At 43.7% G+C, this 70257-nt stretch overlaps 13 protein-coding genes across 13 annotated transcripts in view; 5 read left to right on the forward strand and 8 right to left on the reverse strand.

Moving 5' to 3' along the window:
- MELLADRAFT_110984 (uncharacterized protein) overlaps nt 1-552 on the forward strand; it is a gene marked incomplete at both ends in the record, with an annotated part of 1448 nt that extends 896 nt beyond the window's left edge. Inside the window, 2 exons of the mRNA XM_007415194.1 lie at nt 1-3; nt 274-552. The exon at nt 1-3 is cut by the window's left edge and continues 33 nt beyond it. Coding sequence (XP_007415256.1) covers nt 1-3; nt 274-552 — 282 coding nt within the window. The remainder of the gene's footprint in view (nt 4-273) is intronic.
- Nucleotides 553-1964: 1412 nt separating this feature from the next.
- On the forward strand, nt 1965-4143 carry MELLADRAFT_45128 (uncharacterized protein; the record flags this gene model as incomplete). The annotated part of the gene is made up of 6 exons (XM_007415195.1): nt 1965-2418; nt 2514-2947; nt 3021-3192; nt 3299-3593; nt 3656-3862; nt 3935-4143. Coding segments are annotated over 6 exons (1584 nt in total), but the record flags the coding sequence as incomplete, so codon positions are not given.
- A 679-nt stretch (nt 4144-4822) lies between these two features.
- On the forward strand, nt 4823-6640 carry MELLADRAFT_72986 (uncharacterized protein; the record flags this gene model as incomplete). Its single annotated transcript, XM_007415196.1, has 3 exons — nt 4823-5160; nt 5232-6116; nt 6219-6640. The coding sequence occupies 2 exons, from the start codon at nt 5065-5067 to the stop codon at nt 6012-6014; spliced, it is 879 nt and encodes a 292-aa protein (XP_007415258.1).
- Nucleotides 6641-25241: 18601 nt separating this feature from the next.
- MELLADRAFT_110986 (uncharacterized protein) lies at nt 25242-27053 on the forward strand (the record flags this gene model as incomplete). Its single annotated transcript, XM_007415197.1, has 7 exons — nt 25242-25301; nt 25752-25799; nt 25846-26238; nt 26288-26440; nt 26494-26594; nt 26650-26775; nt 26843-27053. 7 exons carry the CDS (start codon nt 25242-25244, stop codon nt 27051-27053), a joined length of 1092 nt encoding a protein of 363 aa, XP_007415259.1.
- Nucleotides 27054-27621: 568 nt separating this feature from the next.
- MELLADRAFT_110987 (uncharacterized protein) lies at nt 27622-28199 on the forward strand (the record flags this gene model as incomplete). Its single annotated transcript, XM_007415198.1, has 2 exons — nt 27622-27947; nt 28064-28199. The coding sequence occupies 2 exons, from the start codon at nt 27622-27624 to the stop codon at nt 28197-28199; spliced, it is 462 nt and encodes a 153-aa protein (XP_007415260.1).
- A 4015-nt stretch (nt 28200-32214) lies between these two features.
- Nucleotides 32215-33045, reverse strand: MELLADRAFT_110988 (uncharacterized protein; the record flags this gene model as incomplete). The annotated part of the gene is made up of 2 exons (XM_007415265.1): nt 32215-32412; nt 32710-33045. The coding sequence occupies 2 exons, from the start codon at nt 33043-33045 to the stop codon at nt 32215-32217; spliced, it is 534 nt and encodes a 177-aa protein (XP_007415327.1).
- A 5641-nt stretch (nt 33046-38686) lies between these two features.
- Nucleotides 38687-40954, reverse strand: MELLADRAFT_92144 (uncharacterized protein; the record flags this gene model as incomplete). The annotated part of the gene is made up of 8 exons (XM_007415264.1): nt 38687-38697; nt 38768-39094; nt 39160-39523; nt 39591-39758; nt 39815-39829; nt 39967-40520; nt 40586-40654; nt 40729-40954. 8 exons carry the CDS (start codon nt 40952-40954, stop codon nt 38687-38689), a joined length of 1734 nt encoding a protein of 577 aa, XP_007415326.1.
- Nucleotides 40955-41760: 806 nt separating this feature from the next.
- Nucleotides 41761-43644, reverse strand: MlpCel7A1.5 (family 7 glycoside hydrolase; the record flags this gene model as incomplete). Its single annotated transcript, XM_007415263.1, has 5 exons — nt 41761-42041; nt 42139; nt 42248-42814; nt 42905-43053; nt 43170-43644. The coding sequence occupies 5 exons, from the start codon at nt 43642-43644 to the stop codon at nt 41761-41763; spliced, it is 1473 nt and encodes a 490-aa protein (XP_007415325.1).
- Nucleotides 43645-57550: 13906 nt separating this feature from the next.
- MELLADRAFT_75619 (uncharacterized protein) lies at nt 57551-58476 on the reverse strand (the record flags this gene model as incomplete). The annotated part of the gene is made up of 3 exons (XM_007415262.1): nt 57551-57883; nt 57943-58041; nt 58114-58476. 3 exons carry the CDS (start codon nt 58363-58365, stop codon nt 57845-57847), a joined length of 390 nt encoding a protein of 129 aa, XP_007415324.1.
- A 1998-nt stretch (nt 58477-60474) lies between these two features.
- MELLADRAFT_75620 (uncharacterized protein) lies at nt 60475-63002 on the reverse strand (the record flags this gene model as incomplete). The annotated part of the gene is made up of 12 exons (XM_007415261.1): nt 60475-60882; nt 60959-61273; nt 61355-61397; nt 61479-61537; nt 61610-61780; nt 61842-61882; nt 61963-62027; nt 62086-62252; nt 62333-62339; nt 62424-62476; nt 62594-62830; nt 62917-63002. The coding sequence occupies 11 exons, from the start codon at nt 62813-62815 to the stop codon at nt 60748-60750; spliced, it is 1278 nt and encodes a 425-aa protein (XP_007415323.1).
- An 813-nt stretch (nt 63003-63815) lies between these two features.
- On the reverse strand, nt 63816-64848 carry MELLADRAFT_92148 (uncharacterized protein; the record flags this gene model as incomplete). The annotated part of the gene is made up of 6 exons (XM_007415260.1): nt 63816-63892; nt 63963-64040; nt 64111-64294; nt 64381-64437; nt 64614-64743; nt 64820-64848. 6 exons carry the CDS (start codon nt 64846-64848, stop codon nt 63816-63818), a joined length of 555 nt encoding a protein of 184 aa, XP_007415322.1.
- A 1257-nt stretch (nt 64849-66105) lies between these two features.
- MELLADRAFT_39127 (uncharacterized protein) lies at nt 66106-68196 on the reverse strand (the record flags this gene model as incomplete). Its single annotated transcript, XM_007415259.1, has 6 exons — nt 66106-66350; nt 66415-66758; nt 66870-67129; nt 67207-67536; nt 67601-67846; nt 67939-68196. The coding sequence occupies 6 exons, from the start codon at nt 68194-68196 to the stop codon at nt 66106-66108; spliced, it is 1683 nt and encodes a 560-aa protein (XP_007415321.1).
- A 1199-nt stretch (nt 68197-69395) lies between these two features.
- MELLADRAFT_117801 (uncharacterized protein) overlaps nt 69396-70257 on the reverse strand; it is a gene marked incomplete at both ends in the record, with an annotated part of 1429 nt that continues 567 nt past the window's right edge. Inside the window, 2 exons of the mRNA XM_007415258.1 lie at nt 69396-69552; nt 69751-70257. The exon at nt 69751-70257 is cut by the window's right edge and continues 567 nt beyond it. Coding sequence (XP_007415320.1) covers nt 69396-69552; nt 69751-70257 — 664 coding nt within the window. The remainder of the gene's footprint in view (nt 69553-69750) is intronic.

Below are 70257 nucleotides of genomic sequence, written 5' to 3' on the forward strand. Positions count from 1 at the left end.
TTGGTAAGGTGATCTTTGGTGACGCGTGTGTTGAGATAACAGCGCTGATCAGTTAATGTGTTTGTTGTATGCGTGTTCTTAGCTTAAGATCCATTATTTTGTCACTTTTTCTGTCATCTGATCGTTTGGATATCTCCGGCATCCTTCAGAGCATCTTGGTGTATCTTATTCCTTATTTATCACCTTTTCACATATACGTGCCACTCATCTCTGCCTGCGGTTGACGGGGCTTATTTTGAGCTGGTACTAAAGCCAGTACTAAGGATTATATAGAACCTTACCAAATTGCTATGGCTAAATAGTAGGATAGAAAAATTCCGGTTTGATTCCCAAGCAAACGCACTGCATTGCGAGGAATTATCCATGGCTCGGAAATCATCCTACTTCACAATAAGACCTTTGCCACCAGAAGAAGACTTCTATAAAACTGATAGTAAGTCTGAGGTGTCAGGAAGGTATATGGCTCTGGTTCACGGATGTGAACATGAGGAAGGACAATGTTTTGGAGCTGAAGAAGCCATACCATTGTCATCACCAAATAGGGTCGAATGAAAAGTTGAAAAAGGATCAAAGAATAAAAAGGACATCTCAAGAATTGAAACATGGTTGTAAGACTTTACAGCAAGAGAGATTGGAATGTAATCTTTTCCTTTGAGCGGCGAGCACATGTACTGAGAGCTCTGAGTCTCAACACGTACGTAGAAATAGCAGGGGATCACGTTTTTTTGTCTAGTTCATAAATGGTAAAGTTATTAGTCTTACATCTTTCTATCTCCTCACCCACAATTCCTTGATTCCTTTCTAGGTCAACTTACCGATTTGCTGGAGACTTGAAAAAGCTTTCGTATATACAAGATCCAGCAAGTATGATTGTGAAGAGTTTATATTCTTTCTATTAAACCAAGAAAGGATTCTGTCCAACATTCAATTTCGACGCCAGTCTGGAGAATACGCGGATGAATATCTTCCAAACAGGTTCAGTGGGCGAGCCGTTTACTATATTCCTTGCATGGAATCATCCTCGCGCTTAACATTGATATTGGTAGATAAACTTGGGTCTCAAGCTTGCAGTTTCCGGTGGGTAACTGACTCGAGCTGATACAACCAACCAGCGGTTTTCCGTGCATGGTCTGATTGAGGAGGTTAAAAATGTAGGCGAAGCATACATGAAGATGATAGCTTTGAACGTTGTGATGGTCAGATAAAGCGGTGCTCAGATCACTTGGAGCGTGGGTGAAATGAGTCCATTTGGAAACCCCATTGGCAGATTGTTGAGATCGATGACTGATGAATGACGAGATGATTTAAGTCAACAAGCCTGAGGTGGGTCATGAGCCAAGCTTGGTTATGAGCACTAGTGATCCTGACGCTCGGTCTCTTCCGGTCTTCGTTTCGTAAAATCCCGTGATTGATTAAAGTGATGATGAAGACTTTTACGTAAACGAAGCGCTATCATGATTTGAGATGCTCCGGTTCATCGTCAATCTACCAGATAAACCGCTACCAAGCGCACCTCCCTCAATCAGTTGACGGATATAGATAAATATTAATATTGCCATTGTCCTCTTGAACATCTGATCATCATCACCATCATCATCTTTACTATTACAACGTAAAATCGATTTTTTAGAGCTTGATGAGTTCAGTCAGCTGTGAGGTTGCCAAGGGTTTTGTAATTGATTTTGATTGTAAATGTGTATTTTTATAATTTAAGTGGTCTTGGATTAACGGATTGTAGTTTTTAATGAACTTCTCACTTTTAAATATAATAACTTCTCATGCCCTTTACTTTTTCAAAATCTACAACTTCAAATAATAAAATATCCTATTGCGTCTTTTAATAAGTGTACTAACCAACGAAGTCGTATTTCAACTTTGCTTAATCGAAAGTCCGGTCGTTTCATTTCCTCAAGAACTCTTTACTCAACTCGTCTTGATTCTTGAATTTCTTAAAGCTGTCAGATTGCCAATCTCAACTTCAGTCAGAAGATCGCCGCCAAAAAACTCACACAGATTCAAAGAAACAACTTAAAGGAAGTCTTGTCAAGGAGTGTTTCAACCATTTTAGCACGATTTGATTTGATTGGATTGATATCACACAACACACTTAAATTAACCCCTATATATGCTATTACTGAAGTTTCAATCATCATGCTGTTCAATTCGTTACTATTACTCTCTTTACCTCTTTACCTCTTCATCCTACCTAACCCAACCATCTCATCTTCCATCAACTTGCCTCGATTCAATCCTTACTTTGCCAACATAGTCAAACGTAAAGAGCACCGCAACTTCTCTGCAATCTTCAATTCACCTCACAACATCGCTCTTGACACCGATGTCGCTCGTAATAGTCTTGGATCTGGTGATGGTGACATCCATGAGGCTCGTCATGAACTCTATAGGGTCGTCACTGAGGTCAGTCAAGACTTTGTCTCTTCATCATTCAAACATCACTTTGACTGACCATCTTAACATACCTCTCCTTTTGCTTTTCTTTTGACCTTCAATAGGCTACTCCCATCCATTTAGCTCTTACTCTTATTCCGGCTTTTATTGTCTTCTTCGGTCTCTTCTCAGCATTCGTGAAAGAAAAACTTTATGTTGGTGAAGCAATCATTGCAGTGGTCTTTGGAATCATTCTCGGTCCATTGGCCCTCGGTTTATTCGATCCACGCTCTTGGGGTGGCGGTAAAGAGTTCGATCATCTCACCCTCGAGCTTACTCGGATCGTCATCTCACTCAGCGTGTTTGCGGTCGGCGTGGAATTACCCAAGGCTTATGTGCTTCGTCACTGGCGTTCGCTCGCTGTTTTGCTCGGTCCGTTGATGTTGATCGGGTGGATGGTTTGTGGCTTATTGATTTATGTCCTCATTCCTGGACTCGATTTCCTCAGCTCTCTATTGGTCGCCGCGGCTTGCACGCCTACAGATCCTATTCTTGCTGCGTAAATATTGGATCTCTCTTTACATTAATCCTTTTGATCAAAAATCTTCTGACGTGGGTCCTCTTTGACTTAGATCTGTGGTCGGTAAAGGCAAATACGCTCAAAAACACGTTCCAGCTCATCTTCGTCATCTGCTACAAGCGGAATCGGGCTGTAACGACGGTGCCGCGTTCCCCTTTCTCTTCTTGGCCCTCTTTATCGCCCTAAGAGGTGATTATTCTTTGGGCAAGGTTGTTGGCGAATGGGTCAGTTACATACCGTGATAATGACTCATCTTAGTTTTCAGGCTTCAAAGCTTCATCATAGATCACCTGACTGATCCTCAACTTTGGGCTTCTTCCATCGATCTAGATTCTTTTGGTGATCCTCTATCAGATCGTACTCGGCACTGCAATTGGCGCGGTCATCGGTATCATCGCGAGGAAGACTCTCAAGTTTTGTAAGAGGCGCTCGTACATCGATCGTGAATCGATGGTCGCCATGTATGTCGCCCTCAGCTTACTCACCACCGGCCTCACGACGCTGGTGGGCTCGGATGATTTACTCGCTGCCTTCGCCTGTGGCGCAGCTTTTGCTTGGGATGATTGGTTTACGGAATCCATCGAAGCCTCCAACTTCTCCAGCATCATTGATTTGCTCATCAACAGTATGTTTTTTTGACTTCACAATCACCATACCTCATCTCCAATACTCAACGATTCTCCTCAGGTGCTACATTCATCTATGTAGGCGCTACAATCCCGTTCAAGGAATGGAATGACCCTTCACTCACACTAGTCCCCTGGAGGATCGTAATCTTGGCTTTCTCAATAATTGTCCTCCGGCGACTTCCAGCGATGCTCTTACTACAAAAATTGATTCCTGACCTCAAGACGGGGCGTGAAGCAATCTTCAGTGGCCACTTCGGCCCAATTGGTCAGTATCTTTCTTCTGCTCTTGACGCGCCGATTGCAATAACTAATCTCATCATATCTCTTCCTACGCCAGGGGTTGGAGCGATATTCATTTCCACATTGGCTGTGACCAAACTCCCAACGCCCAACATACCTCCCCAGAACAGTCTTGACACCGTTGCTCTCACAGTTCAACCTCTGACGTATCTCTTCGTCCTCTTTTCCGTATTGATACACGGTCTGTCGATCCCTTTCTTTACCTTGGGTCGCAACGTCTCGTCAAGAGTTCATTCAATTTCTCGCACTTGGACACAAGCGTCTGGAAATGAACCCAGTTGGCTTAATCGGGTTAAACGCGTTGACCGTAATGCCGATGGTGATATCGTAGATGCCAATGGGCAGCGGGTGTCAATGCCCGGGGAGACCCCTCCAACACTTCTTAATAATGACACGGATCTCGAAAAGCAGATCGGAACCCCGCAGGTCAACCTTGCCCAGCCTTTGAACCCCTCGAGTCCAACCATCGATCCCTTGGAACGCGCTGTATCTTCCCCACGGCCCTCTTACCATTCCGAACCTCCGCCACCAGAGCCAGTTCAACGCCCTCCTCACACCCATACTCTTTCATCGTCCCCACACGGCCTTGGTAATCTTGCCAATCTTTCTTTGGCGCGCACTTCGAGTCTCTTCAAAGCTAACCGGCGCACCGAGCAAGAGGAGCAAGCGCGTAAACAAGAAAAATTACGCAGAGATGACTGGTGTAGAAAAGAGCGACGCGACGTACCTCAGAAGGGCGAGGAGATGATTTACCGGTCCGGTCGCCATGTACGATGCTTTTGCTTTGCTCTCTCTGTCATTCTCACCAAGCATACTGACAATGCTCCATACTTTTAGATCATCATTGAGAGGGGAGACGGTGATGAGGTGGAGGTCAGAGACGTAGATCCGTCAACGGCGGCAGTTGAAAAAGCCAAAAAAGATCCTGAGTTGGGGCTAGTCTTTGTCCCAGCCGGAAGACTCAAGGCTGAATTGAATGCCGTCGAACGTGACGGTGTTTCTGCTCCTTCCCGTCGGCTTGAAGCATTCAAAAGGATCGTGAAAGGCGGTCTTGGAAAGCATCACAAAGGCGAGGGTTCAGTCCTACCAGGGCCGGGTCAGGGGCCCAGATCTTTTCAGCAAGATGACGCATCAAAAGCTCACGATGTGCCAGAAACGCCGAGGTCTATGCTTCAACCGGGCGACACTATCAATCCATCCTCTTCTCAAACCCTCAGCGCAGAGGCACCAGATGATCAACAGTCCTGGATCGAAGGCCACAAGGTCTGTCCCCAGATGCCTCTGTTTTTTATCTTTTCAGGACGTAATTTGAGATTGATTCTTCCTTTTTATAGATTGTTGTTGAATCCAATAATGGAGAAAATGTCCATGTATTATCTATTCCTCAAGATTGCTCAGATTCTCCTGCATCTCGATCTCAAGGTCCTTCAGTCGCCGTGGTCAATGATACAATTGTCGTGGATGAAACATTGCTACCACGTGATGCGGCTTCCCACGATCAACAAGAGGAACATCCAGCGGAATCTGTTCGACCGAGGTCGTCTTCCTCTCGATCAGCTTCCGTTCATTCTGGGGACCCAGCCCCTGATGATGATGAATGGGAAGAAGAAATCGACAGCCAGTCCGTACACTCATCCACACAGCGATCCCGAGGGACCTCATCTCGTGCGCATAGTACCAACTCAGCCCGACCTCGTTCTACTCGGCATTCATTGCGCCGAACTCAGATTCTTCACGGCAAATCTGCCCACTCGGGATCAAAACTGGCTAGTGTAGACGATATTTCGCGCCCGGAGCCAAGTGCAGCTCGTCGAGCGTCCCATCATCCTGCTCGCACTATCGGATTCCATAACGTGAAAGATCATCATCCTCGGTCGGGGTTGAGTGCGATAAGGAGTGGGCATGCATCTACTAGATCTTCATCACCGTCACAATCCATTAGATTTGCAGATCACATGGCTCGACCTAACCGAGGAGGACCTAAAAAAACCAAGAAGCGGTCAAAACTTGGTATACTAAAACGCATATCATCTAGTAATCCAAGTAGTTCACTTCCGCCTGACAACGCTGAAGACCCTTCGGCGGAAGGGGATAAGGAGAGTAAACCTGAAAATTGAAGTTTATATTTTCATTGCTCTCACAAAGAGGTCGAATGACTGGATTATGTAATTGGCCTGGACGACAAGAGCATTAAGACCAGGCCTTATCTTTTAAGACAAGTTTGTCACATTGGTCTTCGAAAATTACGTTTGTGATCATCGTATATGTATATTAGCCATTGAGCTCTTACAATGATTTTCACCGTTAAAATTAGGTAACAGTATGCTGTAATAGATATTTATAGTTTTTTCTTTTTGGTTGGGTGGTATTTGGTTTACATTATTGATTGTATGTCAAAAAAAAATCAGACTTAGTTAATCTTTTTTGGTGTTTGAAGATTTATCAAGAAAATCCGTACTATACAGAATCATGTTTTGAAAATCTCATGTTTCAAATTACTCAAAACTTTATGCTATGTGTAGGAGGTCAAAGTTGATTTATCAAAAGAAAAAAAGGTTCTTTGCATTTATTTATCTCTTTTTTTTCTCTCTTATTGGGGTCTTGTTTTGTGTTTAAAATTATGGGTTGTTGGGTGAATCGATTATGTGATTAAATTAGTAAATCAGTACATTGTCTTGTGTTTTTTTGTTTGAGATTGTCATTTTGAACTTGAGATTCATTAGCTAAGAGTATCTCACCAGTCCTGGCGGTCATAAAGGTCTAGTTTGGTAAAGATCATTCTGTTATTAGGAGGTGTCAAGTTTGGATGGTTTTTGGGTATTTTTCAAAATTTTGGGCAAGTTTTTTGTCAAAGAAAATCTTTGTAAAAGTGATACAAAAGGTGTCCTGCTTTAAAAACCTATTGTCTCTTACATAAACCACAACTAACCAGTAATCAAAAAACAAAGGTTTGGTTCTCTGGGCTGATCTTGTGTCAGCTAACTTCACATATATACATCAAGTGACAAAAACTGTAAATGTGGTGTTTGAGTATAAATCAAAAACCTTTGTCAATGATCATCAAGTGCTTGCAAAAGAATTTAAAAGAGTCTAAAGCTTACATTACATTTGCACCCCCTTATGAGCTTAACAAGTCTTAGACCTACTGAAGAGGAGTAAAGGTAAGAAGTTTAACATCACAAATTTATTCTTGGTTTCTCTTGTACAAGAAATACTTTTGGTACACCTTGTCATGTCAAGATATTTTGATTGTTCTTGTTATACTTATACTTATCAAAGAGCAACCAAGGGCCTGATCAGACAACAAGGTTACATATATCACAGTGTCCATTTTACTATGGCATGTTGAGGTGCACACACGGAGAGGTTTGAAAAAAAAAATTAAAAAGGTTTCATTCAGTTTCTTTGTCATACTTTGGTGAGATTCCAGCACCCCTTTGATCTCAGGAAAGGATATCAGACTTCCTATGTCTAATGGTCTCACCACCTGAGGAACTCAAGAAGGGCTGTCTGTACCTGGTGCTTAAGATCATTTAAAGCTTGTATCCAATCTCTACAAGATGTCTTTTGTGTGAGCATGTCAACCTGCCCCTTGAGTTTTTACACTGTGTATGTGATAACACAGGACCCCGGTATACTCCTATAAGGGGTACTGATCTGAAAATGTGTCTTTTGAGCTTCCGTGGGAGCTCCTCCCTGGCTTTACCCATAGCTTTAGGACAAGTTTAATATTTCTAATCAGCTGTATCAAGGTTTTAGAAACTCTGAAATGGGCAGAACCCAGCAGAAATCATGCAAGAATGTACATAAGCCCATGTGTTGTGTCTCTGCAGGAGCAACACTGGGTCAGCTGCGCTGCAACACGCTACAAGCAGTTAACCGCGGGCGCAGCTGTTTTTAAGGCTAACTTTCTCGTCACCGCGTTAACACAGCTGTTTTATACACTATCTATAGACCAAAAACCCGTAGCGCAGCTCCAAAGAGCTGCGCTACAAGCGTTCACAGCTGCGTTCACTTGTTTGGGAGGCACGCTCCGCTGCGTGTTACAGCTACAGCTCCACCGCAAAACCCGTAGCTTAATCATCATCAAAAGAGAAAAAATATAAGAAGAATTTTTGAAAACAGTACTTAATGATAGTAGAGAAATTTATAAAGAGAATAAAGAAATAAAATTGTAAAGTTGAATTCAAAGGAAACACACAAGTTAAAAAAACATTGAGAATTAACTCTTTGGAATTCCCATCATTTTGAAGACCTTCACAACGTCTTTGAAGCCTATTCCAAGGTCTACGCCTTCTCTCAACCTTAATCGAGAAGACACAAGCATCTCAATAGTTCTATGAGGAAAAGTAAGATGAAGCAGTAAGTGGTAGGGATGAAGCAATGAGGAAGATGAATAAAAGATAATTGGGAATTGGTTGGAAAAGACAGTATAGAATCCCCATACCTTGAGTACCATCAAATACACACAATGTCGAGTGCCACAATCCAGTGTCTGCTTGGCCATCAAGTTTATGAATGAACGCGTAAAGAAATTTCAGTAAGGGGTTGAGAAATTACAGCAGAATCATTTCAAGCTAGAGTAGCATGGCCTAATACATTGATGTTGTGTCCAAATTGGGGTAAGTAGTGTTGGTTCATGATTGATTAGCGTGGGTGGCACATAAGTGCCAAATCTGGATATAACATCACGCATAATGCTGTGTCATATCTGTGTCATATCCAATTGGGCTCTGACCCCAGCACAGGAGCTAACGGTGCCGGGTAACGGTGTTACGCTTGCCGGAGCGTAGCTATTTGAAAAAAATGACTTTTCCCAAGGCCCTGTAGTGTGATGGTATACTTTCCTAAAGAGCTACGCTCCCAATGAGCGCAGCTAGTGATAAAAACCGCTGCGCTCAGCTGCGCTTCAGCTCCGGCTAGCTCAGCTGACCCAGTGTTGGCAGGAGCTCAAAAGTCACATTTCAAGATCAGTACCCCTTATAGAAGCATACCAGGGGCCTGATAACAGCTCCAAACCCAATTTAAGGTGTTGGCTATGACACAGACAATCCATTAAAAGCTTCTTCACAGTTTACCAGTTCTTAGTGGGTTCTTATGTTTCACCACAAATGAAGTATTTGCTTTGTTAAGCTTTACAACCATTTCATTATTGTATGTTGGACTTTCAGAAAGAATAACCCAGTTTTGCACTACATACCTTAAAGAATATTAAACTTCAAAGTTGACAACTGAAAACCAAACAATACAGTCTTTGATGTATTTAAATTTTAAATCAACTTAGAAACCGGCATGTGAACATTTTCATTTTTTCCAATGTCCAACATATAATCAAATGGTTGTATGTGTCTGCTATCAATATGTTATGTGTCAGTTACTGAAAAAAGACATAACACCACCAAAATTGAGATGGTCTCATATGACATCATAGATCAGTAGAAACCTACTCCTGTATTTTCCCCCAAGAATGTATAGTTTATGACCTTCATCATGTAAATTGACTTACAGCTATTCCAATATTGCTTGTCCTCCCTTTTTGAAAAACAAAAAATGAAACCTGAGTTTTATTTGATAAAACTTTGAAATTGGCTGTAATGCAAGGAAATACAGGCAACTTTCAGGCTTTAACTGGTTAAAACTTAGATCCCAAGTTCACAAACTTTTTCCTTTCAAAAATGTGCAACAAGTGATATTTAAATGGCTGTAGTTATGGAGGTTGAAAAAAAACAGATCAAAAATATGATTTTTGTACTATACTTAAGACTATCTTGAATTCTTTGAATCTTTATTGATATACAGATATGTTAAATTTAAGGTTCCTTTCTTTAATATGCCTCTCTGCATTTTTCTCTAAAATAGCCTACCTGCACAAGACATATTAAATGAATGTAAATTTGTAAACCCTGCCCTTGAGCAAAAAGTCAGTGCTTGTGGCTTAGCCTTGCGGCTAGAAACATAACAGCTGAGCTCTTGCTTAGAAGCAAGTGTTTACAAGTCTATATCTACCAATCACACACCTCTTATTTCAGCCATCAAGAGTCATTAGACATAATGTTTTGCTTACAAGGTGTGTGGGTATTGGAATTATTCTCCAACACATTGTTCTCTATTCATAGTCTATTGTCTGCCTCTTGGTTACTACATTTCTTGGCATATCTTATCATTATTCCAAATTTGTTGGACATCAAACTGTCACCTTCCCAATTAATCATACTCATCAATCCACACTTGTCTTTTCATCAACCAGCATCTTTCCTAACTCATCATGCTCATTACTGCATTTGAACAGTATCAAGTCCTTCCTTTTAACTTCTATTGGAGATAATGCTACATCCTGGAAGGATAGTGCTATATCAATAACCCCTCTACTATTCTGTACTTCATCTCCACCATAAGTATCCCTTTCATGTACAATTATTGATTCACTTCTCTTGACCCTTCTGTCAACTGCTTTCCCCTCTACTCACCATTCCATTTTCCCCTCAACAGATGTTTTGAATTACTTTAACCACACTTTTGTTTGTCCACATTTACACAATATCAACACTGGCAATATGAAATTTTCACCAAATGAAGCCCTCTAGCACTGTGTTGAATATTGCTGATAAATTTATCTAAACATATACTCTTCTCATTACCTAGTCCATGAACTTGGTTATCCCCTCATTGTCAAACTTTCTGTCCTATTGCTAGCAAATTGATTTCACCTGTATTTCATACTTTTTGTTATGGTCTTCAGGGCGTAGACCAGAGATCAGATCACTGGCGTATAACTGAGATTGTAGCGTGAGGAAAAGGGAAACACAGTCCCCGTGCATCCAGTACAAGATATGAGCCACGCACAGTATAAGCATAACTACATATAAGGCTCATAACACTTTTAGCTTCTCTGTATTCCGATTCATCAATCTCTTCTATTCCAATGGGCGTCAACTTATTATCCACTATGATATTTCTGTACCACCATTCTCTGCATAACCTATAGTCAACCCTAAATTTGATTGGACATTCAATATTTACTACCGCTTCACCTCAAATCAACATTGACAGTCTGAGGTGATTTATGATAGTCATTCTCCCCAAATTCCAATTCATGCCATCATCAATTATATCTTTTTCAGTTTTTTTGATATTTGACATCACCCATTGGTATCCTCTTTTTCTCAGCAGTGTCTTCTTTATTCCTTTTCTCTACTGTCCATATGTTATAACCTCCCATGGCCTTCAGTGTTGTCAGCTAATCACAGCCCCCAACTACTGGTCACTGGCAGGCCAGTACATCCGATGTCTCCAAAATGTTTTCAACAAAACTTCAATTTGTTTTCAGCATAACATCCATCTGCTATCAGGATGTTTTGGGTCAGTTACCAGCAAAATATGTCATACCACCAAAATTGAGATGATGTCATACAGCATCATAACCCTGTACAAACCTGCTCCTGTATTTCCCCACCAAGAATATTTAGTTTATTAACCTTTGTGACATAAATTGACTGAGTTATTGAGGTTTGAAAAAAAAATCACGGACAAAAAATACTATTTTTGTACTATACCTAAGAATTGATTCTGGAATATCTTCCAGCTTCGTCAATATACATACACAAAAAAATTGATATTCCTTTTGAAAACATGTTTCTCCACATTTTTGTCCCCTAAAGCCTTCCTGTGTGGGCAGTATTTCTATATGTAATTGTGGTGTGTACACAAGCAGTGAATAATTTGATTGATTCTTTGTTTCTAGGCAGAATATGGCAAAGTTTATGGCAGAGATTTTTGTCAAATACCATCTACATGTATATCAATCAAATTCAGAATGATTTTGGCAATATGTTCCCTCAAAATTTTTATCAGGGCAAAGAACTTCAGAAAATCAAACTTGCAGACACATTCAGGAATTACATGTAGAAATACTGCCCATACAGGAAGGCTTTAGGGGACAAAAATGTGGAGAAACATGTTTTCAAAAGGAATATCAATTTTTTTGTGTATGTATATTGACAAAGCTGGGAGATATTCCAGAATCAATTCTTAGGTATAGTACAAAAATAGTATTTTTTGTCCGTGATTTTTTTTTCAAACCTCAATAACTCAGTCAATTTATGTCACAAAGGTTAATAAACTATATATTCTTGGTGGGGAAATACAGGAGCAGCTTTGTACAGGTTTATGATGCTGTATGACATCATCTCAATTTTCACCGTGTCTGTGTAGGCTTTGCTAGTCGACGAGCGCACACCAACTCCCTTTGAGGCAGAAAGGGAAGTCGTGCGCGCTCGTCGACGAGCAAACACTACCCGGACATGGTGTTTGGTGGTCTCCCAACCACTTCTCAACAAATTCTCAATTGATGGATGTTATCCATTTGGTATCCATTTCATAACTTTCTCATAACTTGCTAGGGTCGGTGGGAGGCACTGGCCTGCCAGTGACTTGTGATTGGGGGCTGTGAATGTCTTCTCACTTCAACTTTTGTTGATTGATCACAAGTATTATCCTTTCCAATAATTAATCAAGCTTTGCAATCAGCATTGTTTACTTGTCCAATTTTCTGAAAGGAATTTGTGTCCTCTGAGTGCAATGAAACAAGGTACCAAGGAAACAACAAAAGATTTGGATACTCCTAGACAAGTATTGGCTTTGATTTTGATCAATATGGAGTGAAGATGTTAACTTGGATCAAATCTGTGATATCATTCATCCTCCTGAATTTTGATATTTCCGCCACTCACCTGATCTGGCAGTCCAGAAGTGATATTAATTTGAGTATCTTAGATTTGCACCCACTTCATCATCCCACTTCACCATCAGTAAGATAACCTATTAAATTTGTGTGCTCTTTGCTTCCATGCTTGGTGTGTGTTGCTAATCTCAAAACAAATTGAAATGCTTGGTCATGTCATGTCAGTCTTCTACTATGCCTTTTGTATGGTCATGAGCTGATATTTAAAATTGGCTTTTGTAGGACTTAGGTCTTTCCAGAGACTTTATTGCAAGTGCATCTATCTGGCCCTTATGATCAATCAATCACTATGCAAATAGCTGAACAATGGTCCAAAATCCCAACTAAACTGACTTCAATTTAACCTTTGAGTGGAAAAGGAAAGTAAATCATTATTCTTCAGGAGCATGTAAAATCAAATTAATCAAACAAGATGTAGAATCTTCCAACAAACTCAGATAGTTTAGCTGTTTTTTGTATCACCAAGCGAATTATCAATCACATTTATTTTCCAAACCATCCAAAAGTACATGGTCTTCAACCTCAGAATATCATCAAAGTACTCTTCAAACTTTCAAAACATTCTATCCTCAGAATTATCTGTCTTGATTCATATTATAAGTCTTATGATTCAATTGAAATGTTGATTCAACATAATAATTTAACTCCTTTAATATCTGATTTAAATCAACTTTGTCATTGTCAGATCAGGACTACTTGCTAATCTTCAATCTTTGTTGGTTGTATGATTGAACCTATCAAAATCTTGCCACTGTTAGAATCAATTGAATCTTCTACAGTTTCAGTTGCAATGGCATGCTCACAAGAAGTCAGAAGTCTTGCTACTTGTCTGAAATAGATCTATTTTTTTCATTTATCAACAAAGGAGTTTACAGGAGCTTAGCCCTATTCCCCTTCTGCAAGACAGGAGAAATCTTGCAAACTGAAGTCAATCTGGACAGCTCCATCTTGAATCAGAAATTGAATATATGGACCAAGTTATTCTCTGGTGGGTCACCAAGTCTTTGCATCCACTTGAGGGCTAGCTTATTTGAGGATCTTGAGTGCCTTTGCGACTCAGGCCTCAAAAGGATAGACAGCATCTACAACGCTTTAAACACAGATACTCAAGATGAATCATGCCTAGACACTGATTAGTGCTAGATTGAGACTTTTTAGTCTTTTGGGGTGAATGTTTTGCGCACAAGTAAGTTGTCAGGGCTGATTCAAATACTGCAAAAGTGAGAGCCCAGAAGATATTGCATAGCTTTGCTCACCTTTGCTGCGTGTTAGGACTGGTGTTGGGGTCTTGGGACGAGGGTTATAAGTGTTCTTCACCAGGTTCTGTTCTTTGTATGCAGATTGTCGGATAAGGGAAAAAGAGCAACGTGTACAACGTGGAGATTCTACAAAGTGGTATCTGATGTGTGACATGTGTAATCAACCTTTCACTACCTGTTACATAGATGAGATCATAACAGTATCCCCCCTTTTACGCCCAAACTCCCTCTTGAAAGTTTTGCGTTCTTCCCCGGGTAGCATTAAAAAACCCAGTGGGAAAAAGCTTACCCTCTCACTTTTTTTGCCGTGTCCTTCTGTGTCTTGTTGTTGCGTCTGGGAATCTCTTATCAAAGTCATCTACTAAAATCTTGCTGTTAGTTAAGTTAATGCTTGGCTCCCATGAATTGTGTTCTGATGTGAATCCTTTCCACAAAACTAAATATTCAATTTTATTATATCTCTTGCGGCTGTCTAAGATTTCAGCAACTTCCCATTCTTCATTATCTTGAATCTCGAGTGGTTGGGGTTCGGGTTGTCTTCTCTTGTTGATGCTATCTGGGTCGTGTTTCCTGAGTAAAGATACATGGAAAACTGGATGCACTCCCTTCATGGAGATTGGTAAGTCTAATTTGTACGCTGATCTTGATATTTTGTTTGAAATATTGAAGGGACCTAGCCATTTATGGTCCAACTTGGGGCTCGGCCTTGTGGTTGATATGTTCTTACTATTTAACCACACTTGATCCCCGACTTTCCAATCAGGTGTTGGTCGTACTCCTTTATCAAATTGTTTTTTCATATCTTCCTGCGCAATCATTAAACATTCAGTTAGTTCTTCTTCAACGTTTGCTAAAACCTTTAACCTATCTTCTACCACCGGTAGGAATTGTTCGGTCGACGGTATGCCATTAAAATTAGGCTCAAAACCGTAGTTCGCCATAAATGGTGAAACTCCCGTTGATGTGTGGTCTTTGTTGTTGTATGCAAATTCGGCGATGGGTAGTAGTTTGTCCCAGTTGTCTTGTTGATAAGTAGCGAAATGTCTAATGTACTGTTCAATGACTTTATTGACTATTTCTGTTTGACCGTCTGTTCGTGGATGGTACGCTGTTGATGGGTGTAATCGGATTCCTAGTCTTGAGTTGAGTTCTTGAGTTAATTGAGAAATGAAAATACTTCCTCTGTCCGACGTAATGGTCATTGGGGTACCATGTAGCTTCCACACGAAGTTGATCATGAGGTCAGCAAGGTCTTCTGCCGACATAGTTTCCCTGCACGGAATGAAGTGGCTCATTTTCGTGAGTCTGTCTACTACCGTCAGGATGGTGTCGTTGCCGTTTGATGTTGGCAATCCCGTAATCAGGTCGTAACTGATATCTGTCCAAGGGCCAGTTGGTATTGGCAGAGGCTCAAGTGTTCCAAAGGGTTTTGTGGTCGTGGTTTTTGTTCTCAAACATGAATCACATCCGTCAACGTAGCGGTTGACATATGCTTTTTGTGATGGCCAGTAGAAGCACCTATGTATTAACCCGAGCGTTTTTGATCGGCCTGGGTGTCCGGCTAGCATATTATCGTGACGGCTACGTAGTATTTGGAACTTGATGTTGTCATCTTCTGGAACTTCAATTCTGTTGCCATTGAACACTACTCCGTCCTTGACTTTGTATCTTGAGAATGTGTCGCGCAGTCGCTTTGATATGGGGTTCTTCACTGCTTCTATGATTTCCATGAGTCTTGGGCTTTTAGTAGTTGATTCTCTAATAAGTGTAATGATTTCTTTGTCATTCAAGATTGGTTCTGATGTTGTATTCTCTGAAATGCCTAGGACATCGACCTCAAACCAATGATTGGTGTTCTCTAATTCGATTGATTCGTCGTCGAAAAAAGATTCCAGGGTAGATAAGTCAGATGTGAACGTATCGGGACCTATGTTGTCCGGTCTGAGAAGCTGTCCTATGGTAAGTTTGTCTTCAATGTTGGGTGCTAGGTCGGGTCGTCTGAATAAGGCATCAGGCTTTGTCGCTTGTTTTCCTGGTTGAAACTTGATTTGGAAATTGAAACATCCTAGAGTCTTGGCCCATCGGGCTTGGCGACGGGTTAGTTGCTTTGTTGTCATAAAGCTCTCTAAGTTACAATGATCTGTATAGACTATAACATCAAGGCGGTGTGGATTGCCTTCGAGATAGTGACACCATTCCTTAAATGATGCCACTATCGCCAGTAATTCTTTATCAAAAATCTCGTAGTTATGTTCAGCCTGTACTAGAGATCTTGACAGATACGCCACTGGGTGCATTTCACCGTCCTCGTTGCATCGTTGAGACAGTACTGCTCCTAGTGCAAAATCGGAGCAATCACATTCTAACACAAAGGGTTTATATGGATCTGCAATTTTCAATATCGGGGCTGATGTGAATAGTTTCTTCAAGCCTTGAAATGCTTTATCACACTGAGAGTCCCATATGAAAGGTGTTTTATTGTGTGTGAGGTTGTGCAGTGGGCGTGTTGTCTTGGAGAATTGGTCAATGAACCTTCTGTAAAAATTGGCAAATCCAATAAATTGTTGGAGTTCTGAGACATTTGTAGGTGCAGGCCATTCAGATACGGCTTTGACCTTCGTGGGATCCATCCTAATCTTGTTCTTAGAGATTAAAAGTCCTAGATACTCAACCTCGGACTTCAAGAATTCGCATTTCTCTGGTTTAAGCCATGGTTGGTGTTTGCTGAATATGTCGAGGATTTTGTTTACCACATGCTTGTGTTCCGTTCCCTTCTTTGTGTATATCATTGTGTCGTCCAAGAATACTGCCGCATATTTTCCAATATGAGCTAGTAATATGTCCTGCATGAAATATTGGAAGTACCCTGGCGCTCCTGTCAGTCCAAATGGCATCGTGAGGGGTGCAAATTGGCCTGATTTACAAATAAAAGCCAACTTGTCCTCATCCTCTTTGGCAACTCTTAGGTTGCCGTAAGCATTGCGCATGTCCAGCTTCGTGAATCTTTCAGCGTCGAGAAGGCTATTGATCAATGAGATCCATCGTAAGTGGTAACGGGTATTGGTTCTTGACAGTCAAGGCGTTGATCTTGCAATAATCAAAGCACAGCCGTAAATTGCCGTATTTTTTGCCTGTGAACAGTACTGGGGCTGCCCAGGGTGATGTGGTTCTACGGATTGTGCCGTTTGCCAGTTCAGTACTGATCATCTCGTCCAATGCCTTCTGTTCCGCGGGAGACAAAGGTATGATCCGGCTAGCTTGAGGTTGTGCTCCCTCTACTAGTTCCACCTTGAAGTCGTATTTTCGTCAAGGGGGTAGTGTTTGCGCCTTAGACTTCATAAACATGTTCAAATGTCTATGGTAACATGAAGGTACAAGTTCCTCCACTGATTTAGTGGGCATGTTCTTCTTTTCGTCTGCTGCTAGCTGTGCGGATGTGAACCATTGATTTGGGCTGGTGTGCTGGAAATCAAGGGAAAATACAGCTTGCCAGCTGTTTCAGGGATGTTTGATAATTGGGAAGCATCAAACTCACATTGCGGGGGCTTGGTAGTGTTTGGAGAAACACTGGCCCCCTCGTCAAAGTTCCTAGCGTGCCCTAAAGGCTCCTCACTTGGGCTGATAGGGGTATGTTGCGGATTCGACGAGACTGGTTCATCAGTCGCAATGTGGCCTGTTGTGTGCACTGTCGTTTTTGTGTCTTGATTGGATAGAGTTTGAATACTGAAATTCAAATGATGACACAGCTTGCCAGCTGTTTCAGAAGGATTTGATAATGGTGGAATGTCGAACTCACATTGCGGGGGCTCAGATGAATTTGGAAAAATACTCGCCCCCTTGTCAAAGTTCCTAGCGTGCCCTAAAGGCTCCTCATTTGGGCTGGTAGGGGTGTGTTGCGGACTAGACAAGACTGTTTCTACAGTCGCAATGCGGTTGCCGGTGTGCGTGTCGCCGTTTTGTTCTATTGTTGGGTTTTTTTCTGGTGGTTCGTGCTGTTTATGTGGAGAATATGTATGCTTGCCAGTCTCTTCTAGTGTGATCTGAGATTTAGGGACATTATCGGACTCACTCTGCGGGGATGTTAATGCGATCTCATGAAAGCACATCCCCTTGTCACTGTTCCTAGCGTCCCTCTTGGGTTCCAATATTGTGTCCTGAGAGGGTGGTTGCGGACTGGACAACTCCGTATTAGTGGAGGCAGCTGAGAGGTGCGGGCTAGTAATAGACCCTCCCCTCCAATTTATGTGATGGTGGTTGAGTCGAATCCATGGCATGCCTAAGATGCCGTCGTAGGTGTTCTTGATGTTGACAATAATGAAGGGTGTGATGTTGTGTTCATGATCAATCTTGAGGTCTAATTTGTGGGAGGAGCTGGTTTTTGAGCCGTCAAAGCCTGTAACTGCTCGGGATGTGAGTGATGCGTAGGGGAGTAGGTTTGTGTGTCGGGCGTATGTTTCACTCAGGACATTGTGGGTTGCACCCGAATCAATTAAGAAACGAGCGGGGGTTCTCTTAAATGGTGTGGCTCAGGATTCATGGGGCAGGGATAATATGACATGTGAAAATAGGTGTGGGTCATCTGGATTGCATGGTACAATGTGATTAGCTCCTAAGTCTATTAATCCTGATGAATCTTTATTGCTCAAGCTAGGCACAACCTTCATGCTTGAGCGCCTCCATTTTTTGATAAGTCTGATCTACTACTACTAGTGCCTTCTCCTTGATCACCTCCATCCTCTCCTCTTCCACCTAAAGCTGCCAATTTAACCTCTAATTCAGCCAATCTACTCTTGATTCCTCCCTTTCCCTTGAAGTTACGATCAGTTCTTTGACGGTTGGGACAATTCGGGGATATGTGTCCCTGTTGATTACACCTGAAGCAAGTTCCAGTGCGTAATTGTCGGGTTCTTTCCTTGTCGGAAAGTCTAGTGTACGCGGCTGAGATGTCCATTGTGTTAGGGTCTTGAGCAGGGGTTGGTGTCGGTATAGATGTGTCTGCCAAGCCGTGGATTTTGTTGTCAAGCTTGATAGCAAGATTCGATATCTGTTCGATAGACGTGAACTCCTCTGAGGCTAGGACCATAGCCACTCGGATGTCGCGTTTCAAGCCTTGTTCGTACTGGCTAATCAAGGTTGGGGTTTCCCATCCGGTGCTAGCAGCGTGTAAGTTAAACTCATGCGTGTATGCTGCTACGGTGGATTTCTGAGTCAGGGATCGGATGGCTTTCTCGGCCTTGGATTTCTTCTCAGTATCAAAAAACATGGCTTTGAAATTGCTGACAAAACGTTTGTATGTGACATTGTGAGCCGTTGCGACGTCAAAGAGTTTGGCTGTAAGGGGCTGAGCCCATGCGCTTGCAGTGCCGGTGAGATACAAAAGAGAAAAGACCACTTTTGATCGATCATCCGGAAATAGGTACGGGTGAGCCATCATGTACAGCTGTACTTGACTGGCGAACACCTCTGCAGGTCCACCCCTAGCACCGTTAAACTTATCGGGTACTGACACCTTGGGTCCCTTCAGGACGTTTGGGGTCTTGGTCTGGGCTGGTGCATCGCTTGGATTCGCAGGAGGGTTTCCGTGGTTACCCGTACGTCCAGCTATCATAGCTTCGAGGCGTTATTCGGCCTGCCGGCCCCTAGCTTTGGCTTGTTTGCGTAATTGACGTTCTTCAGCTAGGGAAGCTTGGAGGTTATTGAGTTGCCGTTGGATTTCCTCCATATTCTCGGGGTTCAAATCAGTTAAAAGTGAAGTAGTGAGGTGATCTGTTTACGCTGATGTACAAGTTGTTGGATTTGACGACATCGTCTGCAGGGGATCTGTACGAGGGAGACGTTGTAGCAGTGTTCCGTCGGGTTTAAGAAGGTTCAGTGGCTAAATTTGTACTTGGAAGTTCTGATGTAAGGTTCGGGTGGTGTATCAGCAAGGTTCAATCTGGGGAAATAAGGTTATGTTCTGAGTTTATCTATTCTGCAAAGATTTGGTTGTGGAGTCGGTGGAGTTAGGTCGATTCTGATATAATTAAATCCGGAATTCTAACTCTTGCAATCTTTTCGTTCTGATTAATTCTGAGTTCCGTAACGCTCGTCAATGGTAGATCCGACAATATGTTAGGACTGGTGTTGGGGTCTTGGGACAAGGGTTATAAGTGTTCTTCACCAGGTTCTGTTCTTTGTATGCAGATTGTCGGATAAGGGAAAAAGAGCAACATGTACAACATGGAGATTCTACAAAGTGGTATCTGATGTGTGACATGTGTAATTAACCTTTCACTACCTGTTACATAGATGAGATCGTAACACTGCACACATCTTTGGACAAAGAAGGTGCCAAATGAAAACACTGAAATACACGTTGTAGTCTTAAGCTTGCAAGGAAGGTATATCCTTCTTTTATTACAGAATACAGACTATCATACTTTGTGGATGGTACGTGAGTATTATCAGAGTGGAATACAGTCTAACCCGCGCAAATGCATAACTTGGGTGGAAGGCTTTCACTATGCATTTTGACGAGTTATGCAATTCCATTGTCAAATTTGGCAGTAAAAAGTATCAAAATTTAAGATTTTTTCTATGCATTATCACGGGTTATGCATTATCACGGGTTATGCATTTGCGCGGGTATGCATTTGCGCAGGTCAGACTGTATGTGGAAAGCGAGGAAATTAGCAAAGGTTGTTGTCGAGCACTCACAAAAGAGGTGCACAAAAATTGGCACTGCAACTTCTCCCCCAACGGAGGACTTGCGCCAAACCAGTCCAGATTTTTCATTTCCTCTAGCAAGCAAATTGTAACTTTCAGTTTCATATCCTCCAAGTTGCTTGTTTTTACTATTTCCTACTTTCAATATACAAAAAGTACATTATACACATAATTTTCTTTTCACCTACAGCCTTATCAATATTTTGTCGTAATCCGGTGTACTTCCCAACACTAGCTATTCACTAACTTAACTAAGTCCCACAGTCAGACACTTCTTCCTCACGAGCTTGAGTGTCTGGTGAGGGACTTAGGACTAATTGGGCTTCCCTGGTGGTTGAGCAGGACTGCTTAAATTTGAGTTTGGCCTGGAGACTTTTTCACCACCTCAAAAAGTCCCACTTCCACTCAATCAACCCCCGTGTGAAATTTAACTGGAGATACTTCAAGAAATTCCCAACACATCTGTCTATTCAGAATTCCTTTAACTTTTTCTGAGCATCCACCAAAAAGAACAGAGGTTTTTGGAATTTCAAATTTTGTTGGTGGTAGTGACTGTATTTTCAAAACGAAATTTATAATCAAACATGATCCTCTTTCAATGCAAGAGGACTGCCATTTGATCCAGCAGCTGTGGTCAAAGATGAAAGGTGTACATTGCATTCTCCAGAAGATATTGGTCTCCTCAGAAAATCTGTAGCATCCAAACTACAAAAGATAGGCAGCTGTAGAGCTGAACAGGGGTTGCGGGTTCCTGCTCGACCACCAAAAGTATGCAATTAGTCACAAGTCCCTACCCAGGGCACCGAGCTTGCGAGGTTAAGAGAGCCCTGCGGTAGATTTGGACTTGTGTTAAGTTAGAGCCAGGGATGCAGGAGTGAGTATGAGTTTACTCAGTAAAGTGAGTATTATTGAGTATACTACGGAAGCCGTGACGTGAAGTGACAGCCACCGTTTTTTCAAAACTTTGGTTTTTGGTTTTTGGTTTTTGGAATTTCAGCATTTCCTTCAATTTTCGATGCACACCACGGGCTACCATCACCAAGAACACCAACTGACACTGTCACCACCACCAAGGGTTCATTCCACACTTGTATTTTCACTCAGCACCCACCACCGAGCATTTTTTTCCACATCTGTCTTTTCACCACCAGCTAGCTACCAACATCACCACCCACCATCGAGCTATTTTTTCACATTTGTCTTTTGACCAATATAGCTATCACCACAACCACCCAGCTTGAGTATCTTTTATCAAAGTCCAGACGTGTTTTCATTATCACTCACTCAATCAACTTGGTATCATTTACAGTCAATAAACTTGTAATCAACTTGGTATCATTTACAGTCAATAAATTTGTAATCAACTTGGTATCATTTACAGTCACAAATCACCTTACCCCTTAATCAATCAACAACCTTTCTGATCAAAGAAACTGTTGGTTTTCCAAATAGGTTGAATTTTGAGGAGGTGATTGTCAAGATCAACCTCAATTGTTTGAGAACTCAGAATAATCAAAAATACTTGGCATACATTTTTTAAAACAGCCTCATGATTGGAATGTCGTAAGTTGTGTAAAACAATCAATAAGTAAGTGATACAAACTCTGTGAAATGATCAGGTTCCAGATTGTAATCACCATGATTTGTGATTATACTCTTTGCAATTCAAAGATACTTATGTAAATTTTTTGTTCAGATGGGGGCCAGCCAATTCAGCATTTTGATGTGTAGTTAGTGTAAGAATTAATGGATCGATATGAAGTTAAAGAAGAAACTTCAAAGGTGAACACAATGAGTGTTGAGATAAGAGCTTTCAGAGTTAGTTGTGATGTGCAGTAGGATCGAGTGGATCAATTTTTTGTTGAGATAAGAGCAAGCCAATGGATCTTTTTGATGCAATGGGTAGTTTAAACAATAGTGGTTCGATATGAAGTTGACAAAGAAATTTAAAAGGTTAACACAACAGGTGTTGAGATAAGATCTTGCCGATTTGACTGTGATGTGTAGTAGGATCTATTAGTTTAATTTGAACTACAATACTTTGGTATTGATTGATACGATTGAAGTTGATAGGATTTGAGATGTGGTTTGATTCAATATTGAGTCAAAGTCTGGATATTTGAAGGCACAAGAGTTGGATCGGTCGAGCAATTTGACCAACTCACTGTAAATTGAGAGGGAGGCATGGTTGCTTTTCAAAATTCTTCTTCTCCCTTGGTGGTGGTGATGGTGTCAGTTGGTGTTCTCGGTGATGGTAGCCCGTGGTGTGTATCAAAAATTGAAGGAAATGCCAAAATTCCAAAAACCAAGAACCAAAAACTATGGTGTACGTATAGACTCATACCGACATATAAACATGACATGGGTAAAACATGTAATTTTTCCATGTCATGTTTGGTCGAAATTCATCCCCAAGCCAAATACCGTACGACACAACTCATACTGACACACATTGACATGGATTTTTGATTTACAAATCCCGTGTTGTAACATGAGTCATCTTGTACATTGTACCGTCGGGGAAGTGTCATACCAACACAACATGACACCAAATGTGAATTTCTCCAAAATATTGCATTCGGATCGGACTATCCAATTTTTGATGTATTTTTCTCTGCAATCAAGAGTTTTTAAAAAAATAAACACTCAATCTTAGCTCTACAGTCAACTATCTTTATTCAATAATCCATCTACATTATTATTACTCTGTCTTGCTCTTCCACAAATAATGCCAAAACAAAACAACATAGCTATCATCAACACAGTACTGGAAAATGGTTTCAACGACGGACTCACCATACGAGAAATACAAGATAACCTTGTGAAATAAGGAATCACAATGACTGAGAGAACAATCTATCAATATTGTAAACATTTGGATCACAACAACACCAAGCCGCCTGTTTGCGAGGATCAGCTTGAAAGACGTAATGCCATCAGCAAACACTTCCATGATGGCAAATCAATCAAAGAGATGCTCATATGTGTACTCTAACATATGGGTTGCATTTTGTTTTATGTGTAATGCTTTGTTGGATCACAACTGGGATGGCACTCTCTTTGAAGGAAAAGATCTCAATGTTTTTGGTACTTTACCGTGAATATCTTACACATGTTTATTTGAAGACTCATATTTTGTATGCATCTCAACCACAAGTATACCTTGAAGTATATGAAAAAAACAATACTGATTTATAATTTGAAAAAAGGAGCCAAATTCTTATAAAGATTGGAAAATACATGAATTAAGTCAAATGACAAAGATTTTGATCTTGCTTTGAATGCTTCCATCCCATCCTTCTGCTTCTTACTTTTTATCATATCACATTTTCTTTTGAACACATTTCTGTGATGGAGATCTATACTTCTTCTTACCACTAATACCAAACCAATTAAAAGAATATCATTTAAAGATTCCTTATGGTCAGACAGCAACCCACTTTCAGTGTCCATCCCACACTAGGATAATGATGACTAGGCTTGCATAAGGTCTGTGTCAAACCCTACCCACAAGAATCTGGTGCGTGAAGCCAACCCAGCCTTGGGGAGGACAAGTACAGTTGAACCTCAGCAGTGACCATAGATCATCATGATCCAAAACCAATTTGATAGAGGAATAGCATTGGTGACATCAAGTAGTTCTGCATTCACATAGTGAAGAATGAACATGCAAGATACAATTCTATCCCCTATCAAATTGGCCTGTGAGACTTCTGTGAAGACTGCTATCTGACCATCATGGGAAAAAAAGTAAGTTTCATCTCACATCATTACCATGTTTTAAATAGACAAATCTAAAAATCAGCAAGTTGAAATGGTTTGTTTTGAGTTGAATTAGATGAGATTGCTTGTTTTGATTACAAATGAAAGATTCAATGATGAACCGTTGATATGATTGATTTCAGGTGAATCAGATGAAGAAGATCAATCTTGATTGAATCAGATGGAGATGATCAATCTTGATTGAATCAGATGGAGATGATCAATCTTGATTGATTTGGTTTGAAACAATCGATTGTGATTGATTTGGATTGAAACAATTGATTTTGATTGAATTGGAGGGGGAAAATGATTGATTATGATTCAATCAAATGGAAAGGATCGATTGAAGATAGGATCAATTTTGTGCCTAATCACTAAAAAACATTAAACCAATGTCAAAGTAATCTACAACCTAAAGGCACGAAGCTTGACAACCTCAATTTCCTGACAACCCCAATTTTTGATTAATACCCGCAAACCTGACAACCTCAATTTCCTATCAATACCCGAATAATTCCCTATCCGTACTGAGCGAGACATTCCATCAGCAGTCCCATACACATTCATTGTTGCGTATGACCCTGCCAACGAATACCGGAAGTCACCCTGCTCAGACATACGATCCGTCACAATTCAGCAAACCCTCATTTTTCCCATCGCACAAATCCAGGTAATTCAGCAATCACAACCAACCGAGTCCAACCGCCCTGATCCAACATGGGTTACTCTGACCAAGGCTTCATGACATGCCTTCGCTCACTCGCTTCAGCACTTTCATCGGCGCAGCAACCAAGCTACGCCATGCCAAAAAAACCAGTGCTGCCTTCTGATACAGCTCCATCACCATTTCTACCCGTTTGCCGAACACTAGCCTCACCATGACACTACGAGTCCAGATAATCTCTCGGCGCGGCGCGCTCAAGCAAGCCAACCAGCCAGTAAGCATTACTCGCCGCAAGCCAGTTGACCTCGCCATTCGCCGGCCGATATAAGGAACGACTGACTATGACCCAAACGTTCTTTATTCCTCAAGAGCAACAAACTGTCGGATAACGCTGTACACAGTCATTCTACCATAGTCCCATCCAAAGGTCAATTGCACCGTGATAACATTCACCGCCAGAAGCCAACTGCGCCATTTACATTCTCAATCCCGACTCTCTAAGACACTTCCATCACGTTGCACAATCTGAGCTGTGCTCGATTTGCTCTTCAGTCTCAACACCACCCATCCCGACTCTCTAAGCTACTTCTTTCCCATTGCACTATCGAGCTGTGCTCGACTTGCTCTTCAGTCTCATCACCATCCTTAGCCTCCCATTACCCATCTCGAATCGTGACGATCAATCCACATGGCGACCACTAACCAAATGAACGGACCGGTCTAGAAATCACATCCGTTTACTATATTGACAGTCGTTGAAATAGCAGAGACGGTAGGTAATTCACATCTCCTCAAGCACATCATTGAACTGACTAAAGTCTACAAAGCTCCAACCATGGGATAATCGAGCTTACACCTATCGCAATGCAACCGGTTCAATCACATGCAACGGTTGGGACAACGCCAATGAACCTGAATATGACGGCACTTTCACATCATATTGTGGATCAAAAGAAGAGCCGGAAGACGAAAATTGCTACGTCGTTAAGGGCAGAATGATCCCGTCGAATGATACGGCCGAATATCAAGTCTATTACGACGCCGAACACATGATTCACGTAGGAACCAGCGAGGCCTTCACCGGTACTTTACACAACAACACCGGTGTCTCCGGTTTTGGTATCGTCGGAGCCAAGACAGAGGTTCCAGAGGCCACTTCCGACTCCGCGGTCTTGGTGTTTGTCATGAAGCACGTGGATTACCGTCCAGAGGTACGTTTCCTATGGGTCTTTTTGGAACTCAAGCTGACATCTTTCTCAGACAAAGGAAACACCAGAATTCGAAGTAGAGTACCGGATGCGACCAACACCCAACCCTAAAGGCACGCAGCGATTGATACAAGAGGGGAAAGAAACCTTAGTCCACGGGTACATCGTCGACTGGAACGGCTCCTCAAATCGTTGGGTTGTTGATGTACGTGCAGTCCGTCCATCGGTTTTGACAACGCTGATTGTCGCTGGCTCCAGGTCACCGGCGTCAATGTCGGCAGCGGTCATCAGACTGCCCCAAAGAAGAAGATCAGTACCGGATCACAGGTCACCGCCAGTGGCAGAGTACGACCCGCAAAGTAATGCATCATTCACTATCTGTCACTGGTGCCATGGCTAACCCATTCATTACAGGCATACGGCGTCGTCAAGCCCGGCCCCCGCGCCGAAGCGCAAGGCTCCCACCAAGGGCAAAGGGAAAGCTGCAGCCCGCGATCCCCCCGACGAAGTCCTGGACGAGGACGTGTTGGATGATTTCACGTACGAGCACCATCATAAGTATCAGACAAGCTTCAAATATATGCTGATTTGTATATTTGATGTTCAGTCCTCCAACACCAACTAATCCCAAGAAGAGGGCCCGGGCCCCAGCTAAAACCAAGCTTCAGCCACCTATTCCAGTTGAACCGGAGGATCCGGTTGGGGAAGATCCGTACGACGAAGACCTTTTTGAAGAGGAAGCCTCACCCGAGCAGAGCACCAGCAAAATGCAGATGACCAGGGCCGGTCGCCAACCAAAACGCAGCAGAGGCGCGTAGCTTCCGGGCTAGCGAGCTCTGTGGTTCACGACCAACTGGTCTGTGTTGTTATGGGAATCCTTGATGAACCAAGTTTGACCAATCCCCGGTGTACGAACCTTCACTATGTGTTACGTCTATTATCCCCCTCTGCGTTGTAAAAATATGATCCAGTCACATTTCATGTGTTTTTTGCAATCTTGCCAATGTCGCATTGGACCAGCATCTTTGACTATGTATGAGAGCCCACTTGGTCAGCCCATTCTGGGCAGGGGATCATTGCATTCATTTTCTGAGCTACACGCTCTTCTGGATAAAACATGACTCCGATTTTGCTTCTGGGGATCCGCCCCCATTGAGCTTTCCACCATCCCACAATAAAATCGACATACACCGACATCGCCAATCGCATCAACCCATCATAATCAAAGCCTTCCCCCCAACGCGCTGATAGCATTCTTAAATCACAAACAAGGACCCATCGAGTAATCGTACAAACCGAAGGTTTCAAAGTCGTTTAGGTGGGAAGTGGTGTTCAGTTTATTATATATGTAAATACTTACTCTTTCTAATTTCGATCCAGAACTCCATGGACGGCATGAATGAAGTCGCAGGTTACGGACCGGCAGCGCGTTCCTCAGCTGAGCTGTCCGAAGCCAGTCACTTTGCACGTTTCCCGGGCGAATTGCCGTCGGACGTTGGTCCATGTGACAATATCTGCAGGGATTGCGAAGCTTTACATTGGAGAGCGGAACGAACACAGAGAGATATGAAAGCGACTCACGCGACTTTCTCCATGTGTTGTCAAAAAAAGGCCGTGGCCCTACTGAGCGATGGCCTTGACAATGATCTCACCCCATCGTTCCTGAGGAAGCTGTTGACTGGCAGGGATCAAAGTAAGTGGACAACTATCAGGTCAGGAAAGCAAATGCTGATTTTTTGTGCAGCCTCAAAAAAATTCAGGCATAAGATCCGGGCTTATAACAACGCAATTTTGTTTGCTTCAACCGGCGTGAAAATGGACAAAACAGTCCTTGGCAACGGGGGCAGTTGGACTTACCGCATATATGGACAATTGGTTCATCGGATTGGCTCTCTGCTACCTCTCAATGGGGTAAGGAAGAAATCTGGCCAAATCTTCATCAACGGCGACCAATCGGATCATGAAGCAACCGCACGTTCAACCGCCGCCGGCGGAGGGTTGAATATTCAAATCTTAAAGCAGCTACAATCGTTTCTTTACGCCTACAACCCGTACGCGAAAGTCTATAAGTCGGCTGAACAGATCGCTTGAGGCACCGTTACACGTACGATCAAAATCAAGACTCTTGCTATTGCGAACTGCGACAAGAATCGCTACAATTATCCAACTTGGAATCAGGTAGCCGCAATCATTGAAGGAGACGGCAAGGTTGGGTCCACCAACCGGGAACTAATCCTGTACCGCAAGAGTGGCTTTTTACGCCGGATATCTGAATTGAATACAAGTTACTTTGCCCTGAGATACCCACTCTTCTACATGTACGGATCTCAAGGCTGGGATGAGCATTATCGCAACCTTCAATCACGCAGTGAGTCACGTTTTTCATTCGCGTAAAAGAATGTAGTTGACATTCCGTTATTGGCAGGACCAGGCGGGAAGGTTTCGCGATCAGAATGGCATGCTTATACTTTGTTCGACCGGCAAGACGTCTTCTCGCCTATACTACGAGGTGGAAGATTGCTTCAAGAAATCACTGTCGACATGTATGTCTGCATTGAAAATGCGAGGCTCAAATTTGTACGATTGAACCAAACAAGACTTCGAGCCGAGCTGTACAACGGGGAAACTGAGGCTTTGAGCAACAATGATTTCCGGATTGGGCGCAACATCATCCTGCCCTCATCTTTCGTCGGAGGACCCAGGGCGATGCATGAGTTGTATAATGACGCTATGGCCTTGGTCAAACGTTTTGGACATCCATCATTGTTCATAACCATGACTGCAAACTCTAATTGGCCCGAAATCACGAACGCGTTGTTACCTGGGCAAACGGCTGAAGACCGGCCTGATTTATTGGTGCGGGTCTTTTTCTTGAAGTTAAGACAGATGCACAAGGATGTAAGGAAACTTGGCCGTTTGGGAAATTGCATATCCGACGTCCATACAATCGAGTTCCAGAAGCGCGGAGCGCCTCACGCTCATACCATCTTAATCAACGATTCGCGCACCACACCAAAGTCTCCGGCACAAGTCGACTTATTGGTTTTGGCTGAGATTCCAGATCAAAACGAGGATCCATTGTTGTATGATTTGGTGGTTCAGTTTATGGTACACGGTCCGTGTCATGAGGGAAAAGCCTGTTGGAACAATGGGAAATGTAAGTATGGATATCCACAACCTTTTCAAGAAGAAACTGCAATGACGGAGCGCTCCTACCCTCAATAAAAACGCCCAGACAAAGGCAGAACGTTCCTCAAGTCCGGTCATACTTATACAAATCGGGACATTGTCCCTTATAATAGGTTTTTGCTTTTGAAATATCGTTGTCATATGAATATTGAAGTGGCGGTAAGCATGAAATCTGTAAAGTATTTGTACAAATATATCGCAAAGGGGCACGACCGGCAAGCTGTTGCTCTTGAAACTGAGGATGAACCGCAAGATTACGTGGATGGTCGTTATTTGGCGGCACCAGAAGGTGAGTAATGATTTCACGTCGCAGTTTCAACGAAGTATTGACAATGTCGTCTAGCCATATGTCTTCTGTTTCAGTTTTCCCTTTCGGGCCGGCATCCGGCGGTGAATCGTCTTTCATTACACGACGAGTCCTCAAACTTGGTTTACTTCAGGGACAATGATTCGTTACGTCGTGCAATTGAATCCGGGCGAGCGGAGAAAACAACTTTGTCAGAATTTTTCCGAATGTGTGCAGCAAACCTCGAAGTAACCGGAGCTAAATTTCCCATTCGCGAACTACTTTACACCGAAATGACAAACTATTATTGGTGGGAGAAAAGCCTAAAACAATGGACACGTCGAGTGAAGGATATTGCCTCAATAAGCAGACTCTACTTTGCCAAGCCTGGGCATGGAGACCGATATTACTTACGTTTACTGCTCACTGCTGTCAGAGGTCCTATGTCTTTCAGAGACTTACGAACGGTCGACGGTGTGCTACATCCAACATATCGGTCGGCAGCCGACGCACTTGGTTTACTCATGAGCAACACACATTACGACGCGTGCTTGACCAAGGCCGCGGTTTGGCAGACTGGACATCAGCTTCGCGAAATGTTCGCTCTTATCTTGACGCATAGTCCACCTTCTAATCCGCAGAATCTTTGGGATGATCACATGGAAGACCTTACGGATGACTGTCATTACCAAATAGCTTTATCTCACCCGGACCTGTTACCCGATGACAGCCAGATAGAAAACTATGGACTTTTCTTGCTGGGTACTGCGTTAGGATACATGGGTAAGACGTTGACTGACGTCGGGCTGAAAGAGGTGGACCAAAACGAACTGTTGGATTTCCATGGATTACTCAATTCGACTGACGATACAATTGTTTCCCCACAAACCAGTGCTGAGTACGTTGTCAACGCAGGCGTGACTATGACTGACGAGCAAGGTGCTGTATACGACGCAGTCCAGGACGCAATTCATAATAACCCTGGCCGCATCATGTTTGTCGATGGCCCCGGTGGCTGCGGGAAAACCTTTTTGCTCAATGCCTGTCTGCACTATTGTAACACGGAATCAATCCCATTTGTGGCTGTGGCGTCGTCGGGCGTGGCGGCACTCCTTTTATTACGTGGTGCAACTGCTCATTCCACGCTTGAAATCCCGATCAACGTCGATCCTGACTCAACTTGCAACTTCAGCCGTGCTGACACCAAGGGGAGAGCGCTCAAGGCTGCACGTTTTATGGTGTGGGATGAGATTGTCATGCAGCACAGGCATGCAATCGAATGCGTGGACAGGTCGCTTCAAGATTTGTGAGACTGCGATCAGCCATTTGGTGACCTGACAATACTTTTCTCGGGAGACTTCCGACAAACTTTGCCGGTGGTGTTTCACAGCTCATTGATGGACTCGGTTCGGGCGTGTTTCAAGTCATCTGACCTTTGGCATGTAGTGGAGGAATATAAACTCACGAAAAACCTGAGACTGGCACAAGGTGCAAAGGGTGTTGGAGAATATTCTGAATGGCTGTTGGACTTAGGGTCAGGTCGACTTCAGGATGCTAATGTGGATCGCGTCAAGCTTGATCATGTTGCCGTCGTCAGCATCGCGCCGGGGCAACCGTTGAGCCAAAGCTGGATCTATCCTTTTTATTCAGCTGTCAACAATCTTATTTGTCGTTCGGCTTGGAGGAGACTTGCGATGTATTATGAAAGCCGCGCCGTGATTACCACCTTAAACCGGACTGTCGCTGAGTTGAATCAAATGGTGCTGAGGAGCTTAGACGGCGAAAGTCGGCGGTACTCCTCTCTGGACACTCTGGATGAAGAGTATGCTTCTCATGTGAGCATTGAAGTTCTGAATAGTTTTGAAATAGCAGGCTTCCCTTCTCACCAACTCGACTTGAAAACGGGCTCAGTAGTAATAGTCCTCCGGAATCTCAACCTGTACACTGGCCTTTGCAATGGGACCAGGCTGCTGATCACACATAAGTCTGACAACGCTCTGGATTGTGTAGTCGTATCTGGGCCAAGAAAGGGTAGAGGACTGTCTTTGCCACGAATGAAAATGCATCACCCGGGGAATGAAACGGTGCCAATTTCTTTTTTTCGTTTTCAATTCCCGGTTGCTCTGGCTTTCGCGATGACCATTAATAAGTCGCAAGGGCAAACTTTGGAACAGGTATGTGTTGTTCTGCCAACACCGGTGTTCGCGCATGGACAATTGTACGTCGCGATGTCTCGATGCACTTCAAGCGCGGCAACATCCGTCATATTGACAGAAGTCAAGAGGGATCATATGACTACCAATGTAGTATTTAAGGCTTTGTTAGAATGATGTGAAATTCAAGCGGTTGGATGACAGGACAGAGGATGGACATAGATGTGAATAAATGTAAATATCTTGATCGATCTAATTGTAATAATGGAGCGTGTTGTGACCAGGTGAGAGCAATGTTAACAATTGTGAACTGTCCGGAGCGAATCTTCTCGAGAGTGGACTTACGAAGCATTATCGCAAGAATTGAGTCACACGTTGACGGTCGGGAAATTGTGAGTGAGCACTGTGACGAATGGCGGCCCGCGACGTTGGAACTCGACGACTGCAACGTAAGTGAATATATGCCCTGGGAGGGACGCGGCGCGAGCCGTCTCGATGAATGCCGCCATCTGATTTTGTAAAAACCGCGCCCAGACCTCCGGATTTACCCTGGATGGTATCGTATCAGGCAAAGTGCATGTATACAATGTCTGTCCCGATGGAGTAAGTATGATAACATCAAGAAGGCGCGGAAAGGCTTACATTGTGCGGCGTGAGGCGGTACGTGAAGTGTTCTGCGGTGGTAAGGAGTAAACAGAGAGGCAACGACATATTTGGCGCAACGTCTCGAGGTCTGGGGTTTCAACTGGGAATGGGTCTTTTCTACAGACAATTTATAGGGAAGACGGAGCACGATCTGACCGTACGTGTCTCACTTCGATGCCGATCTCATCATAGTAGGCTCACATTCTGAAAGAGGTCATTTGGTATCGTTGCGTTGGCTGACGTCCACAAGATGCGGTGTCGAGGAAATTGACTGGGGAAATGGCAATCCCGGTGTTGGTCCATAATCAAACCGTAGCGTGATGAGCGATAGTGCTTAACTAATACGGAAACACCGTCTGTTTGAACGCCTATACCGTTCGGCGAAAGGCCCAACCATCGCCTGGACTGAGGAAGTCCGGTATGTTGGAATACAGACCATGGCAAATCCGAAAAAACCGCGACGTCTTGGACCGGCCCAGGAACAGCCATTGTGTATGACACGGGAAGCCCGGCACCAGACATGGTCGGCCAAAGCATGATTGACGACCGCCTCGGATGGATTCTTTCTTTGCCAAGGTGACCAGTGGCCCCTGACAAGGCGCGGAAGAGCTGGCAATTCGAGCGCGGTAGTCGGCTTGGTGCTTTGCGCACAGCATGGGATCGCGAGGAAGAGTTGACTCAGACCGAGTGAGTCTTGATCTCATCTTTGGTTAACTCGGCGTTCAGGCTCTCCTCAAGCGAAGCCTTGCGGTGGATGTCGGATGCCAATTGCAGCTGACTTTAAAACGGTCTGGCTATTTGCATTTGGTGTTACATCGCGCCCTTTCTTTGTCACAACAAGTCAAGCATTTTCACGAGCACAAGATCGTAGGTCGGTTTCTCACAACATGCAAAATTATTCGTCCTCCACCTTTCCTTTGCGATTCAGCAGTGTTTTCTGGACGAAATGCGATGTAAGTGTTGAAACAATACTCGGGGCAATCGACTAGCAAACTGACACGTCGCTTGCTAGACACCTCTTGCTGATTACAATTCAACACGAAGGTTGAAAATGTACGAATCCAATGTCTTCATAAATTCGGGGGTGCTCCAAGGAATCAAGATTCTTATCGCCACGAAGCGAGATGAAAGCGCAATCAAAATGAATCACGCTTACCGTATTGAAGGGGAGGTGGCCGCGGGCGGCAGAAACTGTGTATCTACGATATTTGAAGAAGCCGAGGCAACCATTTGCATCGACGAGGCCGAAGTTCGTCTAAACGCGCTATCCAATTGAGTCACGACGCAGGGCGTTGGCAGGATTGCCGAATGGTTGACTTGCCGTTTGACAACGCACCAAACTTTGGAATACATAAAAGTGTTACATAGGAGTACTCATTATATGGTGAGCGAGCCTTTGTACCAGTTGTTGGAACAAACGCTCATTGTCATGCTTTTTTCGAAGCGGCACGACTTTTATGCCATTTATCTCCTTAAGCCGCACATCACATGCCAGCTCAGCATTGATGCTCTCAGGGTAGGAAACGTGATCAGTCTTTGAGGTTTTGTCGTCGCAAGTCAACTTGAATCCAACACATGGGAGATCGAGGTAAGTGGGCACTTGCTTGAATGAGGCTAGGTCTTGGGTTAACCGGTTTCTCCAAATAGGTCTCAGAAATTCAAATGGTCCAGGTCCAACCGCAAAGTTGGCGAAGCAGGCGCCAAAGGGGTTTGCCGCCGCTCACTCCTTGAGGGTTCACCTGAAATCAGGAATGGACTGTAATTGCATATGTGACAAAGAGCGCCTAGGAATTCTCCTGGACGGTGACTCATCGACGGAGGGGTCCGCACTTGGCCGGACCGCGCGATGAGCACTTATGTACATAGCTGCGAGATTGTCGTCGTAGTGACATCCCTTTAGTGTAAAATACATCTTATTCGTGAGCCAGTCAAAACTGACAACAGCCGGTTTAGGGCGGAGCCCCGGTGTTTATTGGAACCGATGTGCCCTTAAGCACATGGTTTGCACCAGGCTTTGACTTCACTTTCCATGGCATGCGCAGAGGAGGAGAGGGGCCAAGTAAGATGGCTGGAGTCCTTTCGAGACCGGCACAGCGGAACGGAGAGTCAATGATGGCGGTGAAATGCAATGCTTGGAACGCATGAAACTCAGGCAAAGTTGGGCACCGGCTGGAGTTTGACTGCCGGTTTTGACGGTCTCATGGGACCAGACAAAATGGTACACAATACATGAAGTCAAATCCTGTGGGGCGGCGCGCCGCCCAATCCCTCGTCATTAGTAAAATGTTGAAGACTTGTTTCTTAGGAAATAACAAATGGATTGAAAGAGGGTGGGACTGAGAAGAGGAATGGAATCTAAACCTGAGCAAGACACTACACCAAATGTAATCTTTACCGGGCGGTAAAGAAAACTACTGACATAGAAAAGTCCTGAGGCAACAGGAAGAGAGCTAAAATTCTGAAAAAATATGCACCTTGTTCCTAGATGTTGGGGCGTCATGATGAGTATTTTTTTGTATTTTACACGCAGATATTGGTTTATGTACTAACAATAAACGCTGAAAATCATCAAAAACTCACATGTAACAATACCTAAAGTCATGAGTATGAAGACAATATTCTGTGGTCTAAAAACTTCAATAACTTTTGCAATTCTGCTCCAAATAACTCGATTTTTTGGTTCATTCAAAAGCTGAACTATTCTCCTTCACACTTCATAATATTAGTAAGGTGCTATCTAGTCATTTAAACACTCTACATATGTTCAAACAGTTCTGCATGAATAGCTCTGTAGGATCCTTTTTAGACCAGCTACAGATGTGATGTCTCAATGAAAAATGTAGAGGGAAGGCTCACCTTTTTAATGCACTTCAAATCGAGTGATTTGATTCAGAACTTCAAAAGTTATTGATTTTTGAAGATTCCAAAATCCTGTCTTCAAAGTCAAGGGCCAAATTTCAGGTATTGTTACAGGTGGGTTTTTGATGATTCTCAGCCTTTATTGTTAGTACATTAACCAATATCTGTGTGTAAAATATAAAAAAATACTCGTCATGACGCCCCAACATCTAGGAACAAGGTGCATATTTTTTCAGATTTTTAGCTCTCTTCCTGTTGCCTCAGGACTTTTCTATGTCAGTAGTTTTCTTCACCGCCCGGTAAAGATGACATTTGGTGTAGTGAGAGAACAGTTCATTAATTGAACAGAAGAGAAAGGTACTTTTGATGGCAAATCAATAAGTTCCAAGTTGAATATTGTGAGTACTGCGAAGATAGAAGGAGTTGAAATACTTACCCAAAGAAACAAAAGTGAAAGATGGAATGTTGGAGTTGGTAGGTGGGAAGGGTTGATGATTTAAAAGGTACTTTAGACCAGAGCTTGGTTTAAGAACTTTCTTTCGGATTTCACATTTCAAATATGAACTACAGTTTGGCTGAATGCTGTTTAGCACAATGTGATTTAACACTCCGGTGGTGAATTGGGCAAAGCTATTAGATGTGATATGGTGTCATGTTGTTTGTCGGTATGACACTTGTCAGCCGTCAGACCATCCGCCATGACTCACGTTACAACACAGGATTTGTAAATTAAAAATCCATGTCAATGTGTGTCGGTATGAGTCATGTCTTACGGTTTTTGGCTCGGGGATGAATTTTGGCAAAACATGACATGGAAAAATTACATGTTTACAGCCGTTGTAATATCTAACGGCAGTTTTTCGAAGAATGGTGTCGTCGTTGGATTTAATGAGAAGTCAAAAACTCACAAAATCCACTTCGAGATTGTTGAACTTTGTTGCAATCTCGTGACAAATGACAAGTAAGTTTACGCAGCTCCTCTCTCTGTATAACCCTTTACACCCTGCTGTGACATACCGAAAGCCGGTTGACGAATATTGACATCCACCCCTCTTTACCGGTTATCCACTTTCCCCCACTTTCCATTTCCGGTTTCCCTTCTCTCGATTCATTAACCCCCTCATCTGAACTCTTCCACTCGTCCCATCTATTCTTCGATTCAACTTTTGATTAGTGATACCAATCACTCACCATCAACAGGTCTGACGGTTCAAGTGTCATCCACCAGGTCCATCAACTGTGAGTTTTTTCGGTGATTCTTTTGGGTCATTTGTTTCTCCTCGCTCCCATGACTGACTGAGACATCCATGTGTACAGATGCCCATAAACTCTTATGCCCCTGACATCAAGATGGTGGTCATTTGGATGGTGATGCGTGGAATGCGCTTCCACGACATAGTCACAACTCTCGGGGTCGACGTATCTCTCACTTCCGTCCGGCGGTGGTTCGATTTATACCAGACCACACGCGCGGTCATCACAAACCCTGACAATCACATGATACCCGGCCCACGCCCCATTTTAGGACAGGTTCAACGTGATTTTATTCTGGAAGCTCTTCATCACGACCCTACGTTGTTTCTAGACGAGCTTCAACAAAAAATCACGGAGAGGTTTGGAATGGTTGTCTCCCTGAAGACCCTCTCAAATGAAGTCCGATTGCGAATTGGATGGACGAGGAAGAAAGCTCAAACCGTCCATCCGAATCAATCGGAAGAGGCACAAGGGGCGTATATAGGGGAGGTCTTTGGAATTGACCCGTATTGCCTTGTGTTCACCGGTGAGCCATATATCTCTCATTTTCCGTGACAGACACAAACTGACTGCTTGTCCACAGATGAAACAGCGGTGAACAAGAGGCATCTCTATCGGGAATTTGCTCGCGCGCCTCGTGGGGAACAAACCGTGCGACTCGAGAGACCAACTCGGTCACAGAGATGGTCGGTCTTACCTGCGATCTCTTTAGGTGGACTGGTAGCCTTAGCTATCCAGCCCGGTGGTTACTCAAGGATCAACTTCGAGGGTTACTTGGAAAATCATTTAGGAAGCTCATTTTCTTCAATCCTTCTTCATCATTAGTTGACCAATGAAACCTTCCTTTGGTAGTTGCCTGCCATGAACCCGTGGCCTGCTGGCAATTCAGTCCTCGTGATGGATAATGCTCCTATCCATCACGGAGGGAACATTGAAGCGCTTTGTGAAGCGCGTGGTATCCGTCTACTTTACCTTCCGGCGTATTCACCCGATTTCAACCCCATCGAGTTGGGCTTTTCACCACTTAAGTCTCGCTTGAAAAGAAGCTGAGCTCTTCATCGTGCCATTAATGTCCTTGGGGAGGAAGCTTCTATATTTGTCACTTGTATGAATCTATTTACTGACTCTCTTTGCCTAAAGTTGTTCATGAGCTGTCGATACCTATGATTCAATTACGCAAGATTGATTATTGGTTTATTTGTATCCAAATAAACCCAAGCAAAAAAATGTATGTTATGCGCGGCGAGCTCCTATGTTCCATATTTTTCAAAAACTATCGTGTATTCAGACTTTAGTCCTGGTTTCAAACCAAGGTCCTCAACCTAGCAATTCAATGTCGAGTGACCTTTTGATGATTCCACTTGAACTTGATCGGATAATGTCCACTATATTGGTTCCCATCTGAGATCACTGTGATCTATTAGCGAGGTCCTATGATTTTATAGGACCTCGCTAATAGATCACAGTGTGTTAAAACATTTGGTCTATAGACTAGTCTAAAGACCCGCGACTATCAGCACCTCTTTCGTCATTTATGGCCAAGTCCATAAATACTTGCTCAAATTGCGCAAAAGAGACTCTGAGGCAAGGGAAGATTCGGTGCGACTTTGTTCAAATAATTGTGGGTTGATTATTTGATCAAAGTCGCACCTCACACGGTGTTTCATATAATATTTCAACTTGAAATATTTATTAAGTCAAAGGGCGCATAAAAAGAAGGCTCTGTGGGTAATATACGAGCGGACCTCAAGTTCACAAAGTGAGACCAAAACCAAACTGTGTATATATTTTAAAACGGGTGGACTTAGCCACGGTTAGACACTGTGAACAACATAGTGGGAAAACCACGACTGGGATAAAAATATTCTGATAGGTGAAATAAACAAGAATTGAAAATTTTGTGACAAGTCAAACCCGTCGATAATCACTGGCCTAACTATTATTCTGATAGGTGAGATAAACAAGAAGGTGCTTTTTTGAGACAAGTCAAACCAATGGATAATACACATTTGCTATCCAAACATTCACGGAAACAGCATTCAACACTGTATCCTCCTTGGTTTGATTATTCATGTCCTACAGAATAAGAAGACGTTTTGACAGATCAGTCACTTATTCTTAAGTCAAAAGGGATTGCAGCCCTTACCATTTTCAAAACGAGCTTGAGCTGCCGTCATCAGGCGGTGGGCAATCTGACGGTCGATTCCCTTGGAGGTTAGGGTGGCCTCGGTTAGTTGGAGACTAGGAATCAAGTCGGTCCACGACAAGATTCCTGCCTCTCTAAGGAGCTTTCGAGTTTGCTCATCTTGGAAGTCGATGTTACAGTCCGCGAGGAACAACTCCATTTGGACGGAGTGAGCCGTGCTGGGATTTTCGACATCAATCTCGTCCGCGCCACTCGAAAAGTCACTTTCCCAGCGACTTTCAGAGTCGCTGGAAACATAAATCGGATTATTAAACGAGTTGGTGATCTCTGGAATAGAGGCCAAAAAATCAAGTCAGTAAATCTACAAATATCAAAGTCGTTATGTTTCTCACCTTGGTCTTCCACCTTGATCTTCTTCAAATCAGGCTTAACATCAAAGACTTCGTTTGATGAAGACACATCACGTCTTTCACCTAATTTAGATAAGTCTGGCTTCACATCACCCCCCACGCTTGAATTGGACAATTTGTGTTTTTGGCTCAACGTGCGTTTGATCGAACTCGAACCACTAGAATGGGGTGGGTGGACTGAGTTGGAGGGCGTGTTGATGGCCTCCAATCGACGCGGATGGCCCTGTAATCGCAATTGAACACGGTCTTCCACCCCCATGTCGGGGTGGATCCACTCGCTTTTTTTGATTTCGTAGCGGAACTCAGCGGTGTTGGGTGGTATCCAGGTCGTCGCGATTTTCGCCGCCTAAAGAGACGTAGGTGATTGGGTCAGCAAGGCTACAGCTCTCACGGCGTTGGAGAGAAGGGCTTACCACTCCTTTAGCCCAGATCCACGCAGCCGGGTAGGTCAATCGATATCGACAATTCGGATCCCAAGGAGTCGTCAACACAGTTCCAGGCCCTCCCGCGTAAGTTCCAATCGCATGTTGGCTAAAAATTTGGTTGGCGAGAGTTTTTAACTCTCTCTTGTTTTTGGATTCCTGCAAGGCTCAAAAGAAGTCAATTCTCAAGCATGAACGTGAACAATCAGACGCACCTCAGATTCATGTTCCTCCGCGCCATCTCAACTAGCGGCGGCAATAAGTTTCTTAGTCGCTGATTCCTGTGAGATCATACATGTTTGTTAGCACAGTCTAAAATAAGAACAAGCCAGGGTGGGAAAGAGGATAGAGACCAAACACAACTCACCTTATTGACCACTTTAGCTTTCACTTGCACGTTATCGTTTTCAATCAAAAGTATTCCTTTTTTCTTGACCGATTTGTCTAAAGCATCGACAAAGTTTTGCCATTGAATGGCACTATCAAGGACAACTTTGAAGCGTCCCACAGTGGTCTTCCACTTCAGGTCTGGCGCAAAATCACTAATGAGGATGATGTTCTTCATGCCACCCTCATACTCTTCACACGCTCCAGCCACGAGCGCCTTGAAATCTTTCAAACTCTTGCCAAACAGACAACTCTTGATTTCTAAATAGCCGGTATTGATCGCTTTTGAATCAATCAAATTGAGTTTGTCAGCCTTCGCAGTTTTCTTACCCGCGCCAACTTTAGGTGTGCTCGTAGTCGGAGCGTTGATTTCGACCTCCTTGTCCGTGTAGATCTTGAAACGGACCTCGACGGTCATCTGATTGTTCTTATCAAAAGCATCTCGAGCTGGAGTTCCGACCCTCAATAAAGGGTCTTGCCTGGCACAAGTGGCTGGCTGATTGTCTCCCACCCGAGGCTCAGGCAACTCGAAGTCTGACGAAGAAAATAAAATCAGTGGATTTAAAACTCGGTACATGGGGGAACCTATTGGCACTCACGTGGGTTGATGTGACCAATCACATCAGTTGCAGCCGGCGCGTTTGACAAAGGAACAGACATATTGAAATCTATCAAAAAGATCCATTAACATCGCCTTAATAAAAAGAGAAAAATATTAACGAAGAGGAGAAGATGGACAAACAAGTCGATTTAGGGTCTTGCATTTGGTAAAATGAAACACAAAGTGAGGATAGTGATGCGAGTGATGGTATGTTATTTGTGAAGATCGAATTGGTCAATAATATGGGAAATGTGAGGATGGAATCGATTGCGATCAGGGGAAAAGGCGATGGTGGCTTTATAAAGTAGGGTGGTGATTGATTTGAATCTCGTCCGGGAGGGAAAGACATCCCTGGAGATGATGCCATCGCGATCAGAGATTGGATCCCGGTAAATGACTTGACGAAAGAATTGCCGGAATGGGGGAAAGTTATGGGGAGAGGAAATGGGAAAGCGAATGTCTGATCTTAAAGAAGTACGATACGATTCACTCTGAAAGTCGAAAAATTTCGAGTTTTTGACTTTCAGAGTAAAATCCAACGACGACACAACTCTTCAAAAAAGTGCTGTTAGATATTACAACGGCTGTATATGTCGGTATGAGTCTATACGTAGAAAACCAAAAACTGAAGTTTTGAAAAAACAGTGGCAGTCACTTCACGTCATGGCTTCCGTAGTATACTGAGTATTTTTGCCTAAAACTAACGTGAATAGCTCTAACTTAGAGCTATTCACGTTAGTTTTTTATCTTTTTTGATCGTTGTTTTTTTCCCGCCCACCACCCTCTAGTCAGACTGGGGTTAAGTTTCAGGCTATTTTGTTATCAATTTCTCTTATACACGAGTAGGGGGGTCCCTCAGTGAGGGACTCAGCGCCGAGCTATTCGCCACCCACAAGTACTCTCTGCGCTCCTTTGTCTTTTTGCAAACCAGGCCCCAGGGCCACATCTCTGAGTAACACACAACAACCCGCGCCACCGAGCCAAACTGATTCCTTGGTGTCATGTGCACATTGGCTCAATTACTTGTTTACATTGAAGACAAAAAGAAACCTTTTTCCACCTGCTTGTATCTCACTTACACAAAACTTCTGTCCTGAAGACACGTAAAATAGAAACATTCCTGGAAGTAGAGCATTATCAACGTTTACGGGACCGGCCAGTCACTTCGGCAGTTTATGCTTTCTGTTCCCCTTCAGGTGGAACTGTTTTCTCTTCCCCTGCGGTCTGCTTTTCGACTACCTTTTCACCTCCCCCTGCTGCTGCATAGGTTGAATCAATGTCCCCAAACTTGATGTTGGAAAACTCCACAGTCGCATCGGCACTTTTGGCCTCCACGGTTTTGGGATCACCACTTTCATCCGAACATGTTCCTCTGGCAACACCAGGTGTTTCAAGTCCCTTTCCGGGAGGATAATTACCACTGAGCCACTTCATCGCAGCTGGAGAGGTATCATCTAATAACACAGTGTCAGCATTATTGAGATTCAACAATCAACAGTCAGATTCATTGCTATGTCAATCTATATATGAAGAAAAGAGAGAAAGTCTTACCCTACAGAACGGATTAAAGGGATCGGATTCAAAGCAAAATTCAGTTACGTGAGATTCCTATAACCACGAAACCTGGAGGAAAAGTAGGAAAATGGAACAAGGAACGCACCCATAAGCTCAGAACCAAGACATGCCCTCTATCCATTGATTCTCCCATTGCCTTGAGTCCACCTTTGGCATTAAAATCATCTTTGTCGCCAAAGATCCCCTTAACTGCTTTACAAAACCCTTCTGTTATGGAGTCCACAGCTGGTTCGAGTTTAGGGATGCTGGTTTTAGAGTTTGAAATGACTTTTCCATTTTGGACATAGAGTCTACGTATCTCCTTCAAATCCCCCTTAGCAGTTTTATCAGTGGTGATGAATTGAGTTACAACTGTCATCTTTTTGCTTGAATCGACTGTTTTACCAGGACCATAAAAGTCTTTAGCTCCCAATCGATAACTTGCAAAGTCACATCCATCCTTGTCACAGATACCTCCATAACGATTATCAGGATCATCTCCGCATTTTGCTCCCTCACATACAGTCAGACCTGGAGCTGAGCACGGATGAGGTGTAAATGCTTGGGAGATCGAGTTCGCCTCCCAGATGTCCATTTCATTACAGCAAGCTCCAAGTTTGCCTTTTCCGGAATTTTTATCAGTTTTTGAAGGCGTCCAGCCATCAACATTGGCCTAAAATAGGAGAAAGATATTGCGGTCAAAACACAAGATCTACACACGGAGGTCAGGTGTGGAATCAAGCAAGTGAGTCAAAGCACTGACTTTGCCACCAATAAATTTGATATCGTGTGGACATTGCGCATCACAATAACCAGTCCCAAACTTGGCGCCCGCTTTGTTCCCAGGGTTCTTTGCCATTCCACCATCCTCCGCCATCTCACTGAAGTACAACGCTCCATTAAGTCCACAGCCTTTGGAACAGGAGGTGAAAATCCAATTTGTCAATGCCGAATCAAGGAGCATGATGATGAAACTGAATTAGTATTCATGGGGCGAACTCAGCGAATTTCAGGAATTTAACACGTACCGATTTTCGAAACATCGACATCGAAACTAAACTCTTGATTCTTCAGCTTGAACATTTGATACTTCGACTCATCAGCCATAAGGTAGACTCGTGATCCAACATTAGTTGCGTATTTTCCTTTTGTGACGAATTTCAAACTGACACTGGAGCCTTTGGTGTTGATCCCATAGTTTGGGACATACTCGGCTCCTTCCAAAGCACAACTTTCAGCGCATTTCGCCCCGTCAGCACACACTTCGGTGTCCCAAGTCTGCCCAGTGTAACAATTCTTCATTCCGTCTCCTGGAATCTTGCGAAGCCATCTCCAGTTAGCATCAAGTGTGATGCTAAGAGAAAGGTCTTTACAACTTCCGCCCTTGCTACATTGTTGCACGGTGACCTTTGGATGGACTTCCGGTGTCTTACTTCCGGCCTGCTGCGCACGAGTGGAGGGTATCGCGAGCAGCGATAAAGCGCACACAATCAAGGTGAGCATGATGTCGGAGGAGAAAGATCTGATCCGGTGGGATAAAGAGATTTATATATATATAATGAAAAGAAATGGTCGCTGAGTGGATGTTGCGAATTTAAACTGCCCCTGATGTCTTTAATTTTTTCGGACTTGCACTGAAAGTATTATGGAAGGAGTTCAAAGAAGAGCGCTTCACTGAGACGCGATTGATGTCTTCCTCTAGGAGAGCTGGGTAAACAGGAATTTGATTGATGTAAGAGAATTATGGAATCTCAGCACAGCTGCACTAACATAGCCATCTTATAGTGGGACTGATGATACGAGCCCAGCCAGTTTTCCTATGAAAAGTCGAAGGAGATTCAGCATGACGACCGCAGTGCTCATCGAATGGCTTTCTTTCGGTCATCGAGGTCACTAATTGGCGTTACCTTGAGAGGCTGTCTCGACTTTCAATGTGTATACGAAAATTGGACGCAACCCCGACGCTTCTAACCACAACCAGTGCTGGACACCCGGAAGCTCTATGCAACTAAAAGTTTAAACCATGTAAGCACATGGATCGACTTTCGTCCAAAGTTTATAATAGCAACAATTGTATTCTATATCCACCTTAAGGTGCCGATGTCAGATAGCAGCGACATCCATAACGCTACCGAGGCACGCCAGTATGCAGTTCTAGCTCGACTCTCAGTTACGCACCAGAAAAGCATTCCCGAAAAGAGGTGTAGCTTAGTGACATCCAGAGTACTGGAAGGGCTGTGAAATTTTGTAGCTGCTAATGGGTAGCAGCTACTATCTGCTACGTAACCATTTCTGGACACGCAGACATCGGATTTGTCCAACCGTGAGACTTAATGCGCAGACCCAGCAATACAAACACAGCCGTATCAGTGGTCACCCAACTCGCTGGAAATGGGCTTTTGTGGACACACTTGGGATCAAGGTGTGCTACTGGAGAGAGCTAATGGCACCCGGTTGTGTTGATGTTTGTAGAAGAAACAAACTCGCCACAAGTCTTGATGTACATACATAGTCAACCAGAACTTTGGCCAAATTGGCTTATTCTTCATGTGCTCAGTTCCCTGACAAGATATGCAAGGGATAAGGCAGAAGTTCGAATTCCTTGCTAGTCTTGTATGTCTCTATTCCGGCCGCATATATCCAAGCTTAAGGGTATACACAAAGGCTGATTGATTGTACACCTCAAATGGGCTCGCACAGATCATGATCCATTGCGGAATCGACCAGCAATATTATGAAGATGTAGCGTTCATGATAAGGTGCTCTCGAGATCAGCAGGGTTTGAAGAAGATCGATTGTGAAAATCATCTCGAGAATCGAACAGATAGGACGCACGAGCCTGTCGGCGGACACCTGGCTTTTATAAGGGGGTATCCGCATTGTCAATGACCTATCGGAATGGCATGGTCTGTTTTGGCTGGGATCATGTGAAGTCAGCAGTACGAATTCCGAATGGAGAAATCTGCGTGTCGTAAGTAGCCGAATTGTAGTGGGTAGCAGTAGCCGCTACAAAATTTCACAGCCCTTCGGTTACTCCCGTGACATCCTCCATCCTTAGATCGGGGGACGTGCGATATAATTACACAAATATCATCACCCCGGTCATTCAGCAACTTGAGGTGATTCGTCTTGTGCAAAGACCTGTTGCTATGATTGTTCATGCTTTTTGGTGAGATTACAACCTGTTAGGACATCATGTTTAGTGTATTACAGCTGTTTCAAGAAAGGTTGACAACTTTTTGCTGGAGAAAGTTGTCTCCGCAGCGGCTGGAACCAAAGACAAAACTTGATTACAGGTTTATTATTTCCTGTATTCTTCCAATTAGCAGAGAGACAAAATCAAGTGAGGGACAAAACCCGGGTTTTGCACATTGGCGAGATTTTCAAAAGAAAATAAATCTTTGTTGGAACAGCTGTACACGTTCAAATGGATACTAGAATACCTTTATAATGAGTTAGTAATCTATCATTTATCTGCTCAAGAGGACTATTTATCAGTGTTTGAGTTTGCAAAACTCTCATTTCATAAACTCTTTAATTAAGAGTTACAGAGAAATGGGACCGTTAACTTAGACACTTCTTTGGTATAAAATACCAAAGATAAAAGGCCGTGTTTGGTGCGACACCCAAGGTGCAAGTCAAGGGTGATAAGATTGCTTGTAAGAATAAAAACACACCCTACGGGATGGCTAGCGCACACATTATGAGAACTACCCTCAAATAATAAACAACAATAGAAAAATAAAAAATACTGAATACTAAAAAAGTAAACCTAAACAACCACCTCTAAAACCCAAATGAAACATAACTACTAAGCATACTAATATCAAAAAAATAAAAAAAATAAAAAGGACCCCGGTATAGACACCCCCCTGTTTTGGTCCCGGCACCCCCTTACTCATGCGGTGGACGCGCCCGGGTAGCGCGTGGAGCGGGCGTGCCCGGGAGCGCCCGCAAAGCTCATTTTGGGGGTGGGCACACCCAGGGCACTATCTTGTTATTGGAAGCTGTTGGAAGCTGTAAAAAAGCCAATCCCACATATTCCCACCTTTCATATTCTAAAAAAACCCTCAAACACCGCTCATCTTCCACATCAAAGTTCAAGATCCACAAACTTCATTCCAACATGCCAATTGAAAATCCTGTATTGGCATCATGGATTAAACCACCTAGCAAAAGCAGTACCAGATGGACTGGATGACAAGCTTTAGACAAACATAATAATGGCTGACGTCTTGCTAAGTGCATGAGCTGCAACTTGATGATGGACGGAAAGCCAGCCAAACTTTATCTACATATCACCCAAGACTGCAAGTCTGTCTTGGCCTCCAAAAAATTGGCATATGAGGACCTTGACCTAATCCGAATTGGAAAAGATGTACCCTCAACAGCCAATACAAACAACCAAAGCCGCAAGATGTCTGAAACTTCAGAGACCTTGCTGATCAAGCAACCCAAGAATCAGCCCAACTTCAGTCTGTTCTTCAAGCATTGTAAACCAGATAAAGTCCAAGAAACCTATGAACATTTGCTCAAAGCTTTGATTACTGGCCATGTGCCCTTTTGGTTCCTTCAAAATCTGTCTTTCCAAGCTTTTCAAGAAAGTATTTTGATTGCACCATACACACCTGCCTCCCAATTCATGATGATGGATATGGTTCTTCCTTGACTTCATGCTGCATATTTGGTCAAAACCAAGGCTGAACTCAAGCAAAAAACCAATCTCACCATATCACTTGATGGATGGCCTGACTGCTCACGGAACAGTGTCTATGCTCTCCTCCTTGTCTGCGGTACAAATTTAAAAAAAAAGATCAATGTATTAGATATTGATGATGTTTGAAACACCTCTGAAAACATCTTGGTGGCCTTGAAAGATGTCCTTGATGGACAAGGTGTAACCTGGGAGCAAATTAGTGCCATTGTCACTGATTCTCCCAGCTCAAAGATCAAATTATGTGTGGGTTTCAATTGACCCTTTATTCATTAAGATTTTCAACTGACAATGTTTCCTTTACAGAAAATGGTGAACACCAAGTTCAATCATGTTATTTCATTGGCATTTTGCTTACATGTATATAATCTCATTGCAAAAAAGGTTGTTGCACATGTGGATATGGAAGGAACAGTCAAAATCAATCGAGCACTAGTTGACTTTTTTGGCTCTTCAAGCTTGTGGAGTCACAAGTTGTTGAAATGGCAAAAAAAGGAGGGTGTTACTCAGGGTCTTTGTACATTCTGTGAATCTTGGTGGTATTCAATGGCCAAAGTTGCAATATCTGTTGAAAGCCACAAAAAAGGATTTCAAAGCTGTCTCACAATGTTAAGGGACAAATTGGTACCAACTTCAAATATCAACAAAAACATTATCATTGCCATTGAAAATCACAATCATTTTACCTCAAACTCAATCCTTGTAAAGCTTCTTTGACCCATTGTGAATGCTATTGGCCAATTAGAAAAAGCAAACACATCAGTTGGAGATATTTGGAAGGAGATTGGTACTGTCTATCAGCAACTTCTAGCGATTGATCTTTCCAGCTATCCACAATTCAAACCCTTCAAAGCTCACTGCTTGAAAGTCTTACACAAGCATGCCAAACTATTCAACGAACCAATATATATTGTTGGATTCTTCTTAACCCCCATGTTTTGTCAAGTTCCTGTTTTGAAGGCCTTTACAAGCAATGATATGATCAAGATAATCATACCATTAGCAAAATACTAGAACTACAAGAAGGCTGATGCCTTAAGCCTTCACGAGCAAGTGTTACACTACTTCAGCGGTGTTGGAATCTTTTGTGTTTTGACAAAACGTAAGTGTATCTTTTTATATTTGTAATATTTCTATTAACTGACATGTTTGACACTACAGTTAACCACCCAATCGACTTCTGGCTCACTCTAACTCCACAAACCTTTCAACTCAAAACATTTGCAATCCGAGTGAACAAGCTTGTTGCCCATGCTGTGGGCGTTGAAAGCATCTTCTCAATGATGGGTGCCACAAAAACTAAAAATCACCATTCTATGAAGATATCTACTGTCAGCCTGAGACTTAAAACAGGTGGCTATAAGAGAATCAAAGCTGAGTGATATTGCTTGAAGCTTCTTTATTGGCTTTGTTACAGTAGGTTTACTGAGATAAATTTGAGCCTTTATATAACAGGAGCTGGCTACTCCATGTTGTCTTAGGTGCAGAATGGCTACCGCTGCCTGATACTCACTGAAAGTTCTGTTCCAATGAGGGTCTTCTGAGGTAGGTACAAAAGTACTCCTGTCTCAGGTATACACAGTCTAGTTTCTATGAATTAATAAAGAGACATCTTTATTAATAACAATCTTCGAAACATCTTGGACGATGGAAGTTATGTCTAGTTTCTACATATTGATAAAGAGATGTCTTTATCAATAATGATCTTCAAAAACATCTTGGACATTGAAAGGTCATCCTAATATTAAGAACACTGAGTCTTATTTTGATAACATACTGCTTGAGAAAGAAATAAATGATAACAATACTAAATGTTAAAAGTCAGATAAGAAAGATGATATCAAAGAATTGAGATGATCTAAATTAAAAGTAATTGCCGGTTTTTAGTATAAGTCATAGAGTTTAATTTCTCAAGGATGAGTTTGTTGGTTTGTAATAAGATGGTTCCTTTCTTGAGATGCAAAAAACCACTGCTTATATATGCATGTCTCTTTGTGATCTAACATGTAAGGGCTTTCTGTGCGAGTTCATGATGGTCTTCTGTAACCAATACGGTGTTGCTTGTTTCTGATCCCTTAGTCACATTCTTGGAATGTAACTAGGCTCAAGGTGATATCTATCCTTCTTTTAGATCAGGGTCTTCTGATGCTCGAGTATGTTCTTTCAAGCTGATGTACATGTGTAATGATATCATGACACATGAGAATCATTTTTGTCCCCAAGCGTCCCTGGATAATCTTTATGACTGCCAATGGGAGTATTACCAAATACTCCTCATGGCTGACATCTACTTTGAAGATGATCTCACAAATCAAGCTCAGTTGAAGGATGAGCACACCACTGCTAAAGTCTATTAAAAACATGTTGACAAAAACAAGAACAACAATGACAACACTCACGATGGAGTGATCTTCACAGGAATTGATGATTTACAAGAATTTGAGCAAGGAGTCTTTGCCCTTAATGCTTTGGCTGAAGAGGAAGACAATGAAACTCATGACCACATGAGATTCATTGATACCCTTTTTGATTTCACTCACTTCACTCGCAATCCGACCATAGACTCAATTATTAAAGATACCTCTAACATAAGGAGAGAGCAATAACAAGTCATGGGACATGGATGATATATGTATTTGACTACTCCAATAGTCTTTATATTTTCTTATATTTTGTTTTATTTGTCTTGCGCCTCAGCCAAACTGCTAGTTACCTTTTTTTGTCATATCAGGGTTTTTTCCTACTTGTCTGACACCTTTTGCAACCCCAGCCAAACCACTGACAGTTGTTTTTTGATTAAATACATGTTTTTTTCTCACTCCTCTGGCACCTTTTGCTCCGCCAGCCAAGCTGGGCGCGCCCAGCCTGTACAGGCTCTCCCTTTTTGAAAAGTAGCGCCCACCACCTGAGGTGTGTGAAGTCCTGCAAGAACAAGGGGGTAATGCAGAATGACCTACATGGTTCCCATGAGTTTGCAAGTTTATTTTGTCTCATACACCACAGTGACCAACACATCACAAGGACACTTTTGACCCCAGCACTCCAATGCTTGGCACTTGGTCCAACAGCGCTGAGCAGGTGTAAGGTTCTCGTGAGAACCTTCACTAGCGTCCGGATGATACTCCGGCACGACTTCTCTTGAGAGCACGATTGGACAAATTACTTAGAACCTCGTTATATGAATTACAATCTGGTTCCAGGAAGTCCCAATAAAGGCTCTCGGAGGAGTCAGTAAAACCCCAGCAATACAAAAGAACAATAAAACAATAAGAGAAAACGCTCACCTGGTTCCAGGAAGTCCCAATAAAGGCTCTCGGAGGAGTGAAGACTTCCTAGAACCGGGCGTGGAGCAAGAAGGTATAGCACTGCCTATCTAATCCCATAGTCCAAATCCCATAAGTCCAACCTGTACTTGTGTGTACTCCTTACACCCTTCCCTCCTAAAAATAAAAGTCTAACCGTCTTCAACCAAAATATGAAGTAGAAACCAAAACAATTCAAACACAAAAAAATTGGCATAACTCGCCCCTCAAAAAGTGACCATAACTCGTCCCTGAGAAAGCAAACCTGTTGTTAAGAGAGAAAAAAAATAGAACTAAAGTTGAAAGGAAAAAAGAAGAGAAAAAGAGAAAAAGATGAGAAAAGCAGAAATAATGATCTTGAGGTCGTAATGATTTCTTTGTTTAAATCTAATATATATTGAAATTGAAATATGAATTAATGAAATCTTGAATCTTGAGTATTGGGTCTTGCATTTGAGGTATGTCTTAGTCGTGTTAATCATAAATAATTTCGTGCCACGTGGCCTTTTGAGTCTTGTTGTGTTAGATTACCTGTTATTTAGGAGAGAACCTTGCTTGCCAGCTGTTTCATTTAATAGATTGATTGTAAGGGAAATATCAAACTCACTTGCGGGGGTGCTAATGCAATAAATGCACACCCCCTTGTCAACGTCCTAGCTTGCCTCAAAGGCATCCAGATCCTGGTCCCATGAGGTTGTTTTCGGCCGAGACAAAGCCACTGTTGTGACTGCAACCTTCCTCGTATGCTACTACTCCTTGATGTATGTCTTGATTTTCGCGTAAGGTTCTGTTATTTTGGAGGAAACAAAGCTTGCCAACCACTTCTTTACTACATGAATCAAAAGAAATAACAAACTCACTTGCGGGGGTGCTAGCGCAATAATTGCACACCCCCTCGTCACTTTTCGTAGCGTGCCCCAAAGGCTCCTGTCCAGGACCGTATGGAGTTGTTTTCCGAACGGACGAAACCGTGTTGACGGCTGCAATGCTTGGTTCGCCTACATCGACATCTCTTCCATGATAAAGTTTCAATTTCGAAATGTGAAAAATCGGATGCGTAGAGTCCTCCAGTTGGAGTTGTAGACGAAAATCTCGACCTGCATTCAGTACTTCTTGAACTTCGTAAGGTCCATCATAGCGCGCGCGGAGTTTCTTTGTTGGACGTCCCTTTCCTCCTACAACCTGTTGTCGATCAGTACTGTCGACCATGACCCAATCACCTACGCCAAAAGGTGTGCCCTCTCGACGCCGTTGATTATATTGCAAAGCCTGATCCACACGACTGCACCACACTCGGTCCCTCCACGTCGCCCACTCCGATTCCCGACGCTCAATCCAGTGTTTCACGTCATCAGTGTCAGTATCAGAGGGACTTTGAATAGGAAAGAGTCGCGGAATTCGCCCATATACAAAGTGGAACGGAGAGACACCGGTTGACGCGTTAATCGCTGAATTGATAGCGAATTCGGCTAATGGTAAGGATTGTTGCCACTTCCCATGCTTGTCTCCAGCGAAATGTCTCAATATTTGACCCACGGTTTTGTTTGACCTCTCGCTCCGGCCATCTGCTTGCGGGTGGTAAGCCGTCGATAATTGAATACGCACACCCAGCAGTTCGTGTAGCCGTTGCCAAAACTTGGAGGTCCAGGCTTTGTCACGATCTCCAATAATTGACTCTGGCAGACCAAAAATCGAAGACCAAGCCGTGAACAATCGGCTCGCTGACCGTTCCGCTGTATCTCGTTGTGAAGCTGGAATGAGACGCACAAAACCCGTAAGTCGACAAGTGCAAGAAAGTATCATATCATACCCCGACACTTTTGGGAAAGGCCCTATGAAATCAATGGCTATTGATTGCATTGGTTGAGTAGGTAATGCAGTACTCTGTAGTTTGCCGGTCGTCGATGTTGTTCTTGCCTTGTTGCGTTGACATGAATCGCACGAGCGTAGCTGATCCTCAACCTCCTTTGAAATACTTGGCCAAAAGAAGGTACTTCTGAGACGTGCTAATGTTTTTCGAATGCCAAGGTGTCCTAATGCAGTGTGTGCTTGCTCAATGAAATCCTGACGCAAACTTCCATGCAGTGGGATGACCAATCTGCCATCCAAGTACATCAGGTCTTCTTTTATGATACAATCTTCTCGTAGCGGTAGCACCTTACGAAGTTTTTTGCAGAAAGAATCCTGAGCGTAACCTTCCTTAATGGCCTCCAGTTCCAAATCTCCTAATCTCGCGCGAACTTCATACGCCGCCAAGTCCTCCCGTCGTGAGAGTGCGTCAGCAACAGAGTTATGTTCTCCTTTGAGGTACTTGAAGTCTAGGTCGAACTGCGACAAAGTTTCCAACCAACGGGCTTGTCGTCGGCTCAGATTACGCTGTGTGAGTAGATTTGTCAATGAATGATGGTCTGACATCACATTAACGCGCATTCCCAATAGCAGTAAACGCCATTTATTCAGCGCGTTGATAACCGCTAAGAGTTCTTGCTCGTGTACCGGGTAGTTCTTCTCCGCAGGATTCATCGTCCGACTTTCATAAGCAATTGGAGATGCCGTCTCCCATTCGAGACCTTGGAATAGTGCTGCACCTAGCCCATTCCCACTAGCATCCGTGAATAGCCAGAGAGGTTCATTTGAGTCATAGTCAAGGTTGCGTAGGACTGGTAGCGTTGTAATTAATCTCTTGATGTTATTGAAAGCCGTTTCTTCTGCTTTCCCCCATTGGAATGGCTTGCCTTTCAAAGAGGTACTTGTCAGCGGTGATAAGGTGCCTACATAATGAGAAAGTCCATCAATGAACTTCTTCATCCATTGCACAGTACCTAAGAACTTAAGGAGTTGCTTTGAGCTCGTTGGCGAAGACCATTTTGAGATCTTCTCAACCTTTTCGTCATCAGGACATATACCAGCTTCACTGATTTGATGCCCAAGAAATGTGATTTCCTTTCTGAACAACTTACTCTTCTTGACTGAGCAATACAATTTAGCTCCACGCAACCGCTCCAACACCTGACGTAAATGATCATCATGTTCTTTGACTGTTTGTGAAAAAATCACAATATCATCAATATAAACAACGCATATCTTGCCTATTAAATCCCCCAAAATTTCCTCATTTCTTGCCTGATGCGTGGCCGGGCCGTTGGTAAGTCCCATTGGCATCACCACCCATTCATATAATCCCCACGGCGTCTTCACCGCCGTCAGCGGAATGTCCTCCTCTCTCATACGATCTTGGTAAAAGGAACTGATCTGATCCACCACCGACCACACCTTCCCTGTTGCTACTAACCGCACTGCTTCATCCACATTTGGTAGTGGGGAACGGTCCTTGACCGTATACTTGTTCAGTCTTCGATAGTCGCACACCCATCTTGGCAATTCCGATAGGTCCTTCTTGGCAATTATCATAGATGGTGACGCATATTGGCTCTGGGAACGTCGAAGTCGTCCAGCTTTGACATGATTGTCCAGGAGTTGTTTCCACGCATCCAGATATTTTCGTGGATATCCATATTGCTTTTCGTTAATCACAACGTTAGGATCAGTCAAAATGATCTTGTGTCTCACTTTTCTCTTTTCATCCGGTAATCCTTCCGGGAATGTTTCATCCGGTACCTCATCTTCCTCCACCGGAGGAAGCTCGGCCGGGAAAAGGTCTTCAAAGTCCTTGAAGACTCTAGCCTCACGATCACTAAAGTCTTGCGCCTTGATGATCTTATCAAGATTCTCAATAGCACATAGCACCCTGTTCAATTTTGATTGCATTACTTTTTCATAAAAAACTTTTCCAGATGATGTATGTAGCACACAACGCCGGTGGAGTGAAATGTCTAGCTTGAACTTTGTTAAAAACGGCGACCCAAGAATCATGTCGTATGAAGAGCTTAGAGGCGCCAGTTTGAAAAAAACCGCCCCAAAACGCGTACTAGGATTTTCGCACTTAAGGTTAGCCATCGCGAACTCCTTCAATACCAAAGGAGCACCTTCTGTAGGAATAGCTAGGCGTACCTCGACCGGTGAAATCAGTGGTCTTCGGGGTATATTCAATTCACGCGCTATCTTGTCTGATAAAAGATTCGTGCCCGCCCCTGAATCAATAAGAGCACGGACAGTTCGCCCATTACACATCAGTTCTAGGATAATAGGTGTCACAGAACTCGAAGGTACGCACCCCGCTTCTTCGTTCGCCAGATCTTGTATTTGATTTGCCTGAAATTGATCCGCTTCTGCGTATGCCGCAATATCCTCCGTGAACATGTCGACCACATCCTCAACAGCCGCTACTCTTGCTACAGCTGGTGTGCCCGGTGGTCGTCCCGCTGGCCTTTGTGTTGCAGCTCCCGCAGGCGTTGATGTAGTCGTCGTAGGAATTGTGCGCTGAGGTCTCGGTCCAGGATTGAAATCAGATGGAACAGATAAAAACCGAGGGTTGCGTTGTGTACAGTTGGGATTGTTACACTTTGTCTTGCAAGTCGCGCAAATACCTGTTCTTCTGAGGTATTCATGATTCCTCCAGGCATTATCAGCACGCTCGTTGTCTGACCGTTGTCGAGGAGGAGGCGCCGTTCGTACATTACTCGATGTTGATAGAGAAGAATTCGCAACATTCGAACTAGCTTTGGATTTCGACGAAGGGTCCATTATGAGGCGACTGTTGATCAAGAGTCGGTAGATACCGTCCGCGGCGTCTTTGAAGACTGGGAACGAGAATGAAGGTACCAGCAAGAGTTTGTCCCGTTCTATCCAATCCTTCAGCAGTTGCGGCGCTCCCCAAGTGATATGTTGCGCCAGATGTCGATCCGTGACTTGCCCAAAAGGTTTGATGAGTCTATGTATCGCTTGAGCTCGCTTGACATACTGATCGAAGTTCTCTCCCGGTTTAATTTCAAGCCGTCGAAGGGCGTTTTCAGTGTCCGTCAGCCAGGCATAAGGTAAAGTCCCCATCGCCATCAACTCCATCGCACCTTCCCAAGATTGTCGTTTAAGCTCGTCCTTGTTAGCTTGGTACCACGATGCCATTTCTTCATCGTTTAACAGGGAACCCAACAACTTCAACTTTTCACGATCGTCTATTAAGTTTTTGATTTCGAATGTCTCTTCAATAAGACTTCGCCAATGAAAAAGATCCGCTGGTTTGCCGAATTTGCCGGTGAATTTAGGCAAATCGCTTAACTTGATGCGATCAGCCGTCACAGAGATGGGAACCTCAGGAAATGAAGGATGCTGAGCTGGCACATGGTCTTGATGAACTTCTCGATCATGCGCAGCTGATCTCGCAGATTGATTCGGCGCCGGCGAGTACTCTGTTGCCAAAGGTGAAGGATGAGCCAATAATGTCCTAAGACCAGCTGGAGTAGATTGAACTGGGTGACGTCTTGACGAAGCCTCGTGTCCTGCTGTTTCCTCAGCCCAGCTAACTCGTTGATGAGTAGCATGGGTCCCAGGCGGTTGCTCGTCTTGTACGTGATCCTCCGTTGTTCTCTGCGCGCTAGCAGGACGAGATGCTTGCTGATTACGTGCCAAGGGTGTTGGCGAAGTCGGCGTCTGATTCAGGTACCGGCTAAAAGTATTCGACCCTGCTGGTTGCGTCGTCTCCCCTTGCACTAAGTCATCGTCTGCGGCTGATTCCCGAGGAGGTGGTTCACGACCTCGCTCGGCCAGAAGCTCACGTACGAGCTTCTTCAGCTCAGCTGTCTCTTCTCGAGACTGACTAAGCTGAGCTGATTGCACCTCCAAGCTAGCTACTTGGGAACGCAGGTCACGAATTGTCTCCAGATGCTCTTCGTTCGACATTGTGTTCGTCGGATCGTTGGATTGAGGCAGTTCAGAGATAGAAGCAGTGGTTGATTTAGGTAACGGGGTGAACTGAGGAAGAAATCCCGGTGGGTGAGGTGTGTTATTAAACCCAAGTAGTTTCTTGAAGTGCCGGTCCACAACCGTCTTCTCAGGAGCTGATGGTGAGAGCTCGATCGGCGAGAACTCTAGTCTGGCCGGATCTGGTGGAGTAGGATGTGAAAAGGATGAGGCGTAAACGATGCGATCCGTTAACGCCGCCGGTGATCCAGATACTGAAGATTCAGGTCTCCTCCACTTATAGTTTGGTGGTGGACCCGCTGGTGGGCTTTCGAAAGTTTCCGCTCTCGCGACTTCTTTCTTCTTTTCTTTCCGAGCTTGTCTTATCACCCCTTCAGGGTCGTCAGTGTAATTCGTAGGTAATTGAGCAGCTGGTCCAAACATTTGACAAGTCCGTTGATTGGACTGCGATGCCAATAACGATGATTTTGAAGTTTCAAAACTGAGTTCTCGACAGAACGAGAGTTGGCTGATGACAGATCGTGAGAGAACGGAAAACCGAGGCCGAAGCAGAGGTGACAGAAAATAGGCCGAAACAGGATGACAGATGAAATGACTGAATATCCCAAGGGATATGACCGAATAGATGATGTAAGATAGTTTGAAAAAAATTGTGATTACTTTAGAGGTTGATTAAGTAAAAAAAAGTGTAAGGTTCTCGTGAGAACCTTCACTAGCGTCCGGATGATACTCCGGCACGACTTCTCTTGAGAGCACGATTGGACAAATTACTTAGAACCTCGTTATATGAATTACAATCTGGTTCCAGGAAGTCCCAATAAAGGCTCTCGGAGGAGTCAGTAAAACCCCAGCAATACAAAAGAACAATAAAACAATAAGAGAAAACGCTCACCTGGTTCCAGGAAGTCCCAATAAAGGCTCTCGGAGGAGTGAAGACTTCCTAGAACCGGGCGTGGAGCAAGAAGGTATAGCACTGCCTATCTAATCCCATAGTCCAAATCCCATAAGTCCAACCTGTACTTGTGTGTACTCCTTACAGCAGGTTGTGGCAAAGATATCCATGTCACCAGACATCCACACACCTCCCTGAAGCATCTGTGGTAGGTCTTTGAATGACTTTGTAGCAATTCAGTATGTGTTGCACAAATCAGATTGTAACCATGTGATCTGGTTGGGGTCTGTCCAGATGTCCTTCCCTAGGCAAAGTAATGAGTCATTCTAGGACAGCTCAATGGCCGCATGGTGTATGGGAAATTTATGCATATCAGATAATGATCCTTATCAATAGAAGACAAAGGATAGTAACCCTTTGATCAATCTTCAGACCATGAACACTGCATTTTAGCTGGTGCTGATCATCTATCCTGTCCTGTATGAATTTCACTTAATGATCTTTGACAGCTTGTGACCTGCTTTATAGAACTCTTGTGAAAGGAATTATCTGAGAGTGAAGCCTCATTTACCCCAGAACTCTGAGATACACTTGCAGTGTGTCCAAATCAGCAATCTGTGATTGGCCCAGCCGGATGACTCAAATGCTTACAAAGCTAGATCTCAGTCCCCGGCTTTAGTGTTCCAGATCAAAACTGAATCCATGATTGCAATTGGCACAACCGGCCACAATAGAAAAGAGACATTGGGAAACATACAGAAGGAGCAATATTCAAGTCGTTTTGCAAGACTGAAAGCAGATAATTCAGCAAGGAGATACACACAGAAAACAAAATATTAGGGTAATGCAGTATAGATAGAGCGGTTTTGAAAAATGGGGGCATTAATGGGATTGAACTAAAATCATTGAATGAGTTATGGATCGTTCAACACAGAGCAATCTTGGCAGCTGCTCGCATGTACATCCAAGTTTATATGATCACAAATTGAGGTGCCTCTTCAGGTTTGAGATTTCGAGCTATATAAAAGCGGTATTAGATTCGCTTCACGAGGTACAAGCAAAACAGAAAGACCAACCCTGAGCGAGATAACTTCCTTCCTGAGCCCTTCTATAGTATCCAGGTCCTCCAAGTTTGACTCCGCAGATGGTGCGCTGGTTTTGACCTCCTCCTCTTGCTGTCAGGTCCACATCAAGAAATTGGTGATGAGAACGCTTTTGATACCGATGTTTCAGCGTGATTGACTTACTTTGTCACCGGAAGACTTCTTTCCTAACAAGCTATACCTCTTGGATAGTCGTAAACTCACAGCTCTCACTCGTTTACCACCTAGCTTGTTCAACTTCCCAAAATCATTTTTTTCGTTTTCCTTTTCAGAAGGTGACGTGCCATCCAGGCTGGAACGCGGGGTGTTGTGGGAGCTGAGTGCACGACGTAAAACATTTGACGGGTTGCCTGATTTTGTTGGCAGTGATAAACTTTCCGACAGGGAGGGAGTCATGGCTTCGGCCGAGCGTACAGATTCTGCATCAGGAGAAGTAGGGAACGAGAACTTGATCTCAGGCCCTGGAGATTGCGTGGGGAAATCGACTGCTACTCCCGTAGTACGATTGGGGATTAATTTATCTAGGAGTTCTACGGATGTATATATCAAGTGTGATCAAAAGGGATACATTCAGTTGAAAAGGAATACTCTGATCAGGTGAGTTGCTATGTTTTAACTTTTACCTTGTGAGCGGTAGTGGAATGTAAAAGTGGCGATCACTTCGCCCACGGATTCTGCCACCAAACCCAATTCTGGTGCAACAGGATGGTTTTGGATGTAACCAAGTCTGTAGATACACTGGTGAGTCAGTTTTTTTCTTCAAGCATTCATGGAGGTTCATGAGATGAGATTTGACTAACTTAGTCCAATGGCTAACTTTTTCACGCATTCTGTCCGGCAAGGGGGCACCGCCGTTGAAGACCGGTGGCAGAGGTACGACATGTGATGTAGGGACCACATTTGCCCGTTTAAAAGTCACATTCACCGATCCTACTCGATCGAGAATGTATTTATCCGCCAAAGCAGAGTGCGGGTCTAAGAAGATGATACATATGTCCAGTCAACAGACAACCCCATAAGGCTCTCAGCACAAAGTCACCCACGAGTTGTCTTGATTTTTGTCATGATCCAAGGACGTCGACGAGTTCCATCGGGTACGGCCCATAAACCGTCATCGCACCCATTTATGCTGGCGGGCAGCAAGCCAGCTTCTGGAATAGCTTCATAGCAACGAATTTGGCCTTTCTGACACCCATCCACTTCGATTTGAACTTGAAGGCCGCCCTGCTGGAGGATGGAAGGGTCAATCGTCCAATGTAGCGAATATGGGTGTTCATCGTTGAGATCCGAAGTAGGATCCACAGCTAGATAGGACGAAGCAACCCCAGGATTGGGGTATGATGCTGATTCCTCGCGAAATGAAGAGGCGCCGACTGCTAGTAGTTGACATTCGATGCGACCGATCGTGAGCATGGTGAGCGGTAGATAAGGGGCAGTAGACGTCGCTGATAAGCAGAGCTCCTTGGCGTGAATGAAAGGATGAGATTGTAGGTGCTGAGAAAGAGTGTCGAGGGTTGCAAGAACAAAATCTTGAGTGCACTGTTCTGGACAATCTTTAGGGGCTGCGTGGGCCGTTTAGAATAATTAAGTGGAGTGAGAGTCGGGTCTGACGAGAGGATAGAACACGCTGCGTCACACTGATGACTGGCGGGATGAACTGTTCACAAGTGGCACTCGCACGGTGCGTAGATGACCGTCCCACTGTAATTCTCACCGGCGATACATTTGTGATAATTTATGTAGATAGTTGAGGGCTGCTGCAGGGAGTGAACTGCGCCAGTCTGTACGTGTGATTGTACGTTCATGAAAAAAGGGCAAAGCCAAGACCCTAATTGAGAGAACCCCTTAAGAGCCCATTGTCCATATGCAAATGTGATCTCTTCTGTTCGCCCGTCCTGCTTTCATAACCTCAAACTGTAACGTCGACAACATCGGAGTCCAAGGGAGTCCCCCCAAAGCCAGCTGGAAGCAGTGCAGTAGAAAATACAGGGCGATACAGCCCTCCCGCAATGAGCACCATACTCGCGAATACAACATGGCGTCTCAGACAACTAAAGTGAGGATCCAGCTCATCCCACCAACCCAGATGTTCATGCGAAATCGTTTGTGACGTCAAATGAATGTTGGCAGGTGTGCATTAACAAATAGACTGCAACTGCTGAAAGAAAGACGGACTTTGCCAAAGAGAAGCTTAAGGGAGTGCAGCAAAGGCACAAAAGAGAAGAAGGATACGCAAAGTATAATGTAGGCAGCGGCAGAAGCCTCAAGATGCCCATTCGGAGGCTGAGAGAATTAACAGTTCAACCAATGGCATCGTTAATTATTTGTGTTACCTTAGAGTTTAATTAGCAGGATAATATCTTGGTTGTTATTTGACGACAACAGAAGAGACAAAAGATTGTGCAAGCGTTGGCACCTGGCCGCAGTAAGGTGAAGTGCGTAACCAGAGTGGGTGGACTTTACTCATCAAGCTCGGAGATTTTCCCGCTTGGGTTCAGCGGGGATACGTCAACTGCATCTTACACGCATATTACGCTAAGTATAAGATGCTTATGAAAATATTGCAAGCTGATACAACACTACTACATTGGAGAACAGTCAGGAAACAAAGTGACCACAAAGAACAGTTGAAAGTACATCTCTGGCAGAAACAAAATTCCTGCTACCTACGCACCAAGATAAGGAAATCGCGTTCATCGACGTGAGATTGCGTTGAGATAAAAATGCGCCCCAAGACCTTCCGGAGAGGTTTGATGAGTAAGAGGACAAACACATGATCTAGGATGCTGCGGCAACCTCTAACATGATCGTTGTAAGCCCGTCGCCTTTGCGGACCTTCATCTTGGTTCGGCCACTGGGCACACCGTCAGCATGGAAAACTTGTTGCCCATCGTGTAGTAGATATGTAGCGTTCTGTTATGAAGGTCAAGCGGTGTACAAAACAGTTTAGTTCAAATGACACGCAAACGGAAGCTAAAATGATACGAACATAAGAAAATCCTTTCGAATGAATTCCGCGGCCACAGCTGAGTGAACCGTCGGGACGGAATGCACAAGCACCCTTGCGCGAGCGTACTTCAAGAATTTCTTTATCTTTTGAGGTCATGATAGTGAAGCCAGCACATTTTCCAGTAGTATACCAGGCTCCTGTACCAATCAGACAACCGTTTCGTCGGCCAGTTGAGGTGTCGATGACATGTATGAAGTGTTTGTCAGAGGGTGGTGATGGGTGAGGGTGACTGGGTGGATGGGTTGGATGATTCGGGCGATGAGGGATACCTCCACCGCCGCCGCTACCACCAGACTATGTAAAAGCATGTAAGTACAAGATGATTTGACGCATAATGAGGCCTACCAGTCAAGAAGCATCAGGAGGGGTATATACCTTGGGGAAGTACTGAATTCCGCTCTGGGGACAGGTAGACAAACTGCAAGTTGACAATTCCCGTCGGTAAAATTGTAATATCAGCCTCGTGTTTTTCTACGAAAGAACAGGGAACAGAACTGACGGTCCAACTGGTTTGGCTGCGACAAACTGTCCTTTGCTGACAGTACCAACGGTATTGAACTGCGATGACGTGAAGACTCCAAGTCAGATGATGATGATGAACAGTGCCGCCATTAAGGATTTAGTACATACATGCCACCAGACTTCGTTTAATGAGTGGCCCCGACAATTCCACACAGCATCCTGACCAAAATGTTTGTTTGCAACTGCCTGCAATTGAGCCAAAGTGTAGGTTACCGAAGTTGAAGGTACAATTGGCGGATCTGCTTCGGCCAACCATTTATAGGTCGGTAAGGATTGAAACTGAAGTGATAGAAGGTTAGCACTTGTCTGCGTAAGATGCTGAGTTGAAGGGAAGACTTACCAAGTCTACTGTGCGGTTGAAGAAAGCTACGACTTCGGATTCTGCGTTATAACGAAAGTCTTACACGTCAAGATACTGTACTTAAGATGAAGGATCAAAGACAAAAAGCGGAGAGACGAACGAGGGCTGTAAGATTCCCCGAAACACTTCGGTTCGAGGGTAGATATGCAGGTACCATGCTTGCCCCTATGAACACAAGGTATACTCAGCGATTTGCTTATCGGGTAGAAAAGGGGTATCTTACCATTCATGTTGCCAAAACCTTTCATCGTTTCCACGTTGGTCCTTCCAATAATGGTTCATGATATCAAGAGCTTGTTGACCACCACCTTGTTGGAGAATCTGGGTGATGTTCGTGTAGTCTCGCTCGGAATCACATGATGCTTCATAGGAGCCATCACAGTTATCAGGCTTCGGGTTAGGAAACAAGCGATATGATACTTCAATCAGTGAAAGGTAGATGGATAGTGTCTAGAAGTGATAGTATGTACCCAAAGTCTAGAAAGAGAGAAATGAATACAAATGAGTTCATTGCTTCAGCGGGTATGGAAATAAGGCCAACTAGTTTAAAATAGTGCTAACCCGTGAATGGTCCAGCTGTCGGATGGTCCAGTGGCAGGATGAAAATCCCAAAACTGTGAGTCATGAACGTATGAGTGGATTAGTCATCACAAACAAATCAAGTGCTGTGTAGGCTGTGTACGACGTTGGTCTGACGAACAGGAAAACAAAAGGAAGGAAATAAAACGAACCTGAGTTAAGAGAATCTGACCGCCTGGTGCGTTTGTACAACAAGTATTGATAGGCCCTGTACTGGAAGGCAAATGGCAACTGGTAGGCATATCACCGGAACAAGTTGATGTACTAGAATAGTCTCCATCGGATGAAAGAACGAGTTGAGATTGATCGAGTGAGGATGAAGCAAGAGCTTGATGAAGTAAGTAGATAAAGACTGATAAGTTGATTGAAAACATTTGAACTTCAAGTTGCTATTGGTCGAATTGAGGATGTGGAAAAATGAGACAGAGGATCAGCTCGACCTCATGAAAGATTTCCAAAACTTTTGATATCTCACCAGTGTTGTTAAATCAAAAGTTTGACTCCTCACTCGGTAAGAAGTTCCCAGTTCTTATTGGTTGGGTAGTTGGTACACCGTACACCGCAGCGAGTTGGAAGTGTTGAATATGACGAGCTGGTTGGAATTGATTGAGACTGAGTTCAAACTGCATCTAGATTCTAGATTCATCACCGGTTAAAAACGCAGTGGTACCCTTCTCTAAAAGGAGCTCGATCAAGTGACTGATTCGAGTCTGTGTTCATCGACTATCAAACCGGTAGATCAATAGACCCCTCTCCAGTCTCTGTTTAGCCAACTCTTCTCAACATCCTGCCATATCTCATTGATCATTGAAGAGAACTACAGTGTTGGATCAACATAAAGGAGCTTGACATCCTACCATGGGATCGATGAATTCTAGCCACGATCTCATTGGTAGATTCAAAGGAATTTCGGTCCAGTCAAGAATCCTCCAGTCGGACCGCAGAGCTCACGGATGTAGCCACAAAGTCATTTTGACTGTCAGTCATCAACATTGGTTGGCATGCATGCGTGAGGAGGTACCACCCCTCTGCATGTATGCGCAGGTCACAACCATTCGGAATTCACCTTGTATCATCATAAAACGAATTCAGATTACATGGATTCGTACATCATTGTCTCGATGTATGAAATGACTACACTTCCAATATGTACTACCCATCTTCAATCAGAGGACAACTAATGTCATAAGTCAGAGTCAGGCAAAGGCTACATGCAAGCCTTTGACCAGATGTAAATCTTATAAAAATTACTCAACCCAGAGCCTCTGCAAAACTTTGCTGATGCTTGTAGAGGTACAAGTCCTCCACGTCTACGCGATTCAAAAACGAAGGCCTGGTCACATGGTAATCAAATTGTGACAAAAATGGGCTGTATCATTGCTCCTTTTTTACACTAGCTTGCTCGGCTTCCTTGATGCTCTTTGCATCTGTTTTTGCATCTGTCGCTGCGCCTAAAAAACATGTGATGCTTGGTCAGCAGAGATAGAGAGGTATCAACAGCGAGCCGCTAGGATCACATACCCATCATTCCACCAGCTTTGAATGGTCGTTTCAAGTCTCCTGTGGCCGGTCGTCCTAAGAGATGGATTTGAATTACCTCTGTTGAAGACAATGAGACAGATACGTCAGGACCATGAGACGCCGAGAAAGAACGATGAAGAATACAAACTGCTTTCGTATACCGCCTTGAGGGGCATCAACGACTGAAGGAAGAGTGGAGCATCGTATTTCATATACAGATGTAAGAAGATCATCATCGCCACTCCCATTAGTACACCCCTTAAACCTGTTGAGGCTTGTTCGAGATCGTAGGCTCGATTTGTGGTGGTGACAAGCTTTGGAGGGTCGGCGGTCTTTGAGTGATTTGATACATGGATCAGCTTTAGTTCTTGTTGACTTGATATACAATGATCGACTCGGATTGTGGAACATGACAAACCAGTGGGGGTTTAGGTTCGACATACTTCAACACTGTTGTGTCATTCTTGGACTTAATCTTCATCAAATTTCACGCCAAAACAAATGATGCCAAATATCAGTCATTGAATGCATTCTTGATTTGAGGCTATTGCGTCCCGTGACCTGCCAATCGATGTGTCCCATCGTTGTAATGATCTGAGGTCGTACGGCCGCCCCTCCAACTTTATCATAGACAAAAAGAACAAGACCGACCTTGAAGGTGACGTAGTAATAAGCTGACATGCAAAGTAGTTGACTCGTGACATAGGCCATTCGCATTCCTAGTAAAACTTGAGGATCTTCGAATGGAATCTTCCGTGCTACTTGCATACCTATGAGCGGGCTAAGGAAAATCAACGCAGGAGTTAAATCAGTCAACGCTTCAAAGTAGCCACCCATGGATTTTAACACAGACTTACATCGCTAGGTTCAATAATTGAGCACTCATCTTGATTGAAGTAGTAGTTGAAGTTTGATTGGTAGTATTACGTCGATTTGATAGCGATTGTGATGATACGTGGTCAATTTAAATATCCGACTCAGATATTTCAATCAGGAGTCGACTTCGATCGGGTCCGGTGGAACCTGCTTGAGCTGCGGAATCCGTACAGCTAGTTACATATGTACATGTCTGCATACATTACGTGCGGGATCCGGTAGATGTCTCTTGTGTTGACATTTCAAACCGTCAGGGGAATGACTCTGGATACATGACTCCCAGCCTCCAACTTCAGGAGTGCTTAGCATGAACACCACAAGTTCTCGTGTGTTGTGGAAGTGGGATGATAAAATTGAGGTCTTGAAGATGTCAATTACGTGGATTATACCTGCGCTCCCTGAGTGGTGAAGGCCTCCCTTTCAGCTTCTTTATGTGCCATCTATTGTTTCTTCTATATTAATCACTTCAAGGTATGTGGGTATAGCGCTTGGAATCAATAAGTCTTGAGGTTATGTGAAATTTCTATGGTATACGTAGCAGTTGTTGGTGATATTTTTCCTTTGATAGTGTCGCTTGACGGCATGGTATGTGTGATTTTTTCTGGTGGTAATTTCCAATAGTATGGTGGTGTTTACTTCATGTTTTTGGACGTTTTAGTGCAAATCAAATGCTGTCCACAAGATGAGGTCATTGTGAATTTTCTTCAGTCTCTCTTGAGTAGTATTCTGCTCATTTGACAAGATGTCTCCTTTATCGTTGATCAAGTTCATCTGGACAAGAAAGGTCTAAAAAATTGAGCTAGTCAAGAAACGCAGCCATATATTCAGTAGGTGCCGCCCCTTCCACAATTATCAGAAGATTTTTTGCCCAATGTCTCTGTCTCTACACCTTATATCTCTCGAATTTTCTCAATCCTTTTCTTTGTGATATGTCTAAGCTATCTCATTTGAGGTCTCACTTTTCTGAACCATGTCATACCCATTTATCCAAGGTGTGGGTTTGTTCCAGTCCTTCTTCAGAATTCTTCTCATCAGAAGATTGGCTCTGTCTGGCTTGATTTGCTCGACCAAGTCACGCACAAGAATCTGGCTAGTTCCAGAAATCTATCCTTAGGTGTTGCTCTATTTCGCATTTACAATGGCTTTCGTACATTCCGAGTTATATTTAACATAATGTTGAACTGTTCCATGATCAAAATAATCAAGTTCCAATTATAAATCTCTATACTATTTGCGTCTATTTGCACAGTTCTTGACTGAGATGTGATTATCCAGAAAATTCGTCAAGTAATTTCGCTACTTCTAATACACCACCAACCAAATGTAAACTACCGGTGACCAAGACATCAACAGGTTCGTCTATGGTACGGATCTCAACAACAGCATCTTCAATAGATTGCGTGATCATAACATTGTTTGCTTGTCCTGTGAGCGACTTCCAGGCTGAAGCAATCTCCTCTTGCACTTTCATTTTTCTAGGCTCGTCCGGATAGCTTGCCACGCAAGTCAGATCTACGCCAACATACACTTCATTAGCGTATCGGCGATTGGGGTAGAATCAAAGGACGTGACATACCACCTTTCGAAAGACCATTGGAATAAGTAGTGTTGGTAGAGATGATCACTTTATCAAAAGAGAATGACTCGGCTGGATCCCCTTTGAGACATGCAAGTAGAGTTTTAAGTAAAAGTTCACCGCTTCGACCCGAAGTACAATTAAAGATGAGGGCTTTCTTGCGCGACGGAGTAGTTGAGCCTGGGCTTCCAATCGAGTGTTTCCACCATGTACCACAACATGCAACACTCTCTTCCGTATGTGCCCCGTCCAAAGACCACGTGATAGACGGCTTCGAAGGATCCTGAATAACCTGACACCTCCCGGGCCATTTGGTCGCTTTTAATCCTTGCAGATATTGATCACTCAATGGCCGAGGAGTAATCAGCTCTGATGGTAGAGATGGAATACTGGGAAGGGAGGATGTATCGGGGATGACTGAGCTAGGGTTAAAGAGAGAAGGCAGATGTGGTGACGGTAGAGAAGAAGCAGTTTCGTCTTTGGGGGATACGATTTGAGATGAAAAGCAAGGGGGAAGGCGAGGCGAGGCGAGAAAGGTATTGATAAGAGCAATGGCGAGAGATGCATTGTATTTCTGATGATTGCCTGCTAACCCTGGGTAGATTCGAGGCCGAGGGTCAGCAGACACGTTCAAGATTTCAGTTCTTAGCGTGTACCTACCTATGCTGGCCTCTTCCAAAGCTGGATGTTCGGGAATGACTGTGAAGCTCGAGGCCTATCAGGGACGCGAAAATGACAAGCAAAATCAGAATCATCGAGCAAACAGCTATACTTGAGATTCCCAAGAATCACCTGAACTTCAATGGCTCGCGCCCGGAGAACTTCGAGTGCTCCGCTTTTTTCCTGCTTAACACTCATTGCAGGTACGCCGGACTTGAATATGCCAGCTTTGTGACCAGCAATCTCGAAAATAGAATGTCCGAGAATATGAACATGATCTAGCCCTAGAGAAGTCACACCTGTGACAATAGGAGAAGGTACCAAGTTTGTTGGGTCCAGCAGGCCTCCCACACCGACTTCTAGGACGGTTGCATCGACACGTTCAGATAGAAAAGTATGATAGGCCATGAAGGTCAAGTAGCGGAAGTAGGCAGGTCGAATCGATATCTCGGGTAGAATGGGCTAAGAAGAGACGATGAATGATTTCAGTATGGTTTGACTCGAATATTGATGAGGAAAGATGGACCTCGCCATGACCATCTTCAAAGCGGTCCCAAACTTCCCAAAAGTACTTGGCAAATAGTTCCTCACTGATGGGCTTCCCGTTGATTCGAATACGCTCGCGCACCGCGACCAAGTGAGGAGAAGTGAAGAGGCCAACTTTGGCTTTGTTGTTGATATTGGTAAGCAGTGAGGAACAGAATGCGGCGGTTGATCCTTTTCCCTTCGTTCCACTGATATGTACCGCATTCAGTGCGTTTAAAGTATTGAGCTAGAAGACCGAATAAAAAGCCGGGCGTGACGATCTCAATGAATGCTCCACATCGTTCACTCAATCGTCGCGAGCAGAATGATCAAGTTTACCTGATAACCGAGTCGGCGAAGGTAATACGTAGTGTGGCGGAGCACCTGAGCAGGTGGTTGAGGACCAGCTGCTTGAATCGCAGCTAAAACATCCGCATTCGATTGCAATGTGTTGAGGGCAGCAACTGCTTCCTGATCATGAAGGCAGCAGTATCGAATTTGAAAAGTCAGTGAAGATATCCGACATCTGAAGGCAAAAACCGAATCTAACACTTTCGCACTCACCTTGTAACCTCTGGAAACGTTTTCAGCATACATCGTGCTTGCGGCGGTGAAGTACCTGATGGCTAAGAATCGTTTCACTTGAAGCTTGAAATCTGAACGATAGATGCTCGAGACTTGGAAGAGCATGCCGCTCTCGCGGAGAAAATCAAAAGAGAAGGTAAGACAGCTGGTCTCGGGTCTTCGATTCGGATTGAAAGCGATCGAACCTGATCAAACTGAAACAGACTGAAACTGCGTGTTCAAATTTTAATTATGTCGGTATTTATCAAATTAAAACAGAAAACTTCACTTTGATCCATTGCGATCACTCATCTTCATCCTACTTTACCGGAATAGCTTTCATGAGTTTGACCATCAACACCGGTAGGCAGAGAATGACTGCTGGTATAGCCTAGCTAATTTTGAGGGGGAGAAGTGCATCGGCGGTAAGCTTGGCCTTTGCGGAGGAACCTGACTTGAAAGCAATGATGATATGGTCTGTAGGTTAGATTCTTCCTATTGAATTCTAGGATGCGACGCAAGTGTTCCGGCTGCTTCACTCAATTTCTTATCCCATCAGTATAAGGGCGCGCCAGATCAGATGGTAACTCGAGTCGCCAACCCAAACTCACAGATTACACGAATGTCTTAGATCTTAGGTGTTGCTGCTCGTCTCAAACAATGTTTTCATTCACAGTGCAGTTCATAGCAAATAGGAAACCTTGGACAATAAGGCAACAAAGTCACCATTCTTTCAGAGAAAAGATGTATAAGAAAATCGAAGATAATAGATATACCTATTACAACTAGTTGTGTAGCTACGTGAGACAAGATGAAACTTTCAAGAAATACTATTAGAAACCACAAGTTGTCTTTTGAGATACATACGAGCATCAAGATTGTACTAAAGGTACTATGAGTGTACCATGAGTATGACACATAAAGATAGATCGAGGTAGGAGATTAGGATTAAAGGAAAGGAGTAGCGGAATTGTAGAGTAGGTTATCTTTGAATTCGAGATGTTTGGAATCAAACAGCGGGTTGTGAGTTTAATCAAGTGACGCTTTGAGCGTTGTGAACCCGGGTCTTGGCTGATCAATCGAGGGAAATGCTTTGAAGCAGTCAACCGATGACGGTGGTGAGTTGTATCGAATTGCTCTTATCCGACATATGTAGGTCAGCTATGGGAGAGGCAGAGGCGTCAGTAAGCAAGATCGTGTACGTTCTGTTCTATAGGGTGTGAGGCTTACGATCACAGGAGAGGAGATTGTTTGACATAGGATAAAGAAGATGATCTCAATGTCTCAATGTTGTCCTCGTCTGATGCAGGTGATATTCCCGCTTCAGAAAGTCGAATGATCCTGTTGGGCTGTTCGCTTGACTCTTCTTGCGCTCTACAACGCCGATAACTGTAAAGAAACAAATAGTGTGTGAGTGGAATGCTAGAGAGATGCAGAGAATAGATGATAAAGAAGTGAATGGAATCATAACGAACAGGATTGGTGACTGCATGCTTGTAGTCAACACCTTCCAAACGGCGCCAGTCAAATGAGACGACTGTCTTCATTCGAGGCAGACTCGCAGTTGACATCGGTAGCCCCATTTACCACAGCTTGAAGTATCCAGTCCATCCAGCGGGTTGAGTTGTGGGATCAGGTGCACCGCTCGCGACACTCGGTCCGTCGACAATCACTTGGCCCAGGGTAGAAGCAGGAGGTTTGGTGGATGTGTCCTCAGTGATTTCGTCGTTTGTTGGTTGGACTTCAGTAGCGGGATTGTTAGGACTGAATGAGCTAGTCTTAAGTTCCTTCTGAAGTTCAATGTTCAAACGAGTGCTGTCCTTCTCGAGATTATCGAATAAAGTCTGGCGAGATGTGATACGGTTCTCGACAGTCTCCAGTTTTTCTTCGAGAAGGTTTAGTTGACCGCTGATGACCGGAAGATCGCAAGGCGTTTGGGGTATTTTGGAGCTTGCCTGCGAGTCGCTCCCACTGCTGCTGGTGGTGACAGTTGAAAGTTTCTTTCTCTCTCGGTTCGCAACCCGGGTAAGCTTGATTTCCTTTCGCCACGATTGATGAGGGGAAGTAGGTTGACTTGCGGGTGAAAGAGGAGTC

The sequence above is a fragment of the Melampsora larici-populina genome (genome assembly GCF_000204055.1).
Source record: "Melampsora larici-populina 98AG31 unplaced genomic scaffold MELLAscaffold_49, whole genome shotgun sequence".
Lineage (NCBI taxonomy): Eukaryota > Fungi > Basidiomycota > Pucciniomycetes > Pucciniales > Melampsoraceae > Melampsora > Melampsora laricis-populina.